This window comes from Globicephala melas, chromosome 4 (genome assembly GCF_963455315.2).
Source record: "Globicephala melas chromosome 4, mGloMel1.2, whole genome shotgun sequence".
Classification (NCBI taxonomy): Eukaryota; Metazoa; Chordata; class Mammalia; order Artiodactyla; family Delphinidae; genus Globicephala; species Globicephala melas.
In genome coordinates this window covers 139,618,109-139,690,197 of record NC_083317.1, presented here as the reverse complement: position 1 = coordinate 139,690,197, position 72,089 = coordinate 139,618,109, and positions in this window count along the sequence as shown.

The following is a 72,089-nucleotide window of genomic DNA, read 5'->3' as shown; positions in this document are numbered from 1 at the left end:
TAGCCCCCTTGATCTTACACCAGGTGGGAGCATGGTGACATGTGGTGCAGGTCATCACAAATGACCACTACACATGTTTCCCATCACCTGGCCTGTTCTTTCACCTGCTCACACTTCAGTCATCCTGTTTTCCTTCCACCACCATTGCACTCACATACACCCTCTCCTTCCTCTCTACCTACAATTGTGAATAACAGTCAAATTCCAGCTGGAATGTCACTTTCTCCAAAAAGCCTTGGACTCCTTCCAGTTAAATGAGCCTCTCACTCTTCTTAATGCCTACAGCATGAACACACCTAAATTTGGACCCTTAACTCCAATCAATGCTTTATGGATAGCTAGAGATTTATGAATGTTGGCAATTTACCTTCCCAAGTAGATCATAAATACTTCAGGGACTTCCCTGGTGGTCCAGTGGTTAAGATTATGCACTTCCTACAGACTGAAAGTGAGGGGATGGAAAAAGATATTCCATGCAAATGGAAATCAAAAGAACACTGGAGTAGCAATTCTCATATCAGACAAAGTAGACTTTAAAATAAAGACTATTACAAGAGACAAAGAAGGACACTACAAAATGATCAAAGGATCAAACCAGTGAGAAAATATAATAATTGTAAATATTTATGCACCCAACATAGGAGCACCTCAATACAGAAGGCAAATGCTGACAGCCATAAAAGGGGAAATCAACAGTAACACAATCATAGTAGGGGACTTTAACACCCCACTTTCACAAATGGACAGATCAACCAAAATGAAAATAAATAAGGAAACACAAGCTTTAAATGATACATTAAACAAGATGGACTTAATTGATATTTATAGGACATTCCATCCAAAAACAACAGAATACACATTTTTCTCAAGTGCTCATGGAACATTCTCCAGGATAGATCATATCTTGGGTCACAAATCAAGCTTTGGTAAACTTAAGAAAATTAAAATCATATCAAGTATATTTTCTGACCACAACGTTATGAGACTACATATCAATTACAGGAAAAATCTGTAAGAAACACAAACACATGGAGGCTAAACAACATACTACTTAATAACCAAGAGATCACTGAAGAAATCAAAGAGGAAATAAAAAAATACCTAGAAACAAATGACAATGAAAATATGACAACCCAAAACCTATGGGATGCAGCAAAAGCAGTTCTAAGAGGGAAGTTTGTAGCAATACAATCCTACCTTAAGAAACAAGAAACATCTCAAATAAACAACTTAACACTACACCTAAAGCAATTAGAGAAAGAAGAATAAAAAACTGTAAAGTTAGCAGAAGGAAAGAAATCATAAAGATCAGATCAGAAATAAATGAAAAAAAAAGAAGGAATTAATAGCAAAGATCAATAAAACTAAAAGCTGGTTCTTTGAGAAGATAAACAAAATTTATAAACCATTAGTCAGGCTTATCAAGAAAAAAAGGGAGAAGACTCAAATCAATAGAATTAGAAATGAGAAAAGAGAAGTAACAACTGACACTGCAGAAATACAAAGGATCATGAGAGATTACTACAAGCAACTCTATGCCAATAAAATGGACATACTGGAAGAAATAGACAAATTCTTAGAAATGCACAACCTTCTGAGACTGAAGCAGGAAGAAATAGAAAATATGAACAGACCAATCATAAGCACTGAAATTGAAACTGTGATTAAAAATCTTCCAACAAACAAAAGCCCAGGGCCAGATGGCTTCACAGGTGAATTCTATCAAACATTTAGAGAAGAGTTATCACCTATCCTCAAACTCTTCCAAAATACGGCAGAGAGAGGAATGCTCCCAAACTCATTCTACGAGGCCACCATCACTCTGATACCAAAACCAGACAAAGATGTCACAAAGAAAGAAATCTACAGGCCAATATCACTGATGAACATAGATGCAAAGATCCTCAACAAAATACTAGCAAACAGAATCCAACAGCACATTAAAAGGATCATACACTATGATCAAGTTAGGTTTATCCCAGGAATGCAAGGATTCTTCAATATACACAAATCAATCAACGTGATACACCATATTAACAAATTGAAGGAGAAAAACCATATGATCATCTCAATAGATGCAGGGAAAGCTATCGACAAAATTCAATACCCATTTATGATAAAAACCCTCCAGAAAATAGGCATAGAGGGAACTTTCCTCAACATAATAAAGGCCATATATGACAAACCCACAGCCAACATTGTCCTCAATGGTGAAAAACTGAAACCATTTCACTAAGATCAGGAACAAAACAAGGTTGCCCACTCCCACCACATTATTCAACATAGTTTTGGAAGTTTTAGCCACAGCCATCAGAGAAGAACAAGAAATAAAAGGAATCCAAATTGGAAAAGAAGTAGTAAAGCTGTCACTGTTTGCAGATGACATGATACTAAACATAGAGAATCCTAAAGATGCTACCAGAAAACTACTAAACCTAACCAATGAATTTCGTAAATTAGCAGGATACAAAATTAATGCACAGAAATCTCTTGCATTCCTATACACTAATGATGAAAAATCTGAAAGTGAAATCAAGAAAACACTCCCATTTACCATTGCAACAAAAAGAATAAAATACCTAGGAATAAACCTACCTAAGAAGACAAAAGACCTCTATACAGAAAATTATAGGACACTGATGAAAGAAATTAAAGATTATACAAATAGATGGAGAGATATACCATGTTCTTGGATTGGAAGAATCAACATTGTGAAAATGACTCTACTACCCAAAGCAATCTACAGATTCAATGAAATCCCTATCAAACTACCACTGGCATTTTTCACAGAAATAGAACAAAAAATTTCACAATTTGTATGGAAACACAAAAGAACCCAAATAGGTAAAGCAATCTTGAGAAAGAAAAATGGAGCTGGAGGAATCAGGCTCCCTGACTTCATACTATACTACAAAGCTACAGTAATCAAGACAGTATGGTACTGGCACAAAAACAGAAATATAGATCAATGGTACAGGATAGAAAGCCCAGAGATAAACCCACAAACATATGGTCACCTTATATTTGATAAACGAGGCAAGAATATACAGTGGAGAAAAGACAGCCTCTTCAATAAGTGGTGCTGGGAAAACTGGACAGCTACATGGAAAAGAATGAAATTAGAACACTCCCTAACAGCATCCACAAAAATAAACTCAAAATGGATTAAAGACCTAAAGGCCAGACACCATCAAACTCTTAGAGGAAAACATAGGCAGAACACTCTATGACATAAATCACAGCAAGATCCTTTTTGACTCACAATCCTAAAGAAATGGAAATAAAAATAATAATAAACAAATGGGACCTAATGAAACTTAAAAGCTTTTGCACAGCAAAGGAAACCATAAACGAGACGAAAAGAAAACCCTCAGAATGGGAGAAAATATTTGCAAATGAAGCAACTGATAAAGGATTAACCTTCAAAATTTACAAGCAGCTCATGCAGCTCAACATTAAAAAAACAAACAGCCCAATCCAAAAATGGGCAGATGACCTAAATAGACATTTCTCCAAAGAAGATATATACAGATTGCCAACAGACACATGGAAGAATGCTCAACCTCATTAATCATTAGAGAAGTGCAAATCAAAAGTACCATGAGATATCACCTCACACCAGTCAGAATGGCCATCATCAAAAAATCTATAAACAATAAGTGCTGGAGAGGGTGTGGAGAAAATGACACCCTCTTGCACTGTTGGTGGGAATGTAAATTGATACAGCCACTATGGAGAACAGTATGGAGGTTCCTTAAAAACCTAAAAATAGAACTACCATACAACCCAGCTATCCCACTACTGGGCATATACCCTGAGAAAACCATAATTCAAAAAGAGTCATGTACCAAAATGTTCATTGCAACCCTATTTACAATAGCCATGACATGGAAGCAACCTAAGTGTCCATCAACAGATGAATGGATAAAGAAGATGTGGCACATGTATACAGTGGAATATTTCTCAGCCATAAAAAGGAATGAAACTCAGTTATTTGTAGTGAGGTGGATGGACCTAGAGTCTGTCCTACAGAGTGAAGTAAGTCAGAAAGAGAAAAACAAATACCGTATGTTAACACATATGTATGGAATCAAAAATAATAATAATAATGCTCATGAAGAACCTAGGGGCAAGGTGGGAATAAAGATGCAGCCTTACTAGAGAATGGACTTGAGGATACAGGAAGGGGGAAGGGTAAGCTGGGACAAAGTGAGAGATTGGCATGGACATATATACACTACCAAACTTAAAATAGATAGCTAGTGGGAAGCAGCCGCATAGCACAGGGAGATCAGCTCAGTGCTTTGTGACCACCTAGAGGGGTGGGATAGGGAGGGTGGGAGGGAGGGAGATGCAGGAGGGAGGAGATATGGGAACATATGTATATGTATAACTGATTCACTTTGTTATAAAGCTAAAACTAACACACCATTGTAAAGCAATTATACTCCAATAAAGATGTTAAAAAAAATAAAAACTATTACAAGAGACAAAGAAGGACACTACATAATGATCAAGGAATCAATCCAAGAAGAAGATATAACAATTGTAAATATTTATGCACTCAACATAGGAGCACCTCAATACATAAGGCAAATGCTAACAGCCATAAAAGGGGAAATCGACAGTAACACAATCATAACACCAATGGACAGATCATCCAAAATGAAACTAAATGAGGAAACACAAGCTTTAAATGACACATTAAACAAGGTGGACTTAATTGATATTTATAGGACATTCCATCCAAAAACACCAGAATACACTTTCTTCTCAAGTGCTCATGGAACATTCTCCAGGATACACCATATCTTGGGTCACAAATCAAGCCTTGGTAATTTTAAGAAAATTGAAATTGTATCGAGTATCTTTTCTGACCACAACGCTATGAGACTAGATATCAATTACAGGGGAAAAAAAACCTGTAAAAAATGCAAACACATGGAGGCTATACAATACACCACTAAATAACCAAGAGATCACTGAAGAAATCATAGAGGAAATCAAAAAATACCTAGAAACAACTGACAGTGAAAAGAGTACATGCTTCCACTGTAGGGGGCACAGGTTCAATCCCTGGTCGGGGAACTAAGATCTCACGTGCTTCACGGCGCAAGTAAAAAAGAAAAAAGGTGCTTGAGGGCCAGAATTCCTTGTATCCACTCTGTTGATTAATCCTACTCCATACAGGTGGTTTTGACCTCCTCTGGCAGCAAAGAAGGACAAAGAGAGCAACCAGGTAGCTGGTTGCCATCAACGCTACCATCTCAAATTACCTTGGAAAGTCACTAGGTGAATGAGCTTCTTTTTTTTTTTTTTTTTTAAGAGGATGGTTAGCATTTTTCAGCAATAAAGCTTTTTTTTCATTTTTATTGGAGTATAGTTGGCTTACAATACTGTGTTAATTTCAGGTGTACAGCAGAGTGATTCAGTTACACATATACATATATCCACTGTTTTTTAGATTCTTTTCCTGTAAAGGCCATTACAGAGTACTGAGTAGAGTCCCTGTGCTATGAAGTAGGTCCTTATTAGTTACCTATTTTATATATAGTAGTGTGTATATGTGAATGGGCGTCTTTTATTCTCCAAATGAAAGGCAGAACGGGCAGTTCCATGGGTATCTATAAACACTTGGCGCATTTACACTGCTTGAATATAAGAACTCTCAAGCTCAGGGTTTTTTTTTATGAACACTTTGAACATAGCAGGGACGAGTGAGACTTGAAATAGTGCTAGATTGTTTTCAGATTGAATACATCTCTCTCCTATTTAAAATATCAGGTGTGGGCTGGATGAAGGCAAGGGCCAGGAAACTTCATTCTTTGTAGATGGTATTTTGCAAATGGAAGACTCTCTTGCACAGAGAGAATGGGTAAAAATGGCTGGTACTTCTCCCAGAAAGAAAACGGCTTCAGGCATAACTGGGAATAATAGTATGTACCTCCGATAGAGGAGTGGGATGAGGTGGAAGGGAGGGAGCTGGTCCCTTGAGCATATTAAAAGCAACCCTGGATGTGATTATAGCTTGGTGCTTATATTATTTTTAATATCCTTATCCATTCGAGATGCATACTGATGTACTGATGTGTGAAGCAGTATGAGTCTAGAATTTGCTCTAAAATATGTCAATAAAAAAGGACCCCCAAAACATTGATTTTGTTAAAACTAGGTATGTGGGTAAAAATGTCTCTATTTTGTGTGTTTGGAAATTTTCATCATGAAATCTTTTTTAAAAGAGCCACATGCTGGGTCAGAAAGTTGCATACAGCTGAGGTACCAAGCTGTGAGCCTCTGACTGTAGCAGCTGCTACAGCAGCAATAAATAGAAAATTCATGAACCTTTATGGCTCATCATCAGTGAGGCATTGCTGCATGGAGTGGGAAGATTCTTCATATTGCGGGAGGAGGGTCCTGGCCTGGTGAAAACTAGGATTGCAGCCTTTGTTCTCTGCACAAACTTCCCCCAGATGCCACCCCTTGCCTCCCTCTCGATATAGTTGACAGAGTATCAGAGTCATTGAACCTCTTGCCATCACCATCCCTACAGCTTCAATACCCTACTGACCACAACATGAATTCTCTCGCTGCCTGATTCATGTTCATCCAATTCTACTATTTCAGTACATTTCATTTCTATCCCAAAACACGTGCACATCTAATATGGTACATTTTGCATCCATATCGCTTAACAGTGTTTTCCCATAGTATCATGTATATCTCCCCTATCCAGTAATCACTCCCCTCCCATCAGCTGTTGTTTGTCTTTCCCCTATAAAATGAACCCTACTTTCCCCTACAAAATGAACCCACATCTGTACTGGCCCAAAGCCTTCTCTCCAACCAGTGTCTTCCTCAACTTTCCACCCTGACAGAAAACCTAGCCCAGTGCTAGGCTGACTCCTAGTAAACAGTCCTCAGTTTTACTTATTGAGCTGCTAATTAAATACGGGGATATAAGCATGAAAACTTCATTCATCCAACAGACAATTGTTAAGCACTTATTATGTGCCATATCCTAGATCTACAAAAATAAATAAATTAGGTACCAACCTTAAAGAAGGTCAAAATCTTGTAGGGGAGATAAGTGCATACACAACTACAACATGTTGTAAAAAATTGTAGATAGATGTGTATTATTAGATAAAGTGGCAACATCAATGAATATACTTGATTTGACCTTTTGGAGTTAGGAAGTGGGGCTATGAGGAGGGGGCTTCCAAAGACGAGAAAACACTTGATTTTGCCTCTGCATGTGGTGGAGTAGCAGTGTGTCAAGTACGTATAAAAACTGGAGATAGAGGGCTTCCCCGGTGGCGCAGTGGTTGGGAGTCCGCCTATCGATGCAGGGGACGCGGTTTCGTGCCGTGGTCCGGGAAGATCCCACATGCCGCGGAGCGGCTGGGCCCGTGAGCCATGGCCGCTGAGCCTGCGCATCCGGAGCCTGTGCTCCGCAATGGGAGAGGCCACAACAGTGAGAGGCCCACGTACCGTAAAAAAAAAAAAAAAAAAAAAAAAAACTGGAGATAGAAATTATAAAGACTCTGCATGAAGCTAGAACTAATAAAGGGAAGTCATGAGAGAGAAGGTTGGAGGAATAGAATATGAAGGTTCTTCATGCTACAAATTTTGAGGTTTATTCCACAGAAATCAGAAAGTCACAGAAAGCTTTTAATCAGGGCTGTCAAATAATATTTGCAGTTTGAAAATTTTTCCGTGTAGTAAGGGATGTCTTTGAAGGCTTGGGGTGAGGTAACAAATGCAGAGCAATGCAGGTAACGTCAGCAGTTACAGGATGATTGTAATTGTGCCCAAGAGAGATGATATGAACCTGAATACAGGCAGTGGCAGCAAAGGTAGATTGAACTAGCCCATTAATGTATCATCCGCCTGATTTAAACTTTTATTCCCCACCCCCAAAAAGAGTATATTTCCTCTAAGAAGCTATCCTGAGAGTTTGTGAGGGAAAATCTGAGAACAGATGACAAACAGCTAGGAAATCTGCAACAATGTGTGCCCTGCTGTGACCTTGGTTTTATGTCCAGAATGATGGGCCAGTGGTCCAGACACATCTGCCTGAGTGAACAAGAATTGACATTGACACACAGCCATGGTGATACACAAAAGTCAAGACTGATTTTTGACAAGAATGAAAGCTTTCTGCCTGCTGCCCCTGTCTTCTGGGAATTTTAGGGTTTGGAGAAATCGTCGTGGTCTGTTGTAAAATTCTTGAATGCCCACGTGAGATTGAATGCCATTTAGATAAATGATCCGTTTAGAGCGATGGTTCACATAGCAGAATTATTCAGCTGGTTGCTCTGGAATGTGTTCGTTTTAAAGTTCAGTCGAGGTTCGTTTTGGCCAAGGACTTTGCAAACTTTGTTAGAAATTAAGTTCCAGGTGGTAAGGTCCTGGACAAGTAACAGAAGGTATGGCAAAGGCATCAAGAGCTCTATAGGTTTAATTGGCTAAGTGTTTATTGAGCACTAACATAGGGATACTCCATTCTAAGAAAATCGTTGATGTAGAAGACAGTTCATTCTTCAGGAGGAAACGGGCCAAGTAATTCTTCAAGGCAGACAACTGCAGAGCCACAACCTGTGTATTTTTATTTTAAGATTTTTTTTTGATGTGGACCATTTTTAAAGTCTTTATTGGATGTGTTACAATACTGCTTCTGTTTTATATTTTGGGTTTTTGGCTGCAAGGTATGCAGAATCTTAGCTCCCCAACCAGGGGTTGAACCCATGCCTCCTGCACTGGAAGGCGAAGTTTTAACCACTGGACCACCAGAGAAGTCCCATGACTTGCGTGTCGTTTGGCGGGATGCAGGCAGGATTCTTGCCACCACTGCGTCTGTTTTGGCTACTTCATCCTTCTCTCTTTGGAGCCTTGACCACGTCTGCTCCTCTCCCTGCCTCTGTCCCCCAAGAACCAGGACACCATATGCAGTTGTTCCAAGCATCCCACTTCAGCACTTTCCTCCTGGTCAGCACCTTTTCCAAATTACCTCATGCTCTAAACTGACCCTTTTCTGCTCCTGCTCCAATTCCCTCCAAACAAGACCACTAACTATTCCATCTTCTCTGCTAGGTGTTAGAGGAAAGGTTATCAAATGCCTGATTAAATCAATCCGCTCTAAAGTACAGGTGGTAGGAGGCTTAACCCTCCTAGCCGCTTTCAGAAGAACCTATTATTCTGAATGTATCTTTGATGTGTAGGATGTGTGAGGGAGTTATTTTTGAGGTATAGGGAGTTACACTTTTTCCTCCTCTATTCATACTGACCAGAGCCTCTACATCCAAATTTTCTTCTTCACAGAGATTCCCTTCTGAACTAAAGACAATACATGCTATGGCTCCAATGCACCAGGTTATAAATAAAGAACCTCAGTAGGAAGCCTGGCTAGGTTTGTTGCTTCTTACCATCTGTAGCTGAGTTCCTTCCCTAGAGTTGTGTCACACACTTGAACTTTTTCTCGATAGGCTTGTATGGCTTCTAGTAAAGATAAAAGTTATATTGATTCCCTGTTGCATTGTTACCTTGGTCAAATGGCAAGATATCTAGCTCAGAAGTTCGTATTAGATAAAAATAGTGTGAAGTAGTGACCACAGTGCACACCCTCCAATGAGAGTAAATTAACATGGAGAGAACAAAGAAGTGAGCTGCATCTTTATGATATTACATTCCAACATCAGCTCATTGCATACAGACAAACCTGAGCTTAACAAAATCCCAACAATACCATAAAAAAGGAAACAAGTAGGAAATACACACACACACACACACACAAATTTCTTACTAATGCTCTTACAGTCAGTTCTGCCTCGAACTTCAGATCAGATCGTTGTTTCCTAAGTTTCACACCAGATGAATTCATGGTTTGCTTTCAGAGGCTTTGCTGTAACAAGTATATGTTTCTTTTAATACTAAACACTTAGCATTGAGCATATATTCCCTTGAATGAAATGCCTAGACAGAGTCCATGCCTGGGCTCACAGTTTAATGACATAAACGGGTGGTCACAGCACAGTGTAAAGGGAGCTATGACAGAGACACAGGCTGCAGGTCAAGGGCACACAGGGCAGGAGCCCCTCCCCCACTTAAGAGTGCGGGCAGGGGAACATCAGGGAAAATTTCTTGGAGAAGGAGGATCTGAGATGAAAGATTTTATTTTTTATCTATGCTTTTTATTCTTTTAACGTTGCATTTTGAAATAATGTCAGTCTTAACAAAAACGTTGTATGAATAATACAAAGAATTCTCATGTATCCTTCATCCAAAGGTACTAAATGTTATATTAAAAAATGCTCTCTCTCATATATATGTGATACATATATTTATAGACAGATACACATTTTTTAAACCATTTGAGTGTAACTTGCAGAATATGTCGCCTTTACTCTTAAATACTCGAGTGTGTGTTTCCCAAATGCAAAGACATTCTCTTCCGTAGCCTACAATTAGCAAAATATAAAATTAATACTGATCTAATGCTACTATCTTATACGGAACCTTACTCAAATTTCACCAATTGTCCCAACATGTACTTTATAGCAAAAGAATGTCCCAGCTCATGTGCTGCACTCAGTTGTGGTATGTGTTTAGTTTCCTCCAGTCTAAACTGGTTTCTTTGTCTTTCCTGACCTTGTCATTTTTGAAGTGCATAGTCTAGTTACTTAGGAGAATGTTGCTCAAGTTGGTTTTGTCTGATGCTTTTTCATTATTAGATTTAGCGTAAGCAATTTTGGCAGAAATGCCAGAGGTGAGATTGTGTTTTTGAGATGAGTTTTAAAGAACGAGGAGAAGCCAGCTTGCAGAACCTATGGCCAGATTAATTTATCTTTGCATTCAAGACTTGGGAGGATGGAAGGTGAAGAGCAAAGGGAACGGCTAACCTATAGTAGCTAGTATTTATCAAGTACTTACTATGTGCCAGGCGCTGTTCTAAATGCATTACATAAGTTAACTCAATCATCCTCACAACATCCTCATAATTGTTCTTTTCCCATTTCTCAGATCAGAGAGATTGAGACACAAAGAGATGACAAAGCTAGCAAGTGGGCCAGCCAGGATTCAAATCCAGGCAGACCAACTCGACCGCATATACTGTCAGCAGACGAGACAGCGAAAGCAAAAAATCTTAGAAAAAGAATGGCTTGCGGTGAGTTCAGAACCAGCTGGCTTGGAGAACAGCGTGCATGGGCCGGTCCAAGCAACTGCAGTAAAGAGACTGTAGTTTACGGCCGTGGCGCTCCCGCCCCCTGCTGGCTGCACGCGCTTATTGCATACTTTTGACATGCATGGAGGGGGCACCTCTTGTGCAGAGCAATGATCACCGAAATTTCTGCAAAGTTCCTGAAATTATGCCTGATCCATGAGCATGCATCAGGAATAAGCTGGCATTCCTTCCATTCTTCTCCTTGCCTCTCAGCTCTCTGGAACGTTCTAAAGGTTGCTCAGCAGAATCAATCCTAAGTCCTGTTCTCACCAACTTCTGTGAAACTTCCTAGGAGATTTTTTTTTTTTAAACCATGACAAATTTGGAATCCACTGAAGCCGTAAGGAAGCTACAGTTAAATTAATCAGAATACAGTCTCCAGACAAGACAATCACTGCCGCTGAGGGAGCGTGTTTGTCCTTGGACAATATTTGAAAAAGATCTGTGCAGCTGAAGCAAGTCATCTCACCGTGGGCTCTGAAGAGCCGAGGAGGATACCATCACTAGGCAAATAAAATGATGGAGAGGAAAAATTCCTCTGAAAGAATCAGAAGTAGCCTCTGTTTTCAATCAAATTCCCCTTCTCTTCAGAGATAAAAGGCTGTCCTTCTCAGATTCAAAACCCCTGAGGCTTCCACAAAATTCCACTGTTTTCTCTAGTAAGGAAAAGTAGAAGGAAAATAAAGCCAGAAAACAATGGAAAGGCAGTCTTAACAGGACGGCACACTGATTCATTCATATATACCAGAAATAGGCCTCGCAAAAAAAAAAGATTTAAGTCTGTGTTTAAATTCTCAAAATATATTCTATAGGGAAATATGCTCATTCTGCTTTTATGGCAGACTCAAACAAGACAGTGGTCATTATTAAGCCACTTCTAATCTTTAAGGTAAGCAAGCTCTTTGCTGAAATTTTTAGGCTTCCGATGCAAGGATGTCCTGTGTGAGTATTAACTTGATAACTTCTGGACACCTGTCTATCTGTCAGGTTTGGAAAGACATAAATACATTTGCATACTGCTGCCACCAAGCAGAGGGCTGAAACCTTTGCTCCCAGGTCAGATCAACTCAGTAGATAAATCCCTCATGGGGCGGTGCTTGGGCTAAGCAAGGCTGTCACCTCAAGGGCTTCTTGTTTCTTTCCATAGAGCATCAAGGGCTCCATGAAGAATTTCTTTTCTAACATCTTTATTGGAGTATAATTGCTTTACAATGGTGTGTTAGTTTCTGCTTTATAACAAAGTGAATCAGTTATACATATACATATATCCCCATATATTTTCCCTCTTGCGTCTCCTTCCCACCTTCCCTATCCCACCCTTCTAGGTGGTCACACAGCACCGAGCTGATCTCCCTGTGCTATGCGGCTGCTTCCCACTAGCTATTAGTTTTACATTTGGTAGTGTATATATGTCCATGAAGAATTAATCAGAACTCCATACCTTCAGTCAGTCTGGAAACTACTGTCCTGCATCAGTCATCTATTGACACAACATTACTGGGTAGCCACCATGAAACATCTGTGCAAAACAGAAATAGACTCATAGACATAGAAAACAAACTTACGGTTACCAAAGGGGAAAAGGAATAAATTAGGAGTTTGGGATTAACAGATACACACTACTATATGTCAAATAGATAACCAACAAGGACCTACTGTATAGAACAGGGAACTTTATTCAATATCTTGTAATAACTTATAATGGAAAAGAATCTGAAAAAGAATAGATATATATATATATGTATAACTGACTCACTTTGCTGTACACCCGAAACTAACACAACAATTTTAAATCAACTATACTTCAATTTGAAAAAAAGAAAAAGAAAAGGAAAAAAACCCATCAGTGGCATGTATCATTAAGCATTCACTGCTCTCAGGAATTCCCTGGCAGTGCAGTGGTTAGGACTCCACATTCTCACTGCCAAGAGCCCGGGTTCGAGCCCTGGTCCCTGGTCTGGGAACTGAAAATCTCACAAGCTGCATCACGTGGCCAAACAATAAATAAAAATAAAATAATTAAAATATTGTTTTTTTAAAACAAAAGCACTCACTGCTCTCATGTCTGGGGTCAACTGGATGGCTCTGTTGGTACTGCCTGAGCTCACACTTGTCTCATGCGTCTGAGACCATGTCTCTCATTGCCCAGCAGGCCAGGCCAGAGATGTTCCCGGTGTAGGGTTCTCAGCACGTGCACAAATGGAAAACACAATGCCTTCTTAGACCCAGACTCAGAAATGGCACTGTCACTTCTGCTGCATGCTATGGGTCAAAACAATTCATGAAACGAGTCCAGATTCCAGGGAATGAGACTGTCTTTTCTTCAAGAGGAAATGTAGTCTCAAGGCAAAGGGCGTGGGTACAAGGATGGGTCAAAGAATCGGGGCCATGGCTGGAACCTACTACAGGCTCAGAAAATCAGTAAAATCTGCCGAGTGACTCTCCACTTTCCCACGTATACGCTCTTCACTTCTCTCAATGGATGATCCACAAACAGTGCTCTCGAGATTCTCCTGGTGAGATTCAATAAGATGAAATGCTTAAAGCTTAAGGACAGCTTTTCTCCCTGTGAGATCTGGAGCACCCCAGATCACTGGAAAGATCATCCCAGAGCCTTTGGATCTGATATGAGTTGCCACTTACTGCTATCAATTCCTCATTACTACCTGGTCCAAACTTCATTAGAGAACAGTCTAAAGTTTAAGAAAAAGCAGGAAAATGTCCCTAATTTTGTCTCCTACTATTTCACAATCTTTGGTCAAAAAATATACATTCATTTATATTTTGTTTTAATTTTTAGAAACGTGTGACAAAATAAGATTTTAAAAGTGAAGGTATCACAGGTTAATTTCTTGTAATTGCAGTTGGAGTCTTTCTGGGAAAAATTGGGCTAAAACAATTTTAGCCCACACGTACTATTTGGAAACTATTTTATTTGTGAGAAGAAACTAAAGGAACTTTTTTTTCCCTTTGCTTTTGGCTTTTGAATGACCATGCTGAAATTTCTTACTTGAATAAGTTCATATAGTGACTATTTTGTTCTCAAATGACTTGGTTTTACCCAAGTCATTATTTCCTTCCTTCTCAGTCTTTCATTCCTCTTTCTTTTCCCATAACTGTTCTGCTGCCTCACTAGAAATAACATGTAGATGGAAAATACAAGACCCTTCTTCCCTCAGTTTGCAAATTTATAAACAGCATTTAATGGGTGGATCTAACATTTTACTAATTATCTTTCTCCTGCTGTAGTCCCAGTAAATTTGCAAAGAACGAGTGCAAAATGTACTCTTGTTTCTGTTTTATTTTTTCTCCTAGTTCGTCAAGATTGAAGTAACAACAGGATGAACCATAATATGCTTCTCCTGGTATTTCCATCTTGCTGGGTTCATGATATACCTGGTAGCCCAATTTTCCCCAGAAGGATAAGCGCACATTCGAAAGGTTAAACCCTAAACAGAGACAAATGTGGAAGCAATTTGAGATCCCCCCATTGCTTCCCAAGTCCACCGAATCTCTTACTTTAGCCCCTTGACCAAAGATCTGCTTATTTTACTGCCATACAAGTTCTTTTTTACTCCACCTAACAGTCTGCCTATACCTGTTTGTATGTTGGAATGTAAAAAACAATTTCAAGGAATAAAACCGACTCCCATAACCTATCTCTGCTAATGCCAAATATATTGATTGCTTGACCTTTTCTAAGTCTACTGACTAGATGGCGTATAATGTTTGCAGTTTAAAGATGCTGACTTATCTCTTTTCTAAGTCAAATTTAAACTCTGACGACCCAAAATCAAACCCCACACCCTGTCTCAACCTGCCCCGCTTTCCACGACTCTCTGACATTTGGACACTGTTTATTGATTGAATTTTTAGCAGCTGTTATTCAAGGACACCCAGATTTAGCTGGACCAGCATTGGAATGGCAGTCTCCTAAGTGCCTGAAAATGATCCAGTTTGACAAAAATGTGTATAATCTTTCTGCAGAAGTAAATGGACTCAACAAGGCCATCAGTTTAACTGATAATTCTCATCCAATTACGATTATCACAATAAACAGTTTTAGAAACAAAGGCATTCAGAGTATGGATTTTCCTTTTCAAGAGAGGAAATAGCACGAAAGCCATTTAGTTTTCTCATTTTCAATTTTTTTGAGGTGTGAAATCCATAGTCTAAAATCTACTTCTACATGATACTTTAAAACTAGTATATCAGTTGGGTTTTGTTTAGGTTGCTATGAAAGAATAATTTTCCATCTCTCAAAAAGGATTTTTAAGCACTTTAAAAATGGCAAAAGTTTTTAAAGTTAAGTACATGGCTTCCCTTTGACAGAATCTTTGCAAGCTGTTCATGACCTCAAAGATCAAAGACAACACTTCCAGGCTTCCTTGGTGGCACAGTGGTTGAGAGTCCGCCTGCCGATGCAGGAGACGCGGGTTCGTGCCCCGGTCCGGGAAGATCCCACATGCCGCGGAGCAGCTGGGCCCGTGAGCCATGGCTGCTGAGCCTGCGCGTCCGGAGCCTGTGCTCTGCAACGGGAGAGGCCACAACAGCGAGAGGCCCGCGTACCGCAAAAAATAAATAAATAAAATAAGACAACACTTCCATTTTCATTTAGTGAGCAAGTCATTCCTAGCAGCTTAATATCCACAACAGAAATGACTATAAACACCTCCACTTAAGAGAAATAATCAGTGGAGCACCACTGTTGACTCGATATAAAATTCAGACTGGAACACAGGCATCTTAACATCTTGTACGGTTTAGCTCTGGGTGCATAAGACTGGTCCCAAGACACTTTGAGCAGTTTTCCCATTGATATGAAAACGAGTCTTTACGTTAACTTGCATATTAGATACTCTCACCTTCTACTTAAAATAGAATTAAGGTGATCAAGTTATTGGACACTCTTAGTATGCTATTAACTTTGTGTTCTTGGAAATCCAGTCTTGTTGTAAAATGAGATTCGAACGTGAAGGACAGAATCATCACTTCCTGCCATCAAGGCAGAATTCCTCCCATAAAACCAGTGGTGACCTGGAACCAAACCAATTCATATTGGTTCTCATGGGGTGATTGTGTGCATCTGTGTTTTGGGCTGTGCTGGGTCTTTGTTGCTGCGCGTGGGCTTTCTCTAGTTGCAGTGAGCAGGGGGTCACTCTGTTGCGGTGCGTGGGCTTCTCATTGCGGTGACTTCTCTTGCTGCAGAGCGCAGGCTCTAGGCACATGGGCTTCAGAAGTTGTGGCACACGCGCCTAGTTGCTCCACGGCATGTGGAATTTTCTCAGACCGGGGCTTGAACCGGTGTCCCCTGCATTGGCAGGCAGATTCTTAACCACCGGACCACCAGGGAAGTCCTGTGTGTATCTCTTTTTGTATCTGTGTTTAGTGATATGTGTTGGTAGTTTGAAATTGATTGTGGTGGGAACAGTTATACCACAGAAATTGGCAAGCTACTTGTAGGTTTACAAGTTAGTATCAGGGAGATGAAGGTGTTCTATATCTGTATTGTCAAATAGAGTAGCTGCTAGCTGCACGTGGCTACTGAACAGTAGAAATATGCCTGGTGTGATTGAGGAACTAAATTTTTTACTTTATTTAATTTTAATTTAAATAGCCATATGTGGGTAGTGGCTACCATTTGGGGCTGCTCGGTTCCACTGTGAAATAACAATGTATGGCATCTGCCAAGGTTCATGGGGCCTGAGGTAGCTGAGACTTGAGAAGAAAGAGCAGCACCTAAGATAGGGGTCACTTCAGGTCTGAGGATAATGAAATGGAAGAGCAAAGCCCTTCTGGGTTCTATCATTGCTTTTTGAATCTGCTATCCATGCATTCAGTTGTTCACACACCAGGAGCAGTCAGTTGTGGGGCAGGCAGAGGAAAGCTACCTCCTCATTAAGGTAGCTCAATAAAGAAAAGTGGCCCCAATGACCTAAAATAGTGGTTACTAAATTTTAGCATACATCAGAAACACCTGGAGGTTTGCAGCAACATGGATGGACTTAGAGATGATCATATTAAGTAAGTCAGAAAGAGAAAGACAAATACCATATGATATCACTTATATGTGGAATCTAAAATATGACTCGGGCTTCCCTGGTGGCGCAGTGGTTGAGAGTCCGCCTGCCAATGCAGAGGACGCGGGTTCGTGCCCCGGTCCGGGAAGATCCCACATGCTGTGGAGCGGCTGGGCCCGTGAGCCATGGCCACTGAGCCTACGCTTCCGCAGCCTGTGCTCCGCAACAGGAGAGGCCACAACAGTGAGAGGCCCGCGTACCATAAAATATATATATATATATATATATATATATATATATATATATATATATATGACTCAAATGAACTTATCTATGAAACAGAAACAGACTCACAGACAGAGAACAGACTTGTGGTTGCCAAGGGGGAAGGGGGTGAGAGAGGGATGGATTGGGAGTTTGGGGTTAGCAGATGCAAACTATTATATATAGAATAGATACACAACAAGGTCCTACTGTACAGCACAGGGATCTATATCCAATATCCTGTGATAAACCATAGTGAAAAAGAATATGAAAAAGAATGTATATGTGCATGTATAATTGAATCACTTTGCTGTACAGCAGAAATTAACACATTTGTAAATCAACTACATTACAATTTTTAAAAAATGAGGAAAGTAGATTGAAAAATCTTATCCTGTAAGTAGTGAAGAAATATTTTATAGGCTTTTTGGGAGGTGAGGGGAATGTTCAGACTGGGGATGGGAAACTGAGGTAAAAAAATGGAGTAAAAATTTTTACAGTAAAAGAAAAAAAAGAAAGAAAGAAAACCTAGAGGATTTGTTGAACCATAGATTCCTGGGTTCTACTCTGATTCAATCTGTCTGGGTTGGGGACCAAGAATCTGCATTTCTAACACATTGTAAGTAATGCCGATATCGATGGTCCAGGGACCAAACTTTGAGAACCACTACTTTTAAGCTAATTTATGTCAATCTCCAGCTCCTGCTTCTTCAATCACAGTCTGCATGCTTTTCACTCAGACTGAAATCCCATTGACTGTGTTTCCTGAGATGCTACAGCAAATCTCATTACTCTTTGTTGGTTAATTCTGCTCTTAAGATCTGGAGTTAAAACTGCAAGAAACCTAACAAGCTCTCCTACTTTGTCTCTTGCGGGATCCCTGGAGCTCTGTTGTTCCCACTGTGCCAGATGCTACTTTGGGATGTGAAATTTAAAGAGTTTCTGCTCACAGACGTAGCTGTTTATGAAAACTGCAGACACGAACTAATCCTTTTCTCTCTTTCACGCTCCCTCTCCCCAGTCCTCATAATACCTTCCAGTAGAACACACTTAACACAAGCACAAAAAGCAAAAATAACCTCCAGTATATACCTACACTTTGCAAACTCCTTGACGATATAATAGATTCAGCTGTAACTAAATTGTTTTCTTTCCCAGAAGGAAGATGGTATAATGGGCTCTTCCCCAAATGGAAATACATCTATCTGAGTAGTTTGGAGACCCAGGAATTTGGATCATGAGAGTAAATGGCTTCTCAGAGACTTTTTTAAGACTTTTAATTCTAGTTTAGCAAATCAAGAATGAAAGGCTTTGTGCTTTCTCCTGTTCTCGTTCCATCCCTCCTCAGCCAGAGGATGTTCAGCAAGACATTTTTTTATATATATAAGCACTTATAAAAAGACTTTTAAAGAGTAGTTTTAGGTTCACAGCAGAATTGAGGGGGACAGTACATAGGTTTCCTATATACCCCCTGCTCCCCACAAATGCACAACCTCTCTCACTATCAACATCCCCACCAGATGGGACATTCATTACAAGTGATGAACCTAAGTCGGTAAGTCATAATCACTCAGAATTCATGTTTTACATCAGGGTTCACTCTTGGCGTTGTCCATTCTGTGGGTTTGGACAAATGTATAATGTCACGTATCCACCATTACAGTATCATAGAGAGTAGTTTCACTGCCCTAAAAATCCTCCGTGCTCTGTCTGTTCACCCCTCCCTCCCTCCCCTCAACCCCTGGCACCCACTGATCTTTTTACCATCCCCAAAGTTTTGCCTTTCAGGAAGCCATTTTTGAAACTAGTCCTGGGAGAACTAGGATAAAGAAAGATTAATAAATACAAGCTTAGTCATCAAGACAGAAATGTTAGCTAAAAGCACATGTTGGTGATATAAAGAGAAATTATACAGCAGGAGAAATACAAAAGGGTAAACTTCTGAGGCACCAACTATTGCCTTGACTGCTGGGAGTTTTATTTCTGATCTGGACGTTTCCTCATTTTATGAGACAGTCTTCTGTTATGTCTAATCAGCACATTGTTAGGAAATTAAGGAACATTTTTAAAGCAAGAGCAGAGGTACCAAACTCTGTTCTTTCATGTGGCTATTTTTATCTCTAGGCTAAACCACTTCTAGACTAGGAAAAAATTCCTTAGCTTTCCACTGTAAACAAGAGATTAGATCTAAACTCAGAGCAGAGTATTGAATAAATAAAGATGAGAATTCACTATTAGTTCTCTTTACATACAGATTATTCACAGTATGGTTACTTGCATACTTTTAAATCCAACTAGATTGGCTTTAAATAGTCTACTTAGTGGCAAAAACAATTGATATATGTTCAAAAGCAAATTAATTTTAAGGTTAGCCTGAACAAAATATTTTGAGATGGTAAACCAAATGGTTCCCCTCACACACACGCTACAAAAATTTCAAATACATACGTAAGTCAGTTTTTTCCAAACTCCACTATCTCCTCTGCACAGAAAATCAAAAGTTGACTTATTTGTCTAAGAATATTATTCATATTCTCCAGCCTCAAAAAAGGGTAAAAATTGAGATTAATGACATGCCTATGAAATAGCAATGATATATATATGATTTCACACCATATTTATGTACTCCATATCAAGAAGCTACAAATCATTATCTCTCTCCTTCTTTCCCATTTTCATGTATTTCTTACATCATCTACATTCACCAGGTCCTGCAGTCATTTCTTTTTCCATTTTATACTTTCTTCACCTTTAAATGATACATACTTTAAAACACCAAGAGGAAGGTTTGAGTTGACATTCATAGCAACTAATTTTAATTCTTCACTGGGACTAAAGTGCTGTCATTCAAAAAGTACTCTACACTCTGACCCCTAAGATAAGACGGCCTTTAAAAGAAGAATTCTGAATGGATAGTACATATAACACAGAAGTAGTTTGGTGCCAGAACTTGAAAAGATAAGATGTCTGTTTCTAGTATTTTCTTGATAATAGAGCAGGTCTCTGTTACTCATTGGCTAAATTTTCTAGCAATTGATAAATTAATTATAAAGAGGAAGTTATTCTGGCACCCCCCCTTCATCCAATCAGCTTTTCCATTTCAGAGCTTCTATTAGTAATGAGCCATACTTGTTAATGTGTGCTCACCATTTGCTGAACACCAGTAAGCACTTTACACCTGTAATCTTAGCACTTTATGTTAGCTCATTTAATTATCAAAACAATTCATAGCAACAATCATTTTACAACTGCAAAAGCTGAGTTTTGAAAAAAAATTAAGAATTGTCCTGGTTCACACAGCTGGTGAGGGCAGTGCTGGATTCCAAACTCTGAAGCTTCAAAGCTCATGCATTAAACTCCATTCACTGCAGCTTACCTTGAAAACTGTATCCCAGTGAAAGAGCTCAAAAAGAATGAGATGGTAGGAGTTTTTCAAAGTCTAATGAGATCCAAATGTCAACTAAAGCTTCCCATGAGAACTATTCATTACAACTAGCTTACAAATAGGTTAAAGAGGAAATTAGCTAAAGTAGATTTTAATCACTTAAATGGCTTTTTTCCCCTTCAACAGGTGATTTGTTTCACCAAAGCAAATTCTGCCGAGAGAGTTAGATAAATAAGCAACGTGTAATTGAACGGTCCTTATCTAGTCTTCCTTGGAAGTTAGAGGAATTAGATTCATGGTTTCTGTCGCTTTAGCTGTAAAAAGAAAGTTAATATTTCAACTAATACCTTATAGCAAAGAAAAGGAACTAACAGTGACATTTTTCTTTTCTTCTATCTTTACAATGTTTAGCTATTTGCAACTGAACCAGTAGTACCAAAATCATGTAGCCTGCTCAAAACCATGAACCTTGACTCTGCAAGTTATTTAATTATTTTTAAAAATCAATGTGACATACTTCTTTGGGTATTTATATACTACTCATTTCTTTACCCATGACACCCAGAGATTTCATCAACCCAACGTTTGTTCAACAGTTACCAATGAAACAACTTTCTTAGAGAAAATCAGGTGATGGGTTTCATTTAAACTTAGAGGAAAGAAAGGGTTAAATAAAGAATTGGGTGAGGCACAAAATTTCCAGTGAGCTTAATTTAGAAAAACCCTGGAGTTTTGGCAAAGATGGCAGAGTAGGACGATCCAGAGCTCACTTCCTCCTATGGACACACCAAAATTACAACTATTTACAGAGCAATTGTGTACTGGAATGACCTGAAGAATAGCAGAAAAGATTTTCCACACTTGAAGATATAAAGAAGGAACAACAACAAGACGGGTAGGAGGGGTAGAGACATGGTATAGTCGAAACCCACACATCACGGTAGGTGACCCACAAAGAGGAAGGTATTCACAACTTCAGAGGTTCTCCCCAAGGAGCGAGGGGTCAGAGCCCCACATTGGGCTCCCCAGCCCAGGACATTGCACTGGGAAAATGAGCTCCCAGAATATCTTGCTTTGAAGGCCAGCAGGCTTTGTGTATGGGAGAGCCGGAGGGCTGTAGGAAACAGACTCCACTCTTAGAGGGTACGTGCAAAATCTCACACATTCCACGTCCCAGCACAGAGGTAATAATTTGAAAGAAGGCTTAGTCAGACCAATTTTCTGAACTTGGAGACCACCCAGAGATGCAGGAGGCAACTGGAGCTCACCCTGTGGACATTAACACATCAACACAGGTGGCAGCTATGTTGGGGAGCTCATTCTACCATCTGGACTCTGGTGCTGACAAGCACCATTTTGGAGTCCTCCTTCTGGCTTACTAATGATGGAGGCTTACCCACTCACCAGCAGGCCAGCACCAGTCCTGGGACACCCTGGGCCATAAAGTCAGCATTGTGAGGACCCAGCCCCACTCACCAGTGGGCTGGCACCAGCCCTGCCCTCCCCCAGACCCCATAGCCACCTGCACCAGGACTTAGCCTTTCCCACCAGTAGGACAGCACCAAGCTCACCCTCCCCCCACCAACAAGCCCCACTGCCAGCTACTCTGGAACCTAGTCCAGCTCAGCACCAGGCTGGCACCAGGCATGGGACCCGTAGCCAACTGCTCCAAGACCTGGCCCCAACCACAAGCAGGCCAGCAGCCATCGCATGAGGCAGGACCTGGCAGCCAACTGGACCATAGGCCAGCCCTGCCTACCTACACTCACAGTTAGTTGGCCCCACCAAAACAAGAGGGTTCATGCAACCTACATGGGACACCCCTAGAGCGTATAGCTTCAGGTGACTATAATGGAGTATGCTGGCGGACCCCAGAAGATGTCTCCTACAAAAGGCAAAAGGCCACTTCTCCAAGATTGGAAAATGTAACTGACCTATCTAATGCATAGAAATAAACACAGAGAATCAGGCAAAATGAGGAGACAGAGGAATATGTTCCAAACAAAGGAACAAGACCAAAACCTCAGAAAGAGAACTAAACAAAGTGGAGATAAGCAATCTTCCCAATAAAAAGTTCAAGATAATTGTCATAAAGATGCTCTGCGAACTTGGGAAAAGAATGGGTGAACACTGTGAGAATTACAACAAAGAGTTAGAAACTATAAAGAAGACCTAAACAGAGCTGAAAAATACAATAATTGAAATTAAAAATACACTAGAAGAAATCAATAGTAGATTAGATGATACAGAGGAACAGAGCAGTGAACTAGAAGACAGAGTAGTGGAAATCACCCAAACTAAAGAGAAAAGAGCAAAAAGAATTTTAGAAAATTAAGACAGTTTAACACAACACTGTAAATCAACTATACATACATACACACATACATACATACATACATAAATACATAAAAATGAGGACAGTTTAAGAGACCTCTGGGGTAATGTCAAACCTACTAACATTTGCATTATAGGGGTCACATAAAGAGAAGAGAAAGAAAGAGACAGAGAACTTATTTGAAGACATAATAGTTGAAAACTTCCCTAATCTGGAAAAGGGAACAGACATCCAGGTCCAGGAAGCACAGAGAGTCCCAAACAAAATGAATCCAAATAGGGTGACACCAAGACACATTATAATTAAAATGACAAAAAATAAGTAAAAAGAGAGAATCAAAGCAGCAAAAGAAAAGCAGCTAGTTACATACAAGGGAACTCCTATAAGACAATCAGCTGACTTTTCAGCAGAAACATTGCAGGACATAAGGGAGTGTCACAGTGTATTCAGAATGACAATATGAAAAACCTACACCAAGAATGCTCTACCAGCAATACTATCATTCATACCTGAAGGACAGATAAAGAGTTTTACAGACAAGCAAAAGCTAAAAGAGCTTAGAACCACAAAACTGGCTTTGTAAGAAATGTTAAAGGGACGTCTCTAAGCAGCCAAAAAAAAAAAAAAGAAAGAAAGAAAAAAGACCACGACTAGAAATAGGAAAATTACAAAAAGAAAACTCTCAAAGGCAAAAATACAGCAAGGTAGTATATCAACCACTTATAAAACTAATAGAATGATTAAAAGACAAAGGTAGCAAAATCATATATAAACACAATAACTAGTTAAGGGATAACACATATGTAAAGATGTAAAATATTATGTCAAAAACATTAAATGTGAGGGGAGGAATAAAAATGCAGGGTTTTTAGAATGCATTCGACCTTAAGAGATCATCAACTTAAAATAATTATGTATATACATATATAGGTTGTTGTATATGAAGCCACACCCTAACCACAAACCTAAAACCTATAGATACACAAAAAAGATAAAGGGATCCAAACATAACACTAAAGACAGTCATCAAATCACAAGGGAAGAGAGCAAAAGAGGAAACAAGAACAAGAATTAACAACAACAGCAAAAAAAAAAAAAAGGAAACCATTAACAAAATGGCAATAAGTACCTATAAATAACCACTTTAAATGGAAATGAACTAAATGCTCCAATCAAAAGACAAAGGTTGGTTGAATGGATTAAAAAACAAGACTCACATATATGCTGTCTATAGAAGAGAAGAGAAGCAGGGCTTCTCTTTTATGGGGGGGAGTAAATAATGCCAGAAAGAACTGACTGTAGGAAAGTGGGATGAGTGGGTACCCTGATTGGACAGTTGAGAGGTTGCTCCATGTTCTAATGCTCAAGGATGGGCCAAAGTTCAGGAGCCTGGAGGAAGGAAAGAACCCTTGACTAAAGTTTGGTCAAGTCAAGTTAATGGATATTTTTTCGGTTTGGTCAGTGAGGACAAATTTTTCAACTAATTTATTTACAAGATAAAGGATGAGAATTAGAAGGGTCTGTGTCTAGGTAAATAAGGAGTTCATCTTTGAGTCTCATCTAAGCCATATGGGGAAGGGTAAGCCGTTTCCCATAACACAAAAGAATAAAGGGATTTCTTAGCCTCGCTATTTTCTAGGAGCACAGGGCTCAGGTTAAGTTCAACATTGTTAATCTGTCCTTTTATTCGAGACAAATGAATATCATTCATCACTGAACAACACAGAGGGGATAAGGAGTTAATCAGGATCTAAGCAACAGCTTCCTGAGGACTCTTGCTCACATTGTTCCTGCAAAAACAGTTCAACCATCTATTGAGGAGTGGTGACAAAGATCAGTTGTTATAGGGTTCTATAGAGTAAGATCTTAAGAGAGATGCCTAGAAAGAAAAAATAAATACTAGTATAAAATTCTGTATTGTAGAAAGGAGTTGAACCCTGAGGGTATCTAGCCCGGTGGATTCTAAGATGTTGATGGATAGAAACATTTCAATTTTCCAGAGCTGCTCACTGAGTTTCTTGAAGCTACAATTTCAATGCTCTTGATAATGGTGACACAGTCTGGGTTATTTCACATATAAGAGCGTTCATTTGTCCAGAGCTCCTTAGTGGCCCAGACCATGGCTTGTCCATGGAGAAATCAAAACCAGGCATGGTTCACTGCAGTGAGAAGTCCTTCAAGATATATATCAAGTCATCAGACTTTAGCTCACAGATATTCTTCAAATCCTGAGAAAGGCCAGCTACATGGCTGATGAGAATCTGAGTGGTCAGGTTTTAGGTCTTGATGATACCAGGTCAGAAGGGGGAGAGAAAAAATTGGAAACGTTACCAGACTCAAGTTTGGCTGCTGGCCACTCAAAAGCCAATAATCAAGAGGCAAGTGTTAGTAGAAAGGAAAGATGCTGTATTCAGAAAAGCCGACAATCTGGGGAGAAGGTGGACCTGTATCCAGAGACCAACTCTGAAGATTCTGCTGAGACATGACAATTTTTAAAGGGAAACGATCTCAGTTAATCATGAAGGTGAAAGGTCAGATTTTTCAACATTTTTCCATTGCATGCAGATTGCTGACTTCTCTTGATCTCCCTTTGGATGCTATCTTGTCCACGTGGAGCGTGTCGTTCTTTAACTACTTAATTCTTTATTTTTACTCCTTTTAATCCAGGAAAGGAATCAATAGGTTAGGCAAGGCATTGTGTACATTCTGTAAAGTGAAAATCAGGAGTTAGGTTAAATGTTGCCTAGTGATCTCATTTTTATGATTAAGGTTTAAGGGGAACAGAAATAGACAAAACAGGAAAGGGGCAAAAGAGCTTTTTACAAATCCCCACTTGTTGACATCATTCCATTTCTGTGGGATTATGGGCGAAGGTCCATCTTCTGTAACTTCTTCATGCTGACGTAGGGTGCCATATTCTTAGAGTGGAAGATGTCGACATGGGTCTGTAGCATCTCTTTGCTGACAATTTTAGTTGGTCGCTAACATGTGGGCAGAGCAAGCTACAACTATTTTGATGCCCACAAAGATATAGATTATTATGAGCAATAGTGTTACTCCTTTTTTTTTTTTTTTTTTTGCGGTACGCGGGCCTCTCACTGTTGTGGCCTCTCCCGTTGCGGAGCACAGGCTCCGGACGCGCAGGCTCAGCGGCCATGGCTCACGGGCCCAGCTGCTCCGCGGCATGTGGGATCTTCCCGGACCGGGGCACGAACCCATGTCCCTGCAACAGCAGGCGGACTCTTAACCACTGCACCACCAGGGAAGCCCGTTAATCCCATTCTTGCATCAAACACTGAGTCTGTGACTCTACTGTCCTAATCATTAACTGCTCAAGCCCGCTCCTTTGTGACTCTGGGAGGCCTGGGAGACTTCAGCTTTTCTACAAACAAGAGACAGGGGACATAGAGGGGCCTTTGTACTTGGGGGAGTCCCACAGGGTTCTGCTCTGTTCCAGAAATATTCGTTTGAAAGGTTGAAGCCAGATATTGATGTAAACTAGAAGAACTGAAAATTAAGTAAGTGTTGAAAATTTATGCAAGGTGATGAGACAGTCCAATTTACAGGCAGGTAACAGTGAGAGAAGAAGTTAATTAAATCTCTGCCAGTCAAGTCAGAGTTTGCATCCGGTGTGCTATAGTTTTCTATTGAAACACAAAATCTCTCTTTACGTGTCAAAGAGGGTTGATAACAGTATAGACTTCATAGTGTGGCCTTTGGAGAACTAAGCAGCCCAAAACAAAAAGCATACCAGACTCATGCTAGGTACAATAATGCTGAATAGATGTGAATTATTACTGCTGTTATTATTATTTTTGCTACAGTAGCCAAAATATCTTTCTTACACCTGGCTTGGGTGTTCTTTTCTTTTTTCTTACTTTTTTTTTTAATATAAAGATCATCTTTGCCCATTTCCCACTATTCAAGATAAACTCTATTAGTTTATTTATTTTATCACTGCACTTAAATGGATAAAAATATACAAACCCAAATGTCTAATAATTAGAGAATAAAAACCAAATGGTTTATCCACCACCAATGGTGCCATTTATAGCCAAGAGAGCCTAAAATTGGTTCTAATGATGTAAAAATACATCATAATACATTAGCTTTAAAAAAACATAAAATTGCATAGCCAAATAAATAGGATGGATAGGTGATAGATAGATGATAGATGATAGATAGATAGATAGTAGATAGATAAGATAGATATGTATGAAAAATAGCAGAAAGAACACTTGTTATATCTTTGGACATTCTGCATCCTCTCTCTCTTAATAACATTTTCTGAGCATCTCCCTGTTTCCACAAATAGTCCTTTAGAATATATACTCTTAAAGTTATAGCATTAAGACATATTTCCTCTATGTAATTTTTCTGTTAACCTCTGACTCTCTCATTGAGAATTATGTGGTAGTAGATGGAACATTAAATTGGCAAGCTCATACAGCAAAGACCCAAATAAATCTTCATTTGAGACAAAGATAAATCCAAACCACAAATGCCATGATCAACAGAGGACAAGATGAGAGAAATAATAAAGAGAAAATTGGCTCCCAGAAATATGAGGGAAACATATATATCACAGTCTGGGGTTTGGAATGAGCCAATCTGAAGTTATTGAGGTTCTCCCACCCCAAAGGTGAACTAGAAAATCAGAGTGGTCCTTCTTCCATTCCTACTCTTTAAGCATTAACACTACTGTCTAGTTTGCTAATACCCATATTTCTTCATGTCTCTTTGGTTTTGTATAAGCTGTTCTTCTCTCTGGAACACCCTCCCCTACTCATCCATCTGGCAAACTCCTCTTCACCAAGTATCAGTTCCAAGCCACCTTCTGCATGAAGCTTTCCCTGATTCCCCCAGGGAGAGTTAGGGTTTCTTGTCCTGATGTGCCTCTTTGGCTTTGTAGGGACCTTTATTATAGCCATCCTTGTAGCGATTTTAACATAACCCTTTGCAAGTTGGTCGTCCATAGTATACAGTGAATTCCTTGAAGACAAGGTTTTCACCTCTTCATTCCCAGCACTTATTATAGTAGGTGCTGAATAATTATTTCATGAATAAATAAATGGACAAATGAATGAAACTTTGTGATACAAGAAAGTGAAATTTAATTGATTATTTAGAATCAAAGATAAAGTTTGGGGTGATAGCAATTTGCACTGTCTAATTCCTAAGAATTATTAATAGTCCCATCTTACACATAAATTGAGACCTAGAATGATTAGGTAACTTACTCAAAAAATAAATTTCAGAAAAGAAATACAAATGGCTCTTGATTATATGAAAAGATAAATGTAAATTAAACTATTTTTCACCTATCAGACTGTCCAAAAAAGGTATTATAATAGACTCTTCTGGCGTGGTGTAAAAGGCATTTTCATATATTACTAGTAGAAGTATAAGTTGGAACCACCACCAATTTGTCACTGCATATCAAAATTACATATTTATATAATGTTCAACCCAGAAAATCTACTTTTAGAAATCCATCTTACGGAAATACCTATACCTATATGAAATGGCATATGAACAAGAATACCCATTGCTGTATAGGTTGTATAGCAAGACGTTAAAAGAATCCCTTTTGTCTGTCCACAGGCTAAATATATTATGATACATCTAGGACAGTGGTTCTTAAAGTATGGTCCCCAGACAACAGCATCAGTATCAACTGGAAACTTATCAGAAATGCAAATTCTCAGGCCCCACCCCAGACCTCTTGAATCAGAGATTTGGGGGTAGAGTTAATGTGTTCCTCTGTAGTTTTATATTGTGATAAATATAAAATTTTGAAAAATACTGATCTCAGCCATGGAGTACCACACTGCTGGGGAAAATAGGAGGGCGCTCTCTATACCCCGCTAAAGCAAGATCTCCAAGATCCTCTGTTAGGTGATGGAAGCAAGCTGCAGAAGAGTGTCTGTAACATGTTACCTATTGTGTTAAAGGGAGGAGGAAAGAAATCATATTTTAATTGGCTTTCCTATAATTTTTTTAAAACTCTGAAAATCTGGATATGTAAGAAATTAAGAAGACTAATTACCTAAGGCTGAGGGGTCGTGGCAGATGAGGGGAGGGGAGAAAGGAGTAGGAGGGAGAATTTAACTATGAACTTCTTTACGTTTTGTGATTTTTTTTTAACCGTGTGAATGTATTAACTCTAAGAGAGAGAGAGAGAGTTTTTTCTAAGAATGCATATCTCCCAAGTAATAACTAGAAAGGCTAATTGCTTCCTACTCCATCTTTCTTTCTCATCAAGACCCTGGAAAATTGTGAAGTTTCACTTTTTTTTCTTGAGTTGCTGATGACCTATAATAAAATCTGGTAGATAACACACAAAAAGACACACATACACTCACATGGGTGCACATGTGCACACACACACACGTGTAAAGAAGGACTGGCTGGTTTTATTGCTTTATTATCAAGACAATTAATTTTCTAATTGCTATTTCTAAGTTTAAAGACATTTCCTGCCCATGTCCTGCCATGGAGTTTGCCCAATTGCAGGAATGTGCATCTATCCACAAACTGCCTGCCTAAATGAGGGCAATCATTTAGACAGATCTAAACTTAAGGGTCACTAACAATGCAAATATCAGGTCACATTGATCAATGATAAGTAAATTAGATAAAACAGTGCACCTACTATATGGTTTGTAATCCTAGAATCGAAGCAAAGTCCAAACAGCTTAAATAGCTTCAAATGTACACTACCTGCTAAGAACAAGAAATGTCTTATGGTGTTGTAATAGCTGTCTGTGGGATTATATTGTTGTTGTTAATTTGATGTGTGACCCTCAATAATTACTAAGAGATTCAGTTGTCCTTCCTACTTAAAAAAAAAAATGAGCATGCTCATCTGTCTCACTGAAATGTGATAGGAATTAAGGATTTTTTTAAATTGAGTAATATTTTTAGGTCTTCAATTCCAGACATTATGCAAAAAGCAAATAACCTTGTCATAAATGTCTTACTATTTTGTTCTCTTTTCAATGTAGTGACATTCGGACAGAGTTAAATCCCAAGATCCCTGCTTGCTGCCAAACTCTAAGATGGAATCAATAGCAATGACCTCACCTTAATCTCCAGAAGGACTGGAAAATTACAGCTCCAGGTGACTCTTTCTGGCTTGTGTCCTCAGGAGACCTTTCTGGCCCTGTGCTGTGGAACAAGAGGCCTAAACTTGGTGTATTTACTGTGCTGTTTGCTTTGATCTGAATTTGCCTCCAGTAAGTACCTTTGAAGTCCACATATTTCTTGAGACTGTTGCCCTGAAGATACCCAAAATGAGCCATGAGATACCCAAAATGAGCCAAAATGAGCCATGTGTCTTGACCTGTTGTGGAAGCTCAAATGAACCATCAGTAATAGGAAAGAAGAGAACCGAGAGAGACCATAGCCAGTGATGGATACAATTGCTATCAGGGTACTTCTTATCTATTTCGGAGACAGGCTGTAAAGAGCTTGGAAAATGTTTGCCAAGTGCTTTGAGTCCTAGAGAAAAAATATTAGTGGAATCCTTTGAGACAAAGAAGAGGAAAGGGGTTTTTTTTTAAAAAAAAAAAAAAAAGGACAGAAAGCGCAAAGGGGATAATAGAAATTCAATTCACCAAATATTTATCGAGTGCCTACCTAGTCCTAGGCCCTGGGCTCAGTACCAAGATATATAAGGTGCTTTCAGGACAGCACTCTGGAGAAGTGGAAAGACCAGTTTAATAACAACAAGGTGGATTAAAATAAATTTCATGAGGGAGATGTTCCTGTTTTATTTGTTTTCGTTCCCAGCAACTAGCACTGTGCTCACACAGAGGAGGTTCTCAATAACACCAAAGACATGAATGAACAAATAACTGGATACATATACTGGGAAGAAACTTGTTTATATCTCAGTCTACCTCACTTCTTGCACGATTCCCTGCCCGTGACTTTAAAGCTGTATCGTCACTGAGATGATGCCTTTCAGAAGCACTATCCATAGGGGGCTTCATTTGAAGTGTATTAGTGGCAACTCTTCCCATCACTTTGCTGCTGTCAACTACAGGGGGCAGCTTGGGGCCTTGGCTGAAATAATACTGCTGTGGGCAATGTTTTTGCCTCCTCAACATTCATAGGTTGACATCTATTCCCCAATATGAGGGTATTGATTAGGAGGTGAGGCCTTTGGGAGGTGATTAGGTCATGACGGTACAGCCCTCATGAATAGGACTAGTGCCCTCATAAAGAAACCTCAGAAGACTCCCTTGCCCCTTCCACCATGTGAGGACACAGTGAGAAGACAGCCACCTATGAGCGAGAAAGCAGGTCCTCACCAGACTCCGAATCTGTAGGCACCTTAATCTTGGACTTCCCAGCCTCCAGAACTGTGAGAAATAAATGTCCACTGTTTAATGCACCCAGTCTACAGTATTTTTGTTATAGCAGAACAGACGAAGACAAATACTAATACTGTATATTAGGAGTAAGGAGACCAACCCGTCCTGTTTTGCCCAGGACTTTACTCTGTTTAATAGTGAAAGCCCTGCTTTCTGGAAAACAGTTCCAGACAAATTGGGGTGATGGTTCACCATTATTAAGGACTTCCTGTGGACTTTTTCTCCAGTATTTTCCTTCCATTTTAGTGTCAGAAAATTGAAAATGTTAGACTATAACTTCCTGAGTACAGATTAGTGATTTCCCTTCTACAAAAATGAAGCTCTTCTCATCTCTCATTTCTCTCCAAGATATTCACCCTTTTAAAAGTTATCTGACTCTTACTGCTCTATCCCCAAGAATCCCTACTTACTTGTATCAAAAAAAGTTTTAGAGCTGAAATAAAAAACAGAATTAACTAATCTAGTTCTCTTTTTACAGTTGAAGAAACTTGAATCCCAGAGAAGGAATTGGCCAAAGTCACACAAGTCTCCTGATTTCCAGATTAGTGATATTTCTTTTAAATGTAGCTTTTAAAAATATATATATTTTATGGTCAACAAGCCCAAATTTATAAATATTTTGTTCCCCCTTTACTAGACCTGACAATTCCTAATAAAATCCCTCACAATGTTTTTAAGATCAATTTATAATTTGATCAACAGCAATCTAGCTTCAAGCACAGAATTTGGCTAATGAAAACTTAAAATCACATAAGCCTTTCTTTCATGATTTCAAAAGTCCTTTAACTCCTCAAGAAAATAGGAATTTTAAAAAGTACTCTTCTATTTAATTGATTATCAAACTCTTTCCTCTACTTGTGAGAGCCCATTACTGCCTACTGGATTCCATGATTTAATAATGTGAAGGGTAACACACACAATGTTTATCAGTTTAACAATGTCATTAAACTCTGCAGTAACCCCGTCAGGCAGTGTAAAGGATGAATTGCTCGCTGAAGAGTGTGGTTAAAAAAAAAAAAAAGTTGCCCTCCCAGAGTTGCACTGCAAAATCAATACAATGCATAGTGATAGAGATATGTATGCAAAGTTGATTTATGAAGGTCGATTGAATCCCAGACATGCATAAGGCGAGTTTGAAAAAAAGATATTTGCCAATGACTGTACCATTCATAAAGAAGGTCACTGTACAAGTCAGAGAAGGTGATGTCCCTGTTGCAGAAAAGGATACATCAGGCGACCCTTACCCTGGGGCTCCAAAATGCAAACCATGTAACCAGCTACCTTTATTTGAACCCTATCCCCACCTGAAGACATTCTGACTTTGACTGAACTTCCAAAATAGCTTGCCTACATGGACAGTTATGTCCTAGCCAAAGAATACCACTGTCCATTCCCAGGAACCCCAATCTTTCTCATTCTGAATTAATAAATGTCCATGATGGTTATTCATCAATCTTCATGAATATGGTTAAAAACGTGTGCCTTAGAAAAAGAGACCACTGTCGGGACAGGGGAAGCCCTAGTCCCCGTGGATTACGGAGAATTCCTCTAGAGGCTCCCAGGCAGCCAGCCAGTTCGCTTCTCCTAGTGACACACAGCCCTTAACTCCGTTATCTTCCACACAAATGTCGCCTGATAATACTATCCTCATTTTACATGTGAGAAAACAAAACCTCAGAGGTTAATGCCCTTTCCAAGGTCACACAGTGAGTGCTATAATTACGAGCTAGAATTGTGGCCTTTGACCCCAACTGCGATATCCTTTCCTATTCTGATTTCATGGTAATACCTCTGGTGTCCCATAGCACACCATCTTGGACAGGCTGAATTCCAGTCTCAGCTGAAATTCACGTGAGGTGGGACCATCGTTAGGATGACAGTGTCCTATATGTGCCAAAGGCCTTTTCTGATGCCCTGGAAGCCCACTCAGCCCATGTGCAAGCACAGTGCAGAGGCTGCTCTCATGGGCAGCCCTGAACCCAAGGGGAAATGAAATGGGTTGGATAATCTCTCTGACTCCTATCCTAGGAGAGGATACTTCTGAGAGGTATGTTTCTCAGAATGTCCCAGAAAAATTAAGTCCTTGTTTCCTACAACACCCCCCGATATTGAGTTTTCTTCCTCTCTAACTCCCCCACTCCTTCATGCTTAGTTCCTGGGATCATTACCAAATAAAGCACCCAAATTCTCTTCTCAAGCTTGACATTGAGGGGAACCCAAACTGAGACAGATACCTTCATCCCCAGAGTAAACCAAGATAACCGTCTTTCCTCCTGACACCCAGAAATTCTCTCTCTCATTGCTGCTTTGGGAAGACCTGTAGGAAAAGCACACCCTCAGGTGAACCAGTTACAGTACCTATTCCCCCATTTCAAATCTTTATCATTTAAGAGTAGTTGACCTTGTTCATGATGATTCTAAGTGTTTTAAATTTGAAATTATCAAATACATTTATATTAATAAAACTATTTTGTACATTCAAAAAATAAAAGACAGCCACACAAATAGTTTGGGGCCAGATTTGATGACACATGTTCTGACCCAGTAAATCAGAAAGTCAGAACTCTAGATCAGAGAGACCCTTCTGGGTCTCTAGAAGCCAAGAGAAGATGTTACACTCTCCCTGAATCCAAAGAACTCCACAGACTCACCATCTTGTAGGCTTCTGCAGTTACCAATAGTCAAAGAAGTCCAAATATCTTTTACAATATAATAAACTACCCAAAGCTAAGTGGCTTCAAACAATGTCAAATTTATTTTGCTCAGAGTAACATAGTTTTATCATGCTGCCTTGATCCAGTTTTAAGGTCCTGGCTGGAGGCTGGTCAGTTCTCCTTCTTGAACAGCTGATGGAGTCCACGCCCCCAAGCACCTCCCTTATCTGGCTCTCACACTCCAGGCCACCATAAACCCACCTTAACGGTCGCAGGGCCAGGCACCAGACAAGCAGGGACGGCCCTTATGCACCAGAACCTGCTGATGTTCAAATCAGCCAATCCTAAGCCTGCTCGTCCTTCCTTGCCCTTTCCTTCCCACTGAAACCACAATAAAGGCACTTTCCCACACTCACCCTCCCACCCCCTTGCATTTTGTGCTGGACCCCGGGGCTTCCCCTGAGTGACTGCGCATGGTGTGCCATGTTCTCCCCCCAGCGAACTGTGAGATTCACAAAACTGCAAAATTCTTTCCAGTTTCTCTCTCGATCTGCATCTGGCCTCACCAGACCTCACTGAAAGCAACATGGTTAAACTAACTCAACAATCCTGCAATTCTGGCAGGGTTCAATGGGGACATCTCAACTCAGCTCCATGTAGCACCGCGGCGGGGTGGGGAGTGCTCAAAGGCTAGGTGATACTACCACCCGAAGGCTTGCTTACCCACAGGTCCGGCACGTGGTGCTGGCTTTCAGCTGAGATGTGGCTGGAATACCTCAACGTGGCCTCGTCATGTGACTGCTAAACCTGAGAAAGTTCGACGCCTTAGGCAAGCCACTCAGTAGGTATAATTCTGGACTTCAGTACAGACTGGGTCCGCAGGGCAAGCATCCCAAGAGAACGTTAGGTGGAGACTGTAACGTCTTTCCTAACCTGGCCTCACAAATCACACAGAGTCACTACCACTGTGTTCCACCCATTAGAAGTGAGTCACTAAGGCTGCCTCTGTTTTGATGACAGACATGTCATCATGTGTGTGGCTAGAATGTGTGTCCTTTGCCGAATCTGCCATCATTGACCTTGCCCTATGATCTTGTCCTAAGGACACGGTCCTTGGATTTTCTAAGCAACTAGAAACTGGTCCCTAGATTTTCTAAACTATGAGAGCTCTGAGATCTGTAAAGGTCTTTAAAAAGCACTCAGTTCACCTTTCCATCAATCTACCTAGCAGATGGTCACCTAGATCAGGCTTATTTTTTTTAATTTAAGTATAGTTGATTTATAATATTAGATTGATTTCAGGTGTCCAGCATAGTGATTCAGTATCTTTGCAGATTATACTCCATTACAAGTTATTACAAGATAATGACTATAATTTCCTGTGCTATACAGTACATCCTTGTTGCTTATCTATTTTATACATAATAGTTTGTACTAGATCAGGTTTAAATGCTTTACATAGCAACAAGGTAGGTCAGTACTTCTCAAGCTGCCCATTTTCATTGTGAACTCTGCTAGAGTATTCTTCCTCACCCAAATCTACCTTTACTCAAAAGTTCCAAGTCCTAGTTTCATTTGTGGCTATAGGATTATACAAAATAAATCGAGTCTCTGCTGCACAAGATAGCCTTTAAATACTGAAAGATAAATTATTACAACTCCCTAAATCTTCTCTTCTTCAAATTTAACATCTCCAGTTTCCTTAGCTGTTTCTTACAGAATAGGTGTTTATAAGATCTTTCCTCAACCTTATTTTTTTAACTGAGTGCAATAATTTAAATTTATCCTAATTCAATCTCATGTTTAACAGTCTCAGCTCAATTTTCCTACCTGTTCTGATATTTTCAAATTTTAATTGAATCCCAAGTTTTGTCTTATCTGAAAATCATATCTTCTGTCATTTCATTGATTAATATGCTAAAGAAAATCTTAATGTACACTACCAAGTGACAATAGATTCATTCCTTAACTGTCTACTGGCTATGCTTGGATACAAGGATAACGAGAGATGATTTGTTAAATATCTTTCAATATAAAATATACTATGGGGCCTCCCTGGTAGCGCAGTGGTTGAGAGTCCACCTGCCGATGCAGGGGACACGGGTTCGTGCCCCGGTCCGGGAGGATCCCACATGCCGCGGAACAGCTGGGCCCGTGAGCCATGGCCGCTGAGCCTGCACGTCCGGAGCCTGTGCTCCACAGTGGGAGAGGCCACAGCGGTAAGAAGCCCGTGTACCGCAAAAAAAAAAAAAAAAAAATACGATGGCTTATAATAGTTTCCTGATCGGCCAGCTTACTTATTCTATTTTTTTTAAAGAAAATAAATTTCATGACTTTAATTATTAAGTATTAAATGAATGCCCAATATACACCAGTTGCTGTCCTAGACACTTGGACACAGCAATGACAAAATAGACAAGGTTTTGGCCTCCTATGGGGCAAGACAGATCATAAACAAGTAGTCAAATAAATGAATAAGATCATATCAAAAAGTGATGATTGCCTGGGGCAGTGGGTAAATGAAACTACTTTAGTGTGGGTGATCGGGGAAGGCCTCTTGGAAGAGATAACATATTTAATGGAGATCCTAATAAAATAAACAACTCTGGGAGCATTTGGAGCCAGAGTGATACAATAGAAGAAACAGTGCATGCAAAGATGTTGTGATCATATTTGAAAAACAAATAAAGGAACAACGTGGTTGTACGTCACAAGTGAAGCAGGAGGTGGTGCAAAATAAAGTTGGACAGGGAGGACCCCCAAGGCCATTATAAGATGCTCAAGTTCTGTTCCAAGTGCAACTGGGTCACCAGCTGCTGGATTTAGAGAAGTCCCCAAGATTGCGCTGACTTATGACACCAACTGCCAGTTCAGGGCTCCCCAAGACCACCATCAGTCTCAATAATTCACTAGAAGGACCCAGCAAGCTCGCTGAAAGTATAACAATACTCAGGTTACAGTTGATTACAGTGAATGGATACATGTTACAATCAGCCCAGGGACAACAGGCCTGGGGAAGAAGCCAGGAGAGTCCCACTCATGGACTTTCCAGTTATCCTTTTGCCTTAGTGCCATGCACAGCACTAAATTCTCTTGGCAATCATGTGTGACAACACACATGGAATATTAGCAATGAGAGAAACTCACCTGAGCATTGGTGCCCAGAGGTTTTTATCAGGGTGCTGTCATCTAGACATGGTTGACTGCTTGCGTGGCTGACCTTTACTCTCAGGCCCCTCTGAAGGTCAAGCTGATACCACGGTCCTAAGTCCCCACCATAAATCACATTGCTAGACTATGGCAAGAGACAAAGAAGAGAGAAATACAAAAAGTTGGGGCAGATTTTTCAGATTCTTTTCCCTTATGGGTTATTACAAAATACTGAGTAGAGTTCCCTGTGCTATACAGTAGGTCCTTGTTGGTTATCTATTTTATATATAGTAGTGTGTGTCTGTTAATCCCAAACTCCTAATTTATCTCTCCCCACCCTTTCCACTTTGGTGACCATAAGTTTGTTTTCCATGTCTGTGAGTCTATTTCTGTTTTTTTTTTTTTTTGTGGTACGCGGGCCTCTCACTGTTGTGGCCTCTCCCGTTGCGGAGCACGGGCTCCGGACGCGCAGGCTCAGCGGCCATAGCTCACGGGCCCAGCCGCTCCGCGGCATGTGGGATCTTCCCGGACCGGGGCACGAACCTGCGTCCCCTGCATCGGCAGGCGGACTCTCAACCACTGCACCACCAGGGAAGCCCTATTTCTGTTTTGTGAATAAGTTCATTTGTACCTTTTTTTTCAGATTCCACATATAAGGGATATCATATAATATTTGTCTTTCTCTGTCTGGCTTACTTTACTTAACATGATAATCTCCAAGTCCATCCATGTTGCTGCAAATGACATTATTTCATTCTTTTTTGTGGCTGAGTAATATTCCATTGTATAAATACAACACGTCCTCTTTATTCATTCATCTGTCAATGGACATTTAGGTTGCTTCCAGGTCTTGACTATTGTAAATAGTGCTGTTATGAATAGGGAGTGCATGTATCTTTTCAAATTATGGTTTTTTCCAGATATATGCCCAGGAGTGGGATTTCAGGATCATATGGTAGCTCTATTTTTAGTTTTTCAAAGAACCTCCATAATGTTCTCCATATGACTGCAACCTCATGAGAGACGCTGAGTCAGAACCACCCAGCTAAGCCACTCCCCATATAGGATAAGAAATGTCTACCATTTTAAGCTGCTAACTTTCAGGATAATTTCTTATGCAGCAATAGATAACTAATACATATGTAACAAGCCACTTGAATAGCCAAAAACAGAAAATCAAGTGTTTTCAGAGGCTCAAAGATGATGCAAAGACGTGTCTCTTTTGTTTTCCAACACACTTCAAGGGTTTATTTTGCATGTAGTTTTGCTGTTGTTGTTGTTGTTGTTTTGTTTTTCACTTTTTGGCTTATGTGTTTCTGACATAAAAGTATTGGTATAATAAAAGGTGGGCACACTGATCATGAAAAAACAGGACTTAAAAATGTTAGAAGTGTTTCAAAAGCACTAGCCCTAACCTTGTAAATGTAATTTGTTATCTCACCAGCAAAGAGGGCAGAAATGCAGTTCTTGGCTTTAGGGAGCTCAGTAGAATGCACTGTAGACTCTGGACGTATGGATATAAAACAGGTCACCAACAAACACTGCCTCCTTCCTGCAGGCCTAGCTCTATGCATCTGGCTGCTGAGTCATTTCGTATGCCATAATATTATCCGACTAACGTATGGGTACAAAAATTAAGCAAGGCACAGAGTTTATCCTTAAGAAAGGCAGATATTAAAAGTTGAAATTAAAGAACCTAAGGACTGGGGTGGAACTGTGTGAAATAAATTAACACAATTTTCCATAAAAATGTATCTCCTCAGCTAAATTTAATTTATATTAAATTCTAAGCAATTAGTCATAATTCTCAAATTCCTCTATTATTCTCTTCTTGTCCACACTTTCCTTTCAAACCCTCTACCCTGCAGATTCCACATACCCACGACCACACACTTCCCCACAAACACACTTCTTTCTTCCTTACAAGAACTATAAATTTCCATAACTCAACAAAGGAAGGGTGAAAAATCTAAATCATTTGGTCACAGTCAGCATGCTGAAGGAAAAGTAAGCCTAAAGTTAAATTTAAGCAAAAACCTGCATCCCCAAATGCAAAGATGGTAAGTAGACCTTCTTTTAGCTCCAGTAAAAGAATTTACCTCCCTTTGGTTCCTTTTAAACTGTTTTCCACATTTACAGAACTAGGCTGCTTAGTTCTGCACATCCCAGGAGGGTTAGCTAATCCTGTACCTGCTATTTACACGATGGCATTCCCATCACTGTGCCAGAGCCTCGGGTCACCGGAGGGACCATTCCTGCAGACGCTCCAAAAGTTGCAGCTGGCACAGCAAATCCTTAAAGCCTCACTCCCAGATAAGGTATTCTGAAGTTGCTACAAAGTACTGATTATTTCTAAGAAAATTACAGCCCACAGTTTCTTTGTGAAAGCTTCCCTTTGGTACACACAAAAAAGAAATAGAATAAAAACTTTCACCACCAAAGGCTTTCACTCTGACTTATAGGCTTCATCCCTAAATTCAATTCTACCACTAATCGAAGAGTTTTTCAAATGTTCATCTCCATTTCTTAATCTCAGCTTCCATCCAAAACCAAGAATTACTTTAACAAAGTAATCTAATTGCTAATTAGTATCTGTTATTTACATAAAGGTAATATTCAGATTCAACTATTTGCAACATGGGAATTTAAATTTCATATTCTAACCTGTCAGAATCTTTATTTTTTTTTAATGTTTCATTGTAACAGTTCAAAATCTTAATCTCCTTTTATTCACCAGCTCATTCACTGAAGTCTTTTATTCAAATCCTCTATTCCCAAGTTACTGTTACTAATCCACAAACAACTGGATAGGATTGAGATGAAATGCAAAAAAAAGAAAGAAAAAAAGAAATTGTATTATGTCAATTCACACATCAACTCTAAATGTATAAGTGGCATGCATACTTAGCAAGGTGGCTAGGGCTGCATCTAAGAAATGTTTTACTGTTCCATTCTATTATATATATATATATATATATATATATATATATTTTTTTTTTTTTTTTTTTTTTGGCGATACGCGGGCCTCTCACTGTTGTGGCCTCTCCCGTTGCGGAGCACAGGCTCCGGACGCGCAGGCTCAGTGGCCATGGCTCATAGGCCCAGCCGCTCTGCGGCATGTGGGATCTTCCCGGACCGGGGCACAAACCCGTGTCCCCTGCATCAGCGGGCGGACTCTCAACCACTGCGCCACCAGGGAAGTCCCTAATTATATATTTTAAACATAAAAATATTTGGGTGAAGAGAAAGAGGTGAAGTGTGACTCTTTTTTAGAATCTGCAGATCTTCCTTTGTCAGAGGAAGGGATGAAGAGTCATACAGCTTTGAAGATAATTAAATTTTTGATCTTCAATTAGAGTTTCATTTGTTAAGAATCTTCAGTCAGTCTTACTTTTTATGCTTATTTTTAACAAAACATAAGATAGGCCCACATTAAGGTCATTGGTTTCCACCACCACCCCAGACCTTAGACTTTAAATGATTGGATTCATGACCCATCCTGCCCACACATATTGATAGAATAAAACTCCTTCATAGAGTACTGTTTTCTAACATACGCATATTTAGGTCTTTCGAAGTGAGGAGAAAATGCAGTTGGGACAAATGGTCTTTTTAAACTTTTTATGAAATCTTGTTACAATAAAATCTAAAACTGAAGCAATGTTAAAATAGAGTAGTACATTGTGAGGAAGAATCACTGAAGTCTCCGCACTTTCTATTATAAATGTGGTTCTCTTTCAAGATGAGCGTTGCCTTTTTTTTTCTTTTTTTTTCTTTACTTTAAATCAAAACAAGTCCAACAAAGGAAGACCTGCAGATTCTAAAACAGAATCACAGAAGACTAGGCCACATTAACAGCAGAGCAGGGTAACTGGGTGAATCCAAAATATAGTACTGTTCCTATTTCCCAGAGTTGATTAAAATAACTCTGTGTGAATGGGGTGGCCGTTCTTAGAGCCACAGGCCATGCATGATGCCACTTGGACATAGTAGCAGTCAAATCTATCAAAGTCAGGTCTCTCTGCCCCGAGGTCCAGATGCTAGAATGTCCAAACCTACAGAAGCTTCCTGCAGGTTTTAGCAGTGAGAGAGTCCAGCTCGACCATCAGTAACTGAGGAATGGCCACCGAGACTCCCTGAGCAGTGCTTAACAAACTGTATTACGTATCACAGTCATCTGAAGGGCTTGAAACATACAGATGGCTGAATCCTACCCTCTGAGTTTCACATTCAGTAAGTCTGGGGTAGGTTTTTCTGTTTGTTTGTTTTGTTTTGTTTGTTTTTTTGCAGTACGCGGGCCTCTCACTGCTGTGGCCTCTCCCGTTGAGGAGCACAGGTTCCGGATGCGCAGGTTCAGCGGCCATGGCCCATGGGCCCAGCCGCCCCACGGCATGTGGGATCCCCCTGGACTGGGGCATGAACCCGTGTCCCCTGCATCAGCAGGCAGACTCTCAACCCCTGCGCCACCAGGGAAGCCCTGGGGTAGGTTTTGAGAACACATTTCCAGGTAATACTGATGCTGTTGGTCTGGGGACCACACTTTGAGAACAGCAGTCCTAGAGAAATGGCAGGGGAGTAGCAAGCCCTACACAGCTTTTGAGGGTGTACAATACAGAGCAGGGTTTCTCAGCTTTGATGTCATGATAGAATCGCCTGGGGAACTTTTAATACTCCTAATGCTCAGGACATAACCCAGACCACTTAACTCCTAATTAGAGGACGGGCAGCCCAGACAGCAGTCTCTTTTAAAGACCCCCCCCAAGTGATTCCACTTGCAGCCAAGGCTGAGACCCAGTGAAGACCCTGTGTCACTGCTTCTCAAACTTGCCTGAACACTGGATTCACTTGGGAAATTTTTTAAAATACTGGTGCCTGGCTCCCACCCTTAGACATTCTGGGTGTCACAGTTTTAAAAGTTCCCAGGTGATTCTAATGTGCAACAAAGTCTGGGAACCACTGGGCCTTCCCTAACTGAAATTTTCACACTGTAAAGAGACAGAAATTGGGAGTTCCCTGCTAGCCTAGTGGTTAGGATTCTGGGCTTTCACTGCCATGGCCTGGGCTCAATCCCTGATCGGGGAACTGAGATCCCACAAGCCGCATGGCACGGCCAAAGATATAAATAAATAAAAAGACAGCAATTGACCTAAGTCATAAAGTTACCATAATCACATTAGAGCTTTTCCTAAATTCAAGTATTTTAATAATAATTTTTTTATTAAGCAACCACAAATAATTGGAACATGTAGATTATTGGGGATGCATTTCTAAAAGTAAGTTAGGACTATGATTTTCTTTAGGTATAATTCATATACAGAAAATTCATCTTTTTAAATGTACCATTCTATGAGTGTTGACAAATGCAGCCACCACCACAATCAAGATCTAGAACAGTTCCATCCCCCTAAAATGTTGTCTTGTGCTCCTTTGAAAGCAGCTTTGATTTGCCAATAAATCAGGATATTCTGCTTAACAGCCTCCTCTACCCCATCCTCCGTGTGTTGCATAATTCTTTCTCTGTGCTGTAAAAAGAGGCTCATGAGAGCATGATGGGAGAGGGGAAAGGGGCCAGGGAGTGTATGGGTGCCCATCTGAGTTGTGATAGGCAAGCTCAGCTACTCAGAGAACATTGAACTAGATATGGGGTCATAATATAAATTATTATCGATGTATCTAGTATTAAAATGGAACTGTGGGAATTCCCTGGCTGGTCCAGTGGTTAGGACTCCATGCTTTCACTGCCAAGGGCATGGGTTCAGTCCCTGGTCGGGGAACTAAGATCCCACAAGCCACAAGGTTAGAAAAAAAAAAAAAAAAGGAACTGTATCAAATGTGACTAAATTTTAATCTGTAACTCTATGTTCTAAAAAATATGAATAAAAGGGATGATCACCTTTGGAGGATGCTAGGGAACCAGTTCACTATCCTGAAAACTGGAAAGTAAAGGGAAAGAATGAAGCATCCATCCCTGCTTTCCTTTATGAACTGTACCACTGGGTAACCAAATACTACATGGGGGGACTCTCTCTCAACTGAAGTAGAAGACGCTATGGAGCATTGGAATATCGTCATGTTGCAACTCCTAATGAACTGAGGATAATGAGGTTCAAAGGAAGCGGATGTCTAAAAAATGAGAGAAAACCATGCATTGTGCACCTTTGGAAGGAAAAACAACACCCCCTATGAAATATTTCTGTAAAAAACATAAAGAAATGAAATTTGATTCTGGCCAAGCCTCTGCATCCAACTACCAGTTTATAGGTAAAACGGGGAACACAGAAACATGTTAAACTGCACCATGTGGATGCAGTCAGCAAAAGTCAGCCTATAGGAAAGTCCACAGGAGAAATGACCCACTTCCTTCAACAAATGAATTCTGAGAGACCAAGACACAGATGGATCGGGAATCTATAGTTTAAAAAAGACAGAATATTTACTCTAATCAAGTACAGTATGTGGGCCTTATTTGGATACTAATTCAAACAAACTTTAAAATGTATGATATTTACACAAAAATTGTAAAGGTGAAAACTGAGGATATCTCATTTGAATTTAGATATAGGAACTTAAGGAATCAATGCTATTTCTATAGTATGCTAATGGCATTTTGGTTACATTTTTTAAAAGAGGGACATCTTTTAGAGATATTTACTGAAATATTGATGGATGGAGGGATATGACATCAGAGATTTGCTTCAACATGATACAGTCATGGGGAAAGTGATTGGGGTAGAGGAGAACCAAGACTGGCCATAAGTAAATAATTGTTAAACCTGGATGGTAGACACATAAGGATTCATTATGCTGTTTTGTCTACTTTTTATGTGGTTGAAATTTGCCATGATAAAAAGTTCACAATGAAAAGAAAAGGCAAGAAAAATTTGTATGCAAATGTCCATAATAGCATTATTGATAAGAGCCTAAAACTGGAAAAAAAAAATCCATCAGTTGGTGAATGGGTTAAAAAAAAACTGGTATATCTTCTTTCTATGCCTAGAGTAGCCTGATCAACATGGTTTAACTACGCAGAATAGCACCATTCATGAGCTTCCGTGCAAAGACTGAAATGTTAAGATTCTAGGCAGAGCTACCTGCCCCAAAAACGATTCCCACTCTACTCAACATAGTATCCACCAACATTTCATTCTCTGAATGAAAGAGTAGTTCTGGAACTCTGATATATGGACAGTCTTAGGTCCTCCAGCACTCTACATTTAAAGATATTTTGTATGATGTTGCTTTATAACCTCCTCTTTTGCACTGAAAGTTGATGTTTCAAATCCTGTTTCCTTAAATCCCTGGGTAATCCTGGATTACTCAGATGAACTGAAAACACTTGGGCATTACCTGGATGTCTAAACAACTTAATCAGTGACAAAATAAAAGACCCTTAAAGGAGAAGTTATTTGGGGGGATTTCAGAGAGCATTAAGGGAAACATATTTTATTGTGAAGATGGGAGTTCTCAGGACCTCTCAAAAAAGAAAAGATAGCATAAGACACATTAATACACAAGGTTCCCAGAAAAAAACATGGTTAATAAATACACATTTTTGGAACTTCCCTGGTGGCGCAGTGGTTAAGTATCTGCCTACCAATGTAGGCGACACGGGTTCGAGCCCAAGTCTGGGAAGATCCCACATGCTGCAGAGCAAATAAACCCGTGCGCCACAACTACTGAGCCTGCGCTTTAGAGCCCTTGAGCCACAACTCTTGAGGCCACACACCACAACTACTGAAGGCTGTGCACCTAGAGTCCGTGCTCCGCAGCAAGAGAAGCCACTGCAATGAGAAGCCCACACACCACAAAAAAGAGTAGTCCCGTCTCTACACAACTAGAGAAAGCTCGCGTGCAACAATGCAGCCAAAAACAAGTAAATAAATAAATTTATTAAATAAATAATGTTTCCATTCGCCATATTGTTTGGAATTATCTTCTCTCTAAATACCATCAACAATGCCATCAGAAAGATACAAAGTCAATCAGCAGGGCCATATCTGCTTATATTCATGACTAAATGAGTTCATAAATATGGTGGAGGGTAAGTTTTAATATATATAACACAGTAATAAATATATTGTAAAAACTCAAATCCCTACATCAATACCTATTTATAAAACTGTAAGATGCATTTAATATTATATCTCAACAAGCATGCTTGCTTGTGAATGCAAAGGCAAGTCCAACTTGATTTCCATTGGGCAATCGCCCACTTTCCAGCCATGGCAGTTCAAGGACATTCCAGTGTTATTTCCATTGCAGAATTCAATCAATCAGCATTACATCTAATCCATATAGCAACATTAAACAAAGCTATTAAACAAAGCTTCTTGCTCTGATATTAACAGTGGAAATATAGAACTGCTCCTCATTTCCCAGTTAATTTAAGACAGGATAGGTTAGCATCTTCCGGAAAAGTGCAAAAAAAAAAAAAAAAAAAAGGCAGATCAGAGACCAAGGCAGCCAAGGCCTGGAAATCTAAACACTTTCAGAGTCTACCTGTCCCCTTCCTTCCCAGGCCTGGATTCCCAACTTTAGGAGTTGACTAGCTATTCTGTCTTCAATTTCTAAACAACTACTTTTTCTACATCCTCTTTCTCTGAAATTAATTATTGGCTCTGCATATTTTAATAAGATGAATTAAGGTAGATTCTTGTTTTAGGGACTAGATTGAGATTTTGCCGTCTACCTGCAGAGGTGCCCCAGAGGGTTAGAACTTACTGCTTGAGGAATGTTCTCAGTCAGCAATAAACATATGGTATAGGGTGTGGTTTCTTAGCAGGAAGCTGCTGTCAACAACTCATAGGGACCTGTCAGCAGGGCTCAGCACAGGAGGTGAAACCATGGGTAACACTGGCTAGCTACATTCCCCCGGGAACAAGTAGAGGGTAATGTTTCTGCCCACTGCTTGCAGTAGCTCTGCATGTTAAACAAATGCAACTTCTCTCCACAAAGGGACTTTGCCTGTGAGTTAACATGAAGGCATCAAAAGTGAAACTGCACAAGTTCTGTACACAAGGGTCAGCAGGAGCTTGTTAACACGCAAACGTCAACATTTAAGCAAAGTGGAAGCTCCTTAGGCAAAATCCAGAAATAAATACCTAAATCCAAGTATGTTCATTTATTATGTTACAGGAAACTATATTACAAGTTTTACAAGTTATATGGCAGCAGTAGTTTCAATATGAAATTAAAAAGATAAATCACTGGGTCTGAATAGATTTTCTGGGACTTTAGTGTACAAAGGAGGGTGAGTGTAGCTGAAAACTGCCAGTGCAAAAAATAATAATAATAAATTTAAATGTAATGTAAATAAACTTGTCACTTCTGTAAAGAGGGCCCGCCTGCTCCCATGCACTGATATGTATAAGCACAATGTGGACACTGCTTTCTATGGGAACAAGAATACAAATCGAACCTATAACTGTGTCAACCCATAATGGTCATGCAGTGGGTCGTAATTTAAAATAGCAACCTGGGGCTCCCCTGGTGGTGCAGTGGTTGAGAGTCCGCCTGCCGATGCAGGGGACACGGGTTCGTGCCCCAGTCCGGGAGGATCCCACATGCCGCGGAGCAGCTGGGCCCGTGAGCCATGGCCGCTGAGCCTGCGCGTCCGGAGCCTGTGCTCCGCAGTGGGAAAGGCCACAGCAGTGAGAGGCCCGCGTACCACCAAAAAAAAAAAAAATAGCAACCTGTATTCTTTGCTCAAATAGGAATTAATTTTAAAAGGTACATGAGCACAGTTTTGATATAACTATGTTAATAAAATAACTGGTAAGGATGAGTGAATGTCAATCATACATGTGGTGGATTTAAAACATGTTAGTAATTTCATTGAAACTCCTCCCTTGAAAATTTAGAGCCTAATTCTCCACCACTTGTATGTAGTGACTTGCTTTGAATAAATAGAATGTTGTAGGCACTTCCCTGGTGGTCCAGTGGTTGAGACTCCACACCTCCACTGCAAGGGGCACAGTTTCAATCCCTGGTCTGGTAACAAAGATCCCTTATGCCACGCGGTGCGGCCAAAAAACATAAAAAAGAATGTTGTGTAAATAATGCCATGTTAATTCTGTGGTTAAGTCGTGAAAAGGGTGGCTTCTACCTGGGTCTCTTTCTGTCTTGGATTACTCCCTCTGGGGGAAGTCAGCAACCACGTAATAAGGACACTCAAGCAGCTTTGTGGAAAAGCCCACACGGGGAGAAACTGAGGCCTCCCACCAACCATCAACTTGCCAGCCTCATGAGTAAACCACCTCGGAACTGTATCATACAGCCCCAGCCAACATTCAACTACAGGCTCACGAGAGACCAAGCCAAAACAGCCAAGCTAAGTTACTCCTGAATTCCGGACCCACAGAAAGAGTGAGATGATAAATACTTATTGCTGTTTTAAACACATCCAAGGCTGTGACTGCAGCGTTCAGAAGAACACTGAACACTGGCCTCTTGGGACCAGGGGTCTTTTATATAAGAACCGCCATCCAGAAGCTTAACAACAGAGACCTTGGGGGCATTTTAGTGATTCTCAGGGAAGTCATCAACAGCGGCCTTCCTCAGGCTCGAACTGCAGGCACAGCCGAACATTTTCACCAGCAATCACCCCAAAAGTATTAGTTTCAGACTCACTTTAAACCTGGCTGCAATGTTAAGAACCAAGTGTTTGCTAAGCTAAGGTTTGTACAGAGACCACAGAACACCGAAGTTAGGAATGCCCTACAAAATCAAACTATATTTTCCAACAATATTGTTACAGCACTTTAAATAATTTACAACAAAACTACAAAAATCATATTCACCAGGACACATCTGTTAAACAGAAGCATCACTTCGGGTTAGCACACAGTATAGTGAATTCTAGCTTTCTCCTTTAGTCGCAAGCACCATCCACACACACACACACACACACATACAACACACACACACATATACAACACACACACACACACACACACACACTGCTGTCCACAAATACGCTGAAAACCAGGAAGCATACTCACAACTTGAGGATTTGCCCTTTGCTAAGGGGCTGCCTCCACACAGGTGTCACTGCCCGAGGTCTCCTGGTCTTTGTGTATCTATCCCTGACCCTCTGTCTACAGCTCAGGTCTAAAATATTTTCTTCTGACCCCGAGTTCCACATGTCGTGCAAGCTGAGCTCTGCCTTGACTTCCTATGCGGCCATGTACCCCTCCTTCTTCATGAGCAAATGTGAGCTTCCAAGCACTGGCTGGCCTGGATCTCGCTGAAGGCTGCTGGGCTGGAGGGGAGGATGGAGGGCGGGTTGTACTGAAGAGGCTGGCTTACTGTTCCCCCCTACCACCCCAGGAAACACTGTTCCCTTCCAAAGTGAAAGAACTGCATGGGGAGCAGCAGGGAAATTAATTATTGGCCTTTTCTTGGGGCCCCTCAGGAGGCTGGGTGAGCCTCAGGCCTGGCCCTGCGTCCCCACACCCCCCTCCTCTCTCCCTCTAGAAGCCCCTTTGCAAGCTGCGTCTCAGAGGCTCTGTGGCTGACGCTGGGGCGAGGTCATCCCAGGGGAGGGCACTGGGTCTGGAGTCTACCCTCCCTCTCCACTTCCACCTCTGGTTCCGGTTCCGGTAGGAAGCGCCAGCTCAGAGAGTTCTCAGGAAGGGTATCGCCAGGCTTTCAGCCTGGGTGCCGGCTTCCCCACAACTAGGCAGCTCACTAAAAGCACTCTCTCCACCCTTCTGCCCATGTTTTTAATCAGATTGTTTGGGTTTTTTCTACTTAGTTGTGAGTTCTTTATATATTGGGTGGGCCAAGATTCATGTGCTTTTTTCCATAAGATTGCTCTAGTAGCACTTATTTGCCTTTAACTTCATTCGAAACAATTACGTTAGATTGTATGTGACAGCTGTCATATCAGCGTGCATGCAAAAAGAGACCTATCAACATTGGTGAATTTTTGGGCTTCCCTGGTGGCGCAGTGGTTGAGAGTCCGCCTGCCGATGCAGGGGACACAGGTTCGTGCCCCGGTCCGGGAGGATCCCACATGCCGCGGAGCGGCTGGGCCCGTGAGCCATGGCCGCTGAGCCTGCGCGTCAGGAGCCTGTGCTCCGCAATGGGAGAGGCCACAGCAGTGAGAGGCCCGCATACTGCAAAAAAAAAAAAAAAAAAAAAAAATTGGTGAATTTGTGTGTAGCCATTTTAGTATTGAAGATGGAAGAAAAAAAGCAAAGTTTTTGGCATATTATGCTTTATTATTTCAAGAAAGGTAAAAATGCAACCAAAACGGAAAAAAAAAATTAAGATTTGCGCAGTGTATGGAGAAAGTGCTGTGACTAATCGAACATGTCAAAAGTGGTTTGCAAAACTTCCTGCTGGAGATTTCTTGCCGGTTGAAGTTGATAGCAATCAAATCGAAAACAATAATTGAGGACAATCAACGTTATACCATGCGGGAGATAGCCGACATACTCAAAATATCCAAATCAAGCATTGAAAATCATTTGCACCCACTTGCTTATGTGAATCACTTTGGTGCTTGGGTTCCACATAAGGTAGTGAAAAAAACCTTCTTGACTGTATTTCCGCCTGTGATTCTCTACTGAAACATAATGAAAATGTTCCGTTTTTAAAACAAATTGTGATGAGCGATGAAAAGTGGATACTGTACAATAATGTGGAATGGAAGAGGTCGTGGGGCAAGTGAAAGGAACCACCACCAACCACACCAAAGGCCAGTCTTCATCCCAAGAAAGTGATGCTGTGTATATGGTGGGATTGGAAGGGAGTCCTCTATGATGAGTTCCTTCCGGAAAACCAAAAAATTAATTCCAAAAAGTACTGATCCCAATTAGACCAGCTGAAAGCAGCACTCTGAAAAGTGTCCAGAATTAGTCAACAGAAAATGCATGATCTTCCATCAGGATAATGCAACACCGCGTCTTTCTTTGATGACCAGGCAAAAACTGTTACAGCTTGGTTGGGAAGTCCTGATTCATCCGCCATATTCACCAGACATTGCACCTTCGGATTTCCATTGATTTCAGTCTTTACAAAATTCTCTTAATGGAAAAAATTTCAATTCCCTGGAAGACTGTAAAAGGCACCTGGAAGAGTTCTTTGCTCAAAAAGAAAAAAGGTTTTGGGAAGATGGAATTATGAAGTTGCCTGAAAAATGGCAGAAGGTAGTGGGACAAAAGTGTGAATATATTGTTCAATAAAGTTCTTGGTGAAAATGAAAAATGTGTCTTTTATTTTTATTTAAAAAAACGAAGGCACTTTTTGGCTCATCCAATATTTTAGCTATTAACCCCTTATCAGGTATATGAATTGCAAATATTTTCTCCCATTTCATAAGTTGCCATTTCACTATGTAGATGATTTCCTTAGCTGCACAGAGCTTTTTGGTTGGTAGTCCCACTTTTTTGTTTTTGCTTTTGTTGCCTTTCCTTTTTGGCACCAAACCCAGAAAAATCCTTCTCAAGATTAATATCAAGGAGTTTATTGCCCATGTTTTCTTCTAGGAGTTTTATGGTTTCAGGTCTTATGTTCAAGTCTTTAATCCATTTGGAGTTAATTTTTGTGTATGGTGTAAGATAGAGGTTCAATTTCACTATTTTGCATGTAGCTGTCCAATTTTCCCAACACCGTTTATTGAAGACTATCCTTTCCCCATTGTATATTCTTTTTTGTGTGTGTGTGTGGTACGCAGGCCTCTCACTGTTGTGGCCTCTCCCGTTGTGGAGCACAGGCTCCAGACACACAGGCTCAGTGGCCATGGCTCATGGGCCCAGCCACTCCATGGCATGTGGGATCTTCCTGGACCGGGCACGAACCCATGTCCCCTGCATCAGCAGGCAGATTCCCAACCACTGTGCCACCAGGGAAGCCCAGCCCATTGTATATTCTTGGCTCTTTTGTCATAAATTAATTGACCATATGTGTATGGATTTATTTCTGGGCTCTCTATTCTGTTCCATGGATCTATGTGTCTGTTTTTATGCCAATGCTGTACTGTTTTGATTACTATAGCTTTGTAATATAATTTTAAATCAGGGAGCATGATGCCTCCAGCTGTGTTCCTCTTTCTCAAGATTGCTTTGGCTATTCAGGGTCTTTTGTGGATCCATACAAATTTTAGGATTATTTGTTCTATTTCTGTAGAAAATGCCATTGGAATTTTGATAGGGATTGCATCAATTCTGTGTAGTACAGACATTCTAACAATGTATCAATACTTTATACTTCCAATCCATGAGCACAAAATATCTTTCCATTTTTTATATTTTTCAATGTCTTTCATCAATGTCTTACAGTTTTCAGTACACAGAACTTTCATCTCCTTGGTTAAATTTATTCCTAAATATTTTATTCTTTTTGATTTAAATAGGATTATTTTCTTAATTCTCTTTCTGATAGTCCATTATTAGTGTATAGAAACACAACTAATTTTTGTATATTGATTTTTTTATCTTGCAATTTTACTGAATTCTTCTATTAGTTCTAGCAGTTTTTAAGTGGAATCTTTAGGGTATTCTATAAATTGCCCTGAAAAGTTAATTTTGAGTTTGTATTTATGATGTCATCTGCAAGTAGATACAGTTTTACTTCTTCCTTTTCAATTTGGATGCCTTTTATTTCTTTTTCTGGCCTAACTGCTCTAGCTAGAATTTCTAGTACTGTGTTAAATAAAAGTAGTGAGAAAGGGCATTCTTGTCTTCTTTTTTTTTTTTTTTGCGGTACGCGGGCCTCTCACTGTTGTGGCCTCTCTGGAGCACAGCCTCCAGACGCGCAGGCTCAGTGGCCATGGCTCACGGACCCAGCCGCTCCGCGGTATGTGGGATCTTCCCAGACCAGGGCACGAACCCGTGTTCCCTGCATCGGCAGGTGGACTCACAACCACTGTGCCATGAGGGAAGCCCCTTGTCTTGTTCTTGATCTTAGAGGAAAAGCTTTCAAATTTTCCCTGTTGAGTATAATGTTTGCTATGGACTTTTCATATATGGTCATTATTATGTTGAGGTATGTTCCCACTATACCAAGTTTGTTGAGTTTTTATCATGAATTGATGCTGAACTTTGTCAAGTGCTTTTTCTGCATCTATTGAGATGGCCATATAATTTTTGTCCTTCATTTTGTTAATGTGGTATATCACATTGATTGATTTGCAGGTGTTGAACCATTCTCGCATCATCCCTGGAATAAATTCCACTTGATTATGGCATATGATCCTTTCAACATATGAATTTACCTTTTAAAAAAATGTTTTTAACACATGCTGATTTAGTCTCCTGAACTTTCGTATATGCTATAACCTGTGGCTAGAATGGTTCCTCCATAACCTTCAGGATAAAAATCCAAGATATTTAGCATAACATAAAAATTCATCCATGACCAAGCCCTACCTGGTTATACGGTGGCTCCACTTCTCCCACATTCAGGTGATTGTCCGTCACACATCCTTAATTTTCCTGCTCAGATATCATCTCCTCTTCAAGACTTCTGTAATCACCTAGGGATTTATAGGCAAAGAGATGTGACATTTTAGGTAAATGAACAGCATTTGGTAAGCCTCTATTTCTGGAAAGAGCCAGGCATGTCTGCAGTACTCAAGAAGTCTGGTGTGGCTGAAAACAAAGTGAGAGAGTTTTGAGAGATGATTGTCTCAATCCATGCCTGGTCTAAAGCCAAGGGGAAGCCATCAATGTGATTTATTGCTGAATGGAGAATGGAGGAAATAGATTATAGGTAGATCACAGGAGATATATAGGGAGACTATGATAGGAGTCTGTTGCAATTGTTCAGATGAAAGACGATGATGAAACCTTGGACCAGGTTGTTTGCAGTAAAGATCTTTAAAATAGCAAATAAAGTGGATGTAGTAAAAGACATTTGGAAGGTCAAATAAACAGCCTTAGATGATAAGTTGAATAAACAGAAGAAGAGGTGGAGACATCTAGGAGGATGCTTGAGTTTCTCCCCTAGAGAGCAGGACAGCTTATGGTGTCACTCATAGAGAGAATACAGGAAGAGAAGCAGGACTTCTGAACCTCAGCATCATACCCTTTGAAAATATAACCTTGAAAATAAAAGAAATGATAACTCATTTTCTAGAGCAAGAACAATTCTGGAACATAGCTAATTACACACACAAAAGCTAAATTTTCTGGGTGGGATATTTTAGTCCAGTGGTGAGCAATCCATTAAAATCAAACGACTGCCTCATGAAATCTGCAGACAATGAACTCTAGAGAAAGGAGAATAGCTAAGCAGACTGAACAATACCAATGATAAGGGCTCATCCTAGCTCAGATGATAGCACCATGTGGGCTTTTCAAATGACTTTATTCCTGTTCCTGTATGTGAAAAGAGCATGTGAAAAAGGAATCATGAATAGGAGTCTTAGGAAAGATATATTTAATCCTTCTAACCTGATATTTCATCTTTGATATTATTCATCCCAGTATGGATTTTTATTTTCTTGAACTATCCAATTTGGCTATCTACCTTCATTATATCACCCAAATAATTACAAAGTGTCCTCATCAGTTTGCTATGTTTTTATGACTTTATGACTGAAAGTTCCTTTTCTATCAGACATTCTTTCCATTTTTAATTCTAATTCCTATATATTTAAGTTGCAGGCCTCCCCAATTTTTTGCAACTAAGAACATCTTGTTGGGCAATTGCCTTGAAAAGGTAATTTTATTTTATTTTATTTATTTATTTACTTATTTATTAATTTAGGGCTGCATTGGGTCTTCGTTGCTGCGTGCGGACTTTCTCTAGTTGTGGCGAGCAGGGGCTACTCTTCGTAGCGGTGTGTGGGCTTCTCATTGTGGTGGCTTCTGTTGTTGTGGAGCACAGGCTCTAGGCACGTGGGTCTCAGTAGTTGTGGCATGTGGGCTCAGTAGTTGTGGCTCGTGGGCTCTAGAGCACAGGCTTAGTAGTTGTAGTGCACAGGCTTAGTTGCTCTGCAGCATGAGGGATCTTCCTGGACCAGGGCTCAAACCCATGTCCCCTGCAATGGCAGGCAGATTCTTAACCACTGTGCTGCCAGGGAAGCCCTGAAAAGGTAGCTTTAAATTGATATTTATGATGAATATTATTTGAGTGTTTTGTGTCACTGTTAGGCTAGTAATAACTCAAAATTAATTATAAAAATAGTAGCTCAAAAAAATTAGAATAGACTAAAAAGAGAAAAATAATGAGCACAATTGAGAATGGATTAACATTCAAGGACTAAGTTGTTCTCTGGGGTGAGAATGCAAAAAAAGCCATAGAGCTTTTTCATGGTTTCCTTGTATACTGACTCCTAACATTATTTGTATGTAGCCTTCTTAGGGGACTTCTGACTTTAGGACCCAAAGCTAGTCTTTTGGGATTAACATATAAATACTACTATACATGAAATAGATAACTAATAAGAAAATGCTGTATAGCACAAGGAACTCTACTCAATACTGTGTAATGGCCTGTATGGGAAAAGAATCTAAAGAAAAAAAGGGGGGGAGTGAATATATGTATAACTGATTCACTTTGCTGTACACCTGAAACTAATGCACTATTGTAAATCAACTATACTCCAATAAAAATTTTAAAAATAAATAAATAAATAATAAAAATTAGAAAAAAGAAAAAGCATACAGCAGATCGATGAGCATTTTCTTATTCAAAAATAAATTTTAGCATTTTAATTAACAATAAGCCAGATGCTTTGATCTTTTCCCTCAGAACGAGAAATGTACATTTTTAACCTAGTTTTTTTGTATTAGCTGAATGCTTGGTCATAGTAATAACAATAACTAACATTTGTTGAGATCTCACTCCATACATGCTTTGATGGCTACATGCTTCTATTAGATACTCATTTTATTTTCACAAGATTATGAGCTATAGCTATAATTATACTCATTATAGAGATGAATGAATGGAGACAAAGAGCATTTGAATGACTGTCCCAATGTCACCCATGCTAGGTAGGAAATAGGAGACCAGTATTCAAAGCCAGTTCTATTTGTGTCCAAAGTTCATGCTCTTACTATCCACTATAGTATGCTGTTTTAGTTGCCTTGGATTTCACAAACAATCTGTATAGCTACTCTTTCTGAGGCTTTTAATCATATAATACAAGTTAGTCAATATTTTATAGATCTGCCAATATTTCCCTTCCCTTTATTTTCAGTTTTCAAGTCACATTCTGCTCTACATTTTATCTGTTAAGGTTAGCACATCATTCTTATACTTCTGCCTTTTGTGTTTCCAGGAAGATAGATATCTTGTCATAAAGATATCATTGAAATTGAAACAGTTTGATAGAAACTGAATGTATAAGTTGAAATTTATGATCCCTCTGTTGCTTGTATATATTCAACTTTATACTATTATGTAGACTACAACTTGTTTTGTTGTGACTTACTTTGCACTCTATTTTTTTTAATTGCGGTATAGTTGTTTTACAAAGTTGTGTTAGCTTCTGTTGTACAGTGAAGTGAATCAACTATAAGTATATATATATATCTTTTTTTTTGCATTTCCTTCCCATTTAGGTCACCACAGAGCATTGAGTAGAGTTCCCCGTCCTATACAGCAGGTTCTAATTAGTCATCTGTTTTATACATATTAGTGTATGCATGTCAATCCCAATCTCCCAATTCATCCCACCCCCTATTTCCCCCCTTGGTGTCCATACTTTTGTTCTCTGCATCTGTGTCTCTATTTTGGCCTAGCAAAAAGGTTCATCTATACTATTTTCTAGATTCCACATACATGCATTAATATACAATATTTGTTTTTCTCTTTCTGACTTACTTCACTCTGTATGACAGTCTCTAGGTCCATCCACATTACTACGAATGACCCAAAATTGTTCCTTTTTATGGCTGAGTGATATTTCACTGTATATATGTACCACATCTTCTTTATACATTCATCTGTCCATGGGCATTTAAGTTGCATCCATGACCTGGCTATTGTAAACAGTGCTGCAATGAACATTGGGGTGCACTGCCTTTTTTTTTTTTTAACATCTTTAATGGAGTATAATTGCTTTACAATTTTTTATTTGTTTCAGCTGTAAAACAAAGTGAATCAGCTATATGTATACATATATCACTATATCCTCTCCCTCTTGCGTCTCCCTCCCACCCTCCCTATCCCACACCTCTGGGTGGTCACAAAACACAGAGCTGATTTCCCTGTGCTATGCAGCTTCTTCCCAATAGCTATTTTACATTTGGTAGTGTATATATGTCAATGCTACTCCCTCAATTTGTCCCAGCTTACCCTTCAGCATCCCTGTGTCCTCAAATCCATTCTCTACCTCTGTGTCTTTATTCCTATCCTGCCCCTAGGTTCATCAAAACCTTTTTTTTTTTTTAGATTCCATATATATGTGTTAGCATAGGGTATTTGTTTTTCTCTTTCTGACTTACTTCACTCTGTAGGACAGACTCCAGGTCCATCCATCTCACTACAAATAACTCAATTTTGTTTCTTTTTATGGCTGAGTAATATTCCATTGTATATATGTGCCACATCTACTTTATCCATTCATCTGTCGATGGGCACTTAAGTTGCTTCCATGTCCTGGCTATCGTAGATAGGGCACAATGAACATTGTGGTACATGACTCTTTTTGAATTATGGTTTTCTCAGGGTATAGGTCTAGTAGCGGGGTTGCTGCGACGTATGGTAGTTCTATTTTTAGTTTATTGAGGAACCTCCATACTGTTCTCCATAGTGGCTGTATCAATTTACATTCCCACCAATGTAAGAGGGTTCCCTTTTCTCCACACCCTCTCCAGCATTTATTCTTTGTCGATTTTTTGATCATGTCCATTCTGACTGGTGTGAGGTGATATCTCATTGTAGTTTTGATTTGCATTTCTCTAATGATTAATGATGTTGAGCATTTTTTCATGTGTTTGTTGGCAAGATGTATATCTTCTTTGGAGAAATGTCTATTTAGGTCTTCTGCCCATTTTTGAATTGGGTTTTTTGGTTTTTTTGTTATTAAGCTGCATGAGCTACTTGTAAATTTTGGAGATTAATCCTTTGTCAGTTGCTTCATTTGCAAATATTTTCTCCCATTCTTAGGGTTTTCTTTTCATCTTGTTTATGGTGGTCTTTTCATTTTGCTTATGGTTTCCTTTGTGGTGCAAAAGCTTTGAAGTCTCATTATATCCCATTTGTTTATTTTTGTTTTTATTTCCATTTCTCTAGGAGGTGGGTCAAAAAGGATCTTGCTGTGATTTATGTCATAGAGTGTTCTGCCTACGTTTTCCTTTAAGAGTTTTATAGTGTCTGGCCTTATATTTCGGTCTTTAATCCATTTTGAGTTAATTTTTGTGTGTGGTGTTAGGGAGTGTTCTAATTTCATTCTTTTATATGTAGCTGTCCAGTTTTCCCAGCACCACTTATTGAAGAGGCTGTCTTTTCTCCATTGTATATTCTTACTTCCTTTATCAAAGATAAGGTGACCATATGTGTGTGGGTTTATCTCTGGGCTTTCTATCCTGTTCCATTGATCTATATTTCTGGTTTTGTGCCAGTAACATACTCTCTTGATTACTGTAGCTTTGTAGTATAGTCTGAAATCTGGGAGCCTGATTATTCCAGCTACATTTTTCTTTCCCAAGATTGCTTTGGCTATTCGGGGTCTTTTGGGTTTCCATACAAATTGCAAAATTTTTTGTTCTACTTCTGGGGAAAATGCCACTGGTAGTTTGATAGGGATTGCATTGTACCTGTAGATTGCTTTGGGTAGTATAGCCATTTTCACAATTTTGATTCTTCCAATCCAAGAACATGGTATATCTCCCCATCTGTTTGTATCAACTTCGATTTCTTGCATCAGTGTCTTATAGTTTTCTGCATAAGGTCTTTTGTTTCCTTAGGTAGGTTCATTCCTAGGTATTTTATTCTTTTTGTTGCAATGGAAAATGGGATTGTTTCCTTAATTTCTCTTTCAGATTTTTCATCGTTAGTGTATAGGAATGCAAGAGACTTCTGTGCATTATTTTTGTATCCTGCTGCTTTACCAAATTCATTGATTAGCTCTAGTAGTTTTCTGGTAACACCTTTAGGATTCTCAATGTATAGTATCAAGTCATCTGCAAACAGTGACAGTTTTACTTCTTTTCCAGTATGGATTCCTTTTATTTCTTTTTCTTCTCTGATTGCCATGGCTAAAACTTCCAAAACTATGTTGAATAATAGTGGTGAGAGTGGGCAACCTTGTCTTGCTCCTGATCTCAGTGGAAATGGTTTCAGTTTTTCACCATTGAGGACGATGTTGGCTCTGGGTTTGTCATATATGGCCATTATTATGTTGAGGTAAGTTCCCTCTATGCCTGCTTTCTGGAGGGTTTTTATCATAAATGGGTGTTGAATTTTGTTGAAAGCTTTTTCTGCATCTATTGAGATGATCATATGGTTTTTATCCTTCAATTTGTTAATATGGTGTATCACATTGATTGATTCGCAGATGTTGAAGAATCCTTACATTCCTGGGATAAACCCCATTTGATCATGCTGTATGATCCGTTTAATGTGCTTTTGGATTCTGTTTGGTAGTATTTTGTTGAGGATTTTTGCATCTATGTCCCTCAGTGATATTGGCCTGTAGTTTTCTTTTTTTGTGACATCTTTGTCTGGTTTTGGTGTCATGGTGATGGTGGTCTCAAAGAATGAGATTGGGAGTGTTCCTCCAGTGCTATATTTTGGAAGAGTTTGAGAAGGATAGGTGTTAGCTCTTCTCTAAATGTTTGATAGAATTCACCTGTGAAGCCACTGATCCTGGGTTTTGTATGTTGAAAGATTTTTTTTTATTCTCTTATTTTTGGCTGTGGTGGGTCTTCATTGCAGCATGCAGGCTTTCTCTAGATGTGGCAAGTAGGGGCTACTCTTCATTGTGGTGTGCAGGCTCCTCATTGCAGTAACTTCTCTTGTTGTGGAGCACAGGCTCTAGGCACGTGGGCTTCAGTAGTTGTGGCATATGGGCTCAGTAGCTGTGGCTCCTGGGCTCTACAGCACAGGTTCAGTAGTTGTGGCCCATGGACTTAGTTGCTCCTTGGCATGTGGGATCTTCCTGGACCAGGGCTCGAACCCATGTTCCCTGCATTGGCAGGTGGATTCTCAACCACCACACCACCAGGGAAGTGCAGTTGGAAGGTTTTAATCACAGTTTCAATTTCCGTGCTTGTGATTGGTCTGTTTATATTTTCTATTTCTTCCTTGTTCAATCTTGGAAGATTGTGCTTTTCTAAGAATTTGTCCATTTCTTCCAGGTTGTTCATTTTATTGGCATACAGTTGCTCGTAGTAATCTCTCATGATCCTTTGTTTTTCTGTAGTGTCAGTTGTTACTTCTCCTTTTTCATTTGTGTTTTGAGTTCTCCATTTTTTTCTTGATGAGTCTTTCTAATGGTTTATCAATTTTGTTTATCTTCTGAAAGAACAAGCTTTTAGTCTGTTGGGGTTTTTTGGATTTTTTTGTTGTTCTTTTTCTAATTGCTTTAGGTGTTAGGTTAGGTTGGTTATATGAGATTTTTCTTGTTTCTTGAGGTAGGATTGTATGGCTATAAATTTTCCTGTTAGAACTGCTTTCGCTGCATCCCATAGGTTTTGGGTCATTGTGTTTTCATTGTCATTTTTTTCTAGGTATTTTTTGATTTCCTCTTTGATTTCTTCAGTGATCTCTTGGTTATTTAGTTCCGTATTGTTTGGCCTCTATGAGTTTGTATTTTTTACAGATTTTTTCCTGTAATTGATGTCCAGTCCCATAGTGTTGTGGTCAGAAAATATACTTGATATGATTTCAATTTTCTTAAATTCCCGAGGCTTGATCTGTGATGCAAGATATGATCTATCCTGGAGAATGTTTCATAAGCACTTGAGAAGAAAATGTATTCTGTTGTTTTTGAGTGGAATGTCCTATGAATATCAATTAAGTCCATGTGGTCTAATGTGTCATGTAAAGCTTGTGTTTCCTTATTTATTTTCATTTTGGATGATCTGTCCATTGGTGAAAGTGGGGTGTTAAAGTCCCCTACTATTATCATGTTGCTGCCAATTTCCCCTTTTATGGCTGTTAGCATTTGCCTTATGTATTGTGGTGCTCCTACACTAGGTGCATAAATATTTACAATTGTTATATCTTCTTCTTGGATTGATCCCTTGATTATTATGTAGTGACCTTCTTCGTCTCTTGTAACAGTCTTTATTTTAAAGTCTATTTTGACTGATATGAGTATTGCTAGTCCAGCTCTCTTTTGATTTCCATTTGCATGGAATAGCTCTTTCTATTCCCTCACTTTCAGTCTCTATGTGTTCCTAGGTCTGAATTGGGTCTCTTGTAGACAGCATACATACAGGTCTTGCATTTGTACCCATTCAGCCAGTCCTTGTCTTTCGGTTTGAGCATTTAATCCATTTACATTTAAGGTAATGATCGATATGTATGTTCCTATTACCATTTTCTTAATTGTTTTGGGTTTGCTATTGTAGGACTTTTCCTTCTCTTGTGTTTTCTGCCTATAGAAATTCCTCTAGCATTTGTTGTAAGGCTGGTTTTGTGGTGCTGAATTCTCTTAACTTTTGTATGTCTGTAAAGGTTTTAATTTCTCCATCAAATCTGAATGAGATCCTTGCTGGGTAGAGTAATCTTGGTTGTAGGTTTTTCCCTTTCATCACTTTAAATGTGTCCTGCCACTCCCTTCTGGCTTACAGAGTTTCTGCTGAAAGATCAGCTGTTAACCTTATGGAGATTCCCTTGTATGTTATTTATTGCTTTTCCCTTGCTGCTTTTAATATTTTTTCTTTGTACTTAATTATTTTTTGTGTGTATGGTACACGGGCCTCTCACTGTTGTGGCCTCTCCCATTGCAGAGCACAGGTTCTGGACGCACAGGCTCAGCGGAATGGCTCACAGGTCCTGCCATTCCATGGCATGTGGGATCTTCCCAGACCGGGGCATGAACCCGTGTCCCCTACATCGGCAGGCAGACTCTCAACCACTGTGCCACTAGGGGAGCCCTGTACTTAATTTTTGATAGTTTGATTAACATGTGTCTTGGTGTGTTTCTCCTTGGATTTATTCTGTATGGGACTCTCTGCACTTCCTGGACTTGATTGACATTATCCTTCCCAATATTAGGGAAGTTTTCCATTATATCTCTTCAAGTATTTCTCAGATCCTTTCTTTTTCTCTTCTTCTTCTTCTGGGACCCCTGTAATTTGAATGTTGGTGTGTTTAATGTTTTCCCAGGGGTCTCTGAGACTGTCCTCAATTCTTTTTATTATTTTCTCTTTATTCTGCTCTGCGGCAGTTATTTCCACTATTTCATCTCCATGTCACATATCTGTTCTTTTGCCTCAGTTATTCTGCTATTGATTCCTTCTAGAGAATCATTAATAATCATTCATTCTGTTGTTCAGCATTGTTTGATTGCTCTTGAGTTCTTCTAGGTCCTTGTTAAATGTTTCTTGTATTTTCTCCATTCTATTTCCAAGATTTTGGATCATCTTTACTATCACTACTCTGAATTCTTTTTCAGGTAGACTGCCTATTTCCTCTTCATTTGTTTGGTCTGGTGGGTTTTTACCTTGCTCCTTCATCTGCTGCATATTTCTGTGTCTTCTCATTTTGTTTAATTTACTGTGTTTGAGGTCTCCTTTTTGCAGGCTGCAGGTTCATATTTCCTGTTGTTTTTGGTGTCTGCCCCAGTGGGTGAGATTGTTTCAGTGGCTTGTGTAGGCTTCCTGGTCGGGGCAACTGGTGCCTGTGTTCTGCAGGTTGGGGCTGGATCATGTCCTTCTCATGGGCAGGGTCACATCCAGTGGTGTGTTTTGGGGTGTCTGTGAACTTAATATGACTTTAGGCAGCCTCTCTGTTAATGGGTGGGGCTGTGTTCCTGTCTTGCTAGTTGTTTGGCATGGGTCGTCCAGCACTAGTTCTTGCTGGCTGTTGGGTGGCACTTAGTGTTGAGACGGAGATCTCTGGGAGAGCTCTCACCAGATGATATTACATGGGGCTGGGACATCTCTAATGGTCCAATCCTGAATTCGGCTCTCCCACCTCAGAGTCTGAGGCCTGACACCTGGCCGGAGCACCAAGACCCTGCCAGCCACATGGCTAAGAAGAAAAGGAGGGAAAAAAAGGGGGGGGAAGGAAGAGATAGAACCCCAAGCCAAATGATAAAAGCAAAACTAAACAGACAAAATCACACAAAGAAACATACACTCATAAAAAGAAAACAAACAAAAACATCAACAACCAAAAAAAAAAAACAACAAAAAACAGTCAGAACCCTAGGACAAATGGTAAAAGCAAACCTAAACAGACAAAATCACACAAAGAAACATACACACTAAAAAATAGAGAAAAAAATTTAATTTTAAAAATAAAAAAAGAAGAGAGCAACGAAACCAATAAACAAATCCACAAATGATAACAAGCACTAAAAACTGAACTAAGATAAACATAAAAACCAGAAACAAATCAGATGCAGAAAGCAAACCCCAAGTCTCCAGTTGCTCCCAAATTCTACTGTCTCAATTTGAGGAACATTTGTTGTCTGTTCAGGTATTCCACAGATGCAGGGGTCGTCAGGTCAATTTGGGGTATTTAATCCACTGTTCCTGAGGCTGTTGGGAGAGATTTCCCTTTCTCTTCTTTGTTTGCACAGCTCCTGGGGTTCAGCTTTGCTTTTGGCCCCACCTCTGAATGTAGGCCACCCTCAGGAGTCTCTTCTTTGCCCAGACAGGAGGGGGTTAAAGCAGCGGCTGATTAGGGCTCTCTTGCTCAGTCAGGCCTGGGGGAGGGAGGGGTACGGTAGTCATAATTGGGATGAGGAGGAAGGCTGTGGCTGCAGATGCTGGCATGACATTGAAACAGCCTGAGGCACACCGTGTGTTCTCCCAGGGAAGCTGTCCCTGGACCTCAGGACCCTGGCAGTGGTGAGCTGTACAGGCTCTGCGGGTGGGTGTGGATAGTGACCTGTGCTGCCACACAGGCTTCTTGGTTGCTGCAGCAGCAGTGTTAACATTTCATGCCTGTCTCTGGGGTCCGAGCTGATAGATGTGGCTCGCGCCTGTCTCTGGAGCTTGCTTAGGCAGTGCTCTGCCTTCCGTGGGCACATGGAGCAGAAATCCCCCCTCCTCATCCACCCCAAAACAATGGTCTCTTGCCTCTTAGGCAGGTCCAAATGTTTTCCCAGACTCCCTCCCAGCTAGCTGTGGTGCACTAGCCCCCTTCAGGCTGCGTTCCTGCAGTCAACCTCAGTCCTCTCCCTGGGATCTCACCTCCAAAGCCAAAGCCTCAGCTCCCAGCCCCCACCTGCCCCACTGGGTGAGCAGACAAGAGTCTCAGGTTGGTGGGTGCTGGTCGGCACTGATCCTCTGTACGGGAATCTCTCCATTTTGCCCTTTTCCCCCCTGTTGCTGTGCTCTCCTCCGTGGCTCTGAAGCTTCCCCCCTTCCCACCCCCCATCCCCACCAGTGAAGGGGCTTCCTAGTGTGTGGAAACTTTTCCTCCTTCACAGCTCCCTCCCAGAGGTGCAGGTCCCATCGTATTCATTTGCCTCTGTTTTTTCTTTTTTCTTTTGCCTACCCAGGTATGTGGGGAGTTTCTTGTCTTTTGGGAGGTCCGAGGTCTTCTGCTAGCATTCAGTAGGTGTTCTGTAGGAGTTTTCCACATGTAGATGTATTTTTTATGATTGGTGGGGAGGAAGGTGATCTCCACATCTTACTCCTCTGCCATCTTGAAGGTCTCCCTGTCACTCTATTTTATTGTGACTTACTTTGTCACTCTACTTCAAACAAAAAGCCTCAGAGTCCAACTATGTAAGTTTATGTGACTTCAGAATAACCCCATCTAAAAGCAATGGTATCCAATGATGCTTAGCTTAGCTTTTTATAAAATACCCCCTGTTCCTGTCTACTGAGCTGTCCCATAGTTGAAGTGGTTTTAAAATAACAGGTTACCATTACCAAATTCTGACATTTTAACATGTCAGAAATGTCCCTTTCTCTGCTATCAGAAAACTTCAGCACATAATCCCTGAATCTCTGTTTGAAACTCTCAGGACTCTCCCAATATTTACTCTGTACTTGTCACTGTCTGTCCTCTTCTGCTGAGTTATTTTTCAGTTCTCTTCCCACTATTTTTTCAACTTTTATATAGAATAAATAGAGCAATTTTTTATTTTCAGATATGACATGATTCCAGATGCTTGAGATTTCAGATTTTCTATTCACTATATAACAATGTATTTCTATAAAAATTTTCATTTGCACTTTTATTTATAACTTATTCGCTACCTATTTCAAAACAGAATTTGCTTGAATTCATCTGTCACAATATACATTTGGTCTGGGTTAAAAGTGCTATGATAATTTATGTACTTTGACTTCACTATTCCATTACAGAGTCAAGAAAGAAGATGGGGTCCAAGGAAACAAAACACTTTTGCTGAAACCATTAAATTGGAATATTATATCAAATCATAGTATGTGAATTTCCTTCTGGTATAATCAAAAGAACATACATATATTTTTACTTGTGGGCCTACCTAAATATCCTAACTTTCCACTAAATATTAGGAAACATTTTATGTTTTTAGTATCTACCTTTGATTCATTTGAAGTTATGACACACTAGGAATTTAAATTACAGTGGTTTACATAATTAGAAAAGACACATGCACCCCAATGTTCATTGCAGCACTATTTATAATAACCAAGACATGGAAGCAACCTAATGTCCATCAATCGCAGAATGGATAAAGAAGATGTGATACATATATACAATAGAATATTACTCAGCCTTAAAAAAGAAAGAAATAATGCTATTTGCAGCAAAATGGATGGACCTAGAGATTGTCATACTAAGTGAAGTAAGTCAGACAGAGAAAGACAAATATCATATGATATCACTCATATAGGGAATCTAATTTTTAAAAAATGATACAAGTGAACTTATTTACAAAATAGAAACAGACTTACAGATATCAAAAATAAACTTATGGTTACCTAAGGGGAAATGTGGTAGGGAGGGATAAATCAGGAGTTTGGGTTGAACATACACACACTACTAAATATAAGATAGATAACCAACAAGGACCCACTGTATAGCACAGGGAACTCTACTCAATATTCTGTGATAACCTATATGAGAAAAGAATCTTAAAAAGACTGAATACATGTATGTGTATACCTGAATCACTTTGTTGTACACCTGAAAGTAACACAACGTTGTAAATCAACTATACTCCAATAAATTTTTTTTAAAAAATATAGTGGTTTAGTTGGATACCCACACACACACCCTGCTGCAAGTTTATGAAAAGAGTTGACAGCCATTTTGCACTATGGACTCTGGTATGAAGAGCCAGGTGTGAGACCTCTGACCCCAGCACCAAATGAACAAGTGAAACTAGGAAGCACAAAGATGAAAAAAAGGGAGAATTCTTTGTAAAATAAGAAGAAGGAAAACTCCTTGATCCAACAAACTGGAAAACTAACTCAAAGAACACATTGAAGAAGATTTGAAGCCGTGGGGACGAAAGGCTCTTGGTGCTCCAGGCAGGAGTCAGGGCTCTGCCTCTGAGGTGGGAGAGCCAACTTCAGGACACTGGCCAACAAGAGACCTCCCAGCTCCACATAATATCAAACGGCAAAAAACTCCAAGAAACCTCCACCTTAACACCAGCACCCAGCTTCACTCAACGACCAGCAAGCTACAGTGCTGGACAACCTATGCCAAACAACTAGCAAAACAGGAACAGAACCCCACCCATTAGCAGAGAGGCTGCCTAAAATAATAATAAGTCCACGGACACCCCAAAACACACCACCAGACATGGACCTGCCCACTAGAGAGACAAGATCCAGCCTCATCCACCACAACACAGGCACTAGTCCCCTGCACCAGAAAGCCTACACAACCCACTGAACCAACCTTAGCCACTGGAGACAGACATCAAAAACAACGGGAACTACGAACCTGCAGCCTGCAAAAAGGAGACACCAAACACAGTAAGACAAGCAAAATGAGAAGACAGAAAAACACACAGCAGATGAAGGAGCAAGATAAAAATGCACCAGACCTAACAAATGAAGAGAAAATAGACAGTCTACCTGAAAAAGAATTCAGAATAATGAGAGTAAAGATGATCCAAAATCTTGGAAAGAGAATGGACAAAATGCAAGAAACATTTAACAAGGACCTAGAAGAAATAAAGATGAAGCAAACAATGATGAACAACACAATAAATGAAATTAAAAATACTCTAGATGGGATCAACAGTAGAATAACTGAGGCAGAAGAACGGATAAGTGACCTGGAATATAAAATAGTGGAAATTACTACAGAGCAGAATAAAGAAAAAAGAATGAAAAGAACTGAGGACAGTCTCAGAGACTTCTGGGACAACATTAAATGCACAAACATTCGAATTATAGGGATTCCAGAAGAAGAAGAGAAAAAGAAAGGGACTGAGAAAATATTTGAAGAGATTATAGTTGAAAACTTCCCTAATATGGGAAAGGAAATAGTTAATCAAGTCCAGGAAGCACACAGAGTCCCATACAGGATAAATCCAAGAATACACCAAGACACATATTAATCAAACTGTCAAAAATTAAATACAAAGAAAGCATATTAAAAGCAGCAAGGGAAAAACAACAAATAACACACAAGGGAATCCCCATAAGGTGAACAGCTGATCTCTCAGCAGAAACTCTGTAAGCCAGAAGGGAGTGGCAGGACATACTGAAAGTGTTGAAGGAGAAAAACCTGCAACCAAGATTACTCTACCCAGCAAGGATCTCATTCAGATTTGATGGAGAAATTAAAACCTTTACAGACAAGCAAAAGCTGAGAGAGATCAGCACCACCAAACCAGCTTTACAACAAATGTCACAGGAACTTCTCTAGACAAGAAACACAAGAGAAGGAAAAGACCTATAAAAATGAACCCAAAACAATTTAGAAAATGGGAATAGTCACATACATATCGATAATTACCTTAAATGTAAATGAACTAAATGCTCCCACCAAAAGACACAGATTAGCTGAATGGATACAAAAATAAGACCCATATATATGCTGTCTACAAGAGACCCACTTCAGACCTAGAGACACATACAGACTGAAAGTAAGGGGATGTAAAAAGATATTCCATGCAAATGGAAACCAAAAGAAAGCTGGAGTAGCAATTCTCATATCAGACAAAATAGACTTTAAAATAAAGACTATTAGAAGAGACAAAGAAGGACACTACAGAATGATCAAGGGATCGATCCAAGAAGAAGATATAACAATTGTAAATATTTATGCACCCAACATAGGAGCACCTCAATACATAAGGCAAAATCTAACATCCATAAAAGGGGAAATCGACAATAACACATTCCTAGTAGGGGACTTTAACACCCCACTTTCACCAATGAACAGATCATCCAAAATGAAAATAAATAAGGAAACACAAGCTTTAAATGATACATTAAACAAGATGGACTTAATTGATATTTATAGGACACTCCATCCATAAACAACAGAATACACATTTTTCTCAAGTGCTCATGGAATATTCTCCAGCATAGATCATATCTTGGGTCACAAATCAAGCCTTGATAAATTTAAGAAAATTGAAATTATATCAAGTATCTTTTTCAATCACAACGCCATGAGACTAGATATCAATTACAGGAAAAGATCTGTAAAAAATACAAACACATGGAAGCTAAACAGTACACTACTTAATAATGAAGTGATCACTGAAGAAATCAAAGAGGAAATAAAAAAATACCTAGAAACAAATGACAATGGAGACACAACGACCCAAAACCTATGGGATGCAGCAAAAGTAGTTCTAAGAGGGAAGTTTATAGAATACAAGCCCACCTTAAGAAGCAGGAAACATCTCGAATAAATAACCTAACCTTGCACCTCAAGCAATTAGAGAAAGAAGAACAAAAAAACCCCAAAGTTAGCAGGAGGAAAGAAATCATAAAAATCAGAACAGAAATAAATGAAAAAGAAATGAAGGAAACAATAGCAAAGATCAATAAAACTAAAAGCTGGTTCTTTGAGAAGATAAACAAAATTGATAAAACATTAGCCAGACTCATCAAGAGAAAAAGGGAGAAGACTCAAATCAATAGAATTAGAAATGAAAAAGGAGAAGTAACAACTGACACTTCAGAAATACAAAAGATCATGAGAGAATACTACAAGCAACTCTATGCCAATAAAATGCACAATCTGGCAGAAATGGACAAATTCTTAGAAATGCACAACCTGCCAAGACTGAATCAGGAAGAAATAGAAAATATGAACAGACCAATCACAAGCACTGAAATTTAAACTGTGATTAAAAATCTTCCAACAAACAAAAGCCCAGGACCAGATGGCTTCACAGGTGAATTACATGAAACATTTAGAGAAGAGCTAACACCTATCCATCTCAAACTCTTCCAAAATATAGCAGAGGGAGGAACACTCCCAAATTCCTTCTATGAGGCCACTATCACCTTGATACCAAAACCAGGCAAGGATGTCACAAAGGAAGAATACTACAGGCCAATATCACTGATGAACATAGATGCAAATATCCTCAACAAAATACTAGCAAAGAGAATACAACAGCACATTAAAAGGATCATACACCATAATCAAGTGGGGTTTATTCCAGGAATGCAAGGATTCTTCAATATACGCCAATCTATCAATGTGATACACCATCTTAACAAATTGAAGGAGATAAACCATGTGATCATCTCAATAGATGCAGAGAAAGCTTTTGACAAATTTCAACACCCATTTATGATAAACACCCTACAGAAAGTAGGCATAGAGGGAACCTTCCTCAACATAATAAAGGCCATATATTACAAGCCCACAGCCAACATCATCCTCAATGGTGAAAAACTGAAAGTATTTCCACTAAGATCAGGAACAAGACAAGGTTGCCCACTCTCACCACTCTTATTCAACATAGTTTTGGAAGTTTTAGCCACAGCAATCAGAGAAGAAAAGGAAATAAAAGGAATCCAAATTGGAAAAGAAGAAGTAAAGCTGCCACTCTTTGGAGATGACATGATACTATACAGAGAGAATCCTAAAATGCTACCAGAAAACTACTAGAACTAATCAATGAATTTGGTAAAGGAGCAGGATACAAAATTAACACACAGAAATCTCTGGCATTCCTATACACTAATGATGAAAAATCTGAAGGTGAAATCAGGAAAACACTCCCATTTACCATTGCAACAAAAAGAATAAAATATCTAGGAACAAACCTACCTAAGGAGACAAAAGACCTCTGTACAGAAAATTATAGGACACTGATGAAAGAAATTAAAGATGATACAAATAGATGGAGAGATATACCGTGTTCTTGGATTAGAAGAATCGACATTGTGAAAATGACTCTACTACCCAAAGCAATCTATAGATTCAATGCGATCCCTATCAAACTACCACTGGCATTTTTCACAGAACTAGAACAAAAAAATTCGCAATTTGTATGGAAACACAAAAGACCCCGAATAGCCAAAGCAATTTTGAGAACGAAAAAAGGAGTTGGAGGAATCAGGCTCCCTGACTTCAGACTATACTACAAAGCTACAGTAATCAAGACAGGATGGTACTGGCACAAAAACAGAAAGATAGATCAATAGAACAGGATAGAAAGCTCAGAGATAAACCCACGCACATATGGACACCTTATCTTTGATAAAGGTGGCAGGAATGTACAGTTGAGAAAGGACAGCCTCTTCAATAAGTGGTGCTGGGAAAACTGGACAGGTACATGTAGAAGTATGAGATTAGATCACTCCCTAACACCATACATAAAAATAAGCTCAAAATGGATTAAAGACCTAAATGTAAGGCCAGAAACTATCAAACTCTTAGAGGAAAACATAGGCAGAAAACTCTATGACATAAATCACAGCAAGATCCTTTTTGACCCACCTCCTAGAGAAATGGAAATAAAAACAAAAATAAACAAATGGGACATAATGAGACTTCAAAGCTTTTGCACAGCAAAGGAAACCATAAACAAGACCAAAAGACAACCCTCAGAATGGGAGAAAATATTTGCAAACGAAGCAACTGACAAAGGATTAATTTCCAAAATTTACAAGCAACTCATGTAGCTCAATAACAAAAAAACAAACAACCCAATCCAAAAATGGGCAGAAGACCTAAATAGACATTTCTCCAAAGAAGATATACAGACTGCCAACAAACACATGAAAGAATGCTCAACATCATTAATCATTAGAGAAATGCAAATCAAAACTACAATGAGATATCATCTCACACCAGTCAGAATGGCCATCATCAAAAAATCTAGAAACAATGAGTGCTGGAGAGGGTGTGGAGAAAAGGGAACCCTCTTGCACTGCTGGTGGGAATGTAAATTGGTACAGCCACTATGGAGAACAGTATGGACGTTCCTTTAAAAACTACAAATAGAACTACCATATGACCCAGCAATACCACCACTGGGCATATACCCTGAGAAAACCAAAATTCAAAAAGAGTCATGTACCAAAATATTCATTGCAGCTCTATTTACAATAGCCCGGAGATGGAAACAACCTAAGTGCCCATCATCGGATGAATGAATAAAGAAGATGTGGCACATATATACAATGGAATATTACTCAGCCATAAAAAGAAACAAAATTGAGCTATTTGTAATGAGGTGGATAGAACTAGAGTCTGTCATACAGAGTGAAGTAAGTCAGAAAGAGAAAGACAAATACCGTATGCTAACACATATATATGGAATTTAAGGAAAAAAATGTCATGAAGAACCTAGGGGTAAGACAGGAATAAAGACACAGACCTACTGGAGAACGGACTTGAGGATATGGGGAGGGGGAAGGGTGAGCTGTGACAGGGTGAGAGAGGCATGGGCATATATACACTAACAACGTAAGGTAGATAGCTAGTGGGAAGCAGCCGCATGGCACAGGGATATCGGCTCTGTGCTTTGTGACCGCCTGGAGGGGTGGGATAGGGAGGGTGGGAGGGAGACGCAAGAGGAAAGAGATATGGGAACATATGTATATGTATAACTGATTCACTTTGTTATAAAGCAGAAACTAACACACCGTTGTAAAGCAATTATACCCCAATAAAGATGTTAAAAAAAAAAAAAAGAACCTAGGGACAGGACAAGAATAAAGACGCAGACGTAGAGAATGGAGTTGAGGACACAGGGAGGTGGAAGGGTAAGCTGAGACGAAGTGAGAAGTTGCCACTGACATATATACACTACCTAATATGAAATAGATAGCTAGCGGGAAGCAGCTGCATAGCATAGGGAGACCAGGTAGGTGATTTGTGACCACCTAGAGGGGTGGATTAGGGAGGGTGGGAGTGAGACGCAAGAGCGAGGGGATATGGGGATATATGTATTCGTATAGCTGATTCATCTTGTTATATAACAGCAACTAACACATTGTAAAGCAATTATACTCCAATAAAGATGTTTAAAAAAGAAAAACAGGAAAGAGTTGACAGCCATAGCAACTTTTTATTTGCTTTTATCTTCATCATGGCTTGATTCATTGTGCTTAAGATTAACTATAATATTATCTTAATGGAATTGATGTTATGGTAAATCTCAACCCCAGCCCCAATTCTTCACCCCTCCCTGTAACTATGGTCTTTGCTGTGTGATTTTG